The sequence below is a fragment of the Somniosus microcephalus genome, chromosome 6, assembly GCF_052327205.1.
Source record: "Somniosus microcephalus isolate GS21.2 chromosome 6, FLI_Smic_1.0, whole genome shotgun sequence".
In the NCBI taxonomy this organism is placed as follows: Eukaryota; Metazoa; Chordata; class Chondrichthyes; order Squaliformes; family Somniosidae; genus Somniosus; species Somniosus microcephalus.
Genome location: NC_140992.1, coordinates 90,803,475 through 90,874,059, shown reverse-complemented (window position 1 = coordinate 90,874,059; position 70,585 = coordinate 90,803,475). Strand labels below are relative to the sequence as shown.

At 49.5% G+C, this 70,585-nt stretch overlaps 1 protein-coding gene and 1 long non-coding RNA gene across 3 annotated transcripts; one reads left to right on the top strand and one right to left on the bottom strand.

Annotated features, from left to right (window-relative positions):
* Nucleotides 1-42,567: 42,567 nt before the first annotated feature.
* Nucleotides 42,568-69,935, top strand: copb2 (COPI coat complex subunit beta 2). 2 transcript variants are annotated; one of them, XM_085990516.1, is made up of 22 exons: nucleotides 42,568-42,722; nucleotides 46,762-46,899; nucleotides 47,879-47,965; nucleotides 49,297-49,423; nucleotides 51,042-51,190; nucleotides 51,455-51,601; nucleotides 52,067-52,166; nucleotides 54,405-54,547; nucleotides 56,225-56,424; nucleotides 57,161-57,271; nucleotides 57,353-57,441; nucleotides 58,571-58,677; nucleotides 59,516-59,659; nucleotides 59,907-60,037; nucleotides 60,861-61,068; nucleotides 63,427-63,537; nucleotides 64,695-64,909; nucleotides 66,598-66,690; nucleotides 66,795-66,978; nucleotides 67,079-67,150; nucleotides 67,591-67,743; nucleotides 69,492-69,935. In XM_085990516.1, the coding sequence occupies exons 1-22, from the start codon at nucleotides 42,720-42,722 to the stop codon at nucleotides 69,585-69,587; spliced, it is 2,808 nt and encodes a 935-aa protein (XP_085846642.1). In that variant the 5' UTR covers nucleotides 42,568-42,719; the 3' UTR covers nucleotides 69,588-69,935. The 2 variants fall into 2 exon arrangements, with proteins under 2 accessions (XP_085846642.1, XP_085846643.1); XM_085990517.1 differs by lacking the exon at nucleotides 42,568-42,722 and adding an exon at nucleotides 43,055-43,076.
* On the bottom strand, nucleotides 45,490-65,321 carry LOC147115874 (uncharacterized). Its single transcript, XR_015078700.1, has 3 exons — nucleotides 64,936-65,321; nucleotides 63,397-64,158; nucleotides 45,490-45,806 (listed from the first exon to the last, which is right to left on the bottom strand). It is a non-coding gene; the product is annotated as an uncharacterized LOC147115874 (long non-coding RNA).
* Nucleotides 69,936-70,585: the final 650 nt, after the last annotated feature.

Genomic DNA, 70,585 nt, shown 5'->3' with positions numbered 1-70,585 from the left:
ACAAGCAGCTGGTATCGGTCCCAATCAGACAGACGGCTGGCGTGCGTGAACAACTCTTCCCTTCCCTTCACCGTCTGTGCAAAAAGCTCATTAGATATCTCTTTTACTCTCTTTTTTAGAAGTGGGCCTAGGGTAGATTATCGAAGATACAGTCAACAATCTTTCTAGCACACACATAGCAGACAGCTAGTCTAGAAACAAGGTCACCGCCACGATGCAGAATGTTATAACATCCGCAGGGTAACAAGAACATCAGCAAATTCTAAGTGTCTAACCAGTTATTCTAACACCAGTCTGAAGAGACTTTTTTGTCTCAAGTTATATCTTCCAATTCATGATTTTGTACAACTCCTCAACTTGCAAAGGAAATAACCTTATTGACTTCTCACAATCCTCTTTTGACTGATCTAGCTAGTTCTAAGTTATCAGCCCGCCATTCATGCCCAGGGATGTTGGCTGACATTATAAGCTTCTTCCCACCACTCGTAGTCCCCTAATTTGCTTATTGATTTCTCAACTTGGACGTTAGTGTGTAGGGAGACTCAGAAATGAAGATTTACCCCTTCCTTAGAGTCCATTCTTTTGAGGGGGAGGAGCAACCTCCGACCCTTCACACGGGTTCAGTTCACTGTTCCGGTGTTCCAATTCTGCCCCGCCTGGGGTCTGCTCTGTTTCTTCAGATCTTCTCTTTCGGTGTGCTCAATTAATTTGTTAGTGCTGGATAGTCATAGGCATGAGTACACAATTGGCTTGTGCATCAAAGTCTTACTACATGGGTGTAATGTTATCTTATATCGTAGTATTAAGAGGCTTACGAGTAGATATCGTTGAGTACTCTTTATTAGGTCTTGAGTCAGTGCCAGCTCGTGTAGTACTGCCGCATGGCCAAGATGGCTTCCTATTTATCCGACTGCCGTCAAGCAGCTGTCTTTACTACAGCTACAATCAAGCAGCTGTCTTTACTACAGCTACAGTTAGCTGTACATCTTTCCCCCTCAACAATGACATAAACAGTAAACACCATAACATAACATAACACATAGAACACATATTAACAACATATAAAAACAGTCAGTGTAACTACTATTAATTACTATTAACAACATGTAAAAACTGTCAGTGTAACTATACCTTGCATTAACTGCCGGTACATATAAACACTACCCACACCCAGAAGTCCATTAGCTGTTTACAGTCTTTCCCTTGTCTACAGGTCGAGCCTAACGACAGGCTTTCTGGTGCGCTGTGACCTGCGTAGCTGAGCGGGTATTTGCTGGGCCAACCCAGTTGTGTCCATTAAGTTCATGTCTGTACCATAAGAACATAAGAACATAAGAAATAGGAGCAGGAGTAGGCCAATCGGCCCCTCGAGCCTGCTCCACCATTCAATAAGATCATGGCTGATCTGATCCTAACCTCAAATCTTCTATCACTCTCCATCCCACCCGAACCCATGTGATCTCCCGGGAGAGGCGAAAAACCAGATAAAAAATCCAATGGCCAATTTGGGAGAAAAAATCTGGGAAATTCCTCTCCGACCCATCTAGGCGATCGAAACTCTTCCAGGAGATCACTCTGTCACTATATTTTCTACAGTACTTACCTTCTGTAAAGGCAATCTCCACCCCAGCCAGGAACAGGAATAAAACCACCTCCTGAAATCTAACACAGAATTAGAACACAAGAAGTAGGAACAGAACCAGGCTACACGGCCCCTGGGCCCGCTCCACTACCCACATGGCCATGACCATTCCGAACCTAGACTCATGTCCAATTTCCTGCCCGCTCCCCGTAACCCTTAATTCCCTTTACTTCTAGGAAACTATCTATTTCTGTTTTAAATTTATTTAATGATGTAGCTTCCACAGCTTTCTGGGGCAGCAAATTCCACAAACCTACCACCCTCTGAGTACACACACATTGCCATTTTCTGTCATGACACTATGGGCTAAAAATTCGGTATCGCCGCGCCAGGTCTTTAGTGCCCGAAATTTTGCGCTCGCCCGGATTCCCGTAGCCCCCGCCTGAAATTCAGTTGCGCCGCCCCAAGGCGGAGGCGGGCGCTATTGCAGGGTTTGGCCGCCTCGTTTGGGGCGATGAAAGTCAGTTTCAGGCGTCCAGCTGCCGCTGCGGCACCCGATGCGGTGCGGCAGGCTGGGGTACTGCAGGCCTCCTCCTTCTCTTAAGGAGGAGCTGCCTGCAGCCATGAGATCGCCGCTGGATTCCCCCGGCAAATGAGCCCGGCACCACGGAGAAGTGCCGGGCTCGCGGGAGTCAGACACCAATGCCGCGGGGGGGTGGTGCAGGAGTCCGGGGAGGGAGGTGCGGCCAGGCGGCCGCCGGGAAAGCGGCCGGCCGCCCCTCCACCTTTATGCACCGGCCTCTCGGAGCTGCAAGGCACCGTTTTTCAAACGCTGTTTGCGGCCGCTACGGGTGAGGCGGCCGCAACTGAATTTGGCCATCGGCACGGAGTAGCATTGGAACCGGGGCGCTGCGCACACCGATGACGTCATCGGTGCCGGCGCAGCGCTACCGGCTAACGCCGATGTTAGGGACCAACTGAATTTCGGGCGCTAAAAAACTTCCGGCACAAACCACTCTATAGCCAATAAGTGGGCACAAACGCGACTGAATTTCTAGGCCTATGACCTGGGGGCAACCTGTTGTAGAATGGTGGCTATTTGATTCCATGACCCAGGCCCTTCAATGCGAACTACATCCTTCTCCTGTAGAGGCACTAGTGCAGTGGCTGTGTGGTCATGGAGCGTTTTTTGTTTCCGCTGAAGTTTCCGGGCCTTGTCTGCCCATACCTCATCTCTGTGATCAGGTGTGACATGCCTGGGAAGTCGAGTATGGATTTTGCGACCCAGTAAGAGCTCAGCTGGAGACTTGCCACTTTCCAGCGGGGCCGCCCTGTACGACATCATGGCCAGATATGGGTCAGTGTTGCTGTGTGCTGCTTTCTTTAATAGTCTTTTCACAATCTGCACCCCCTTCTCCGCTTTTCCATTGGCTTGAGGGTAGAGCGGGCTGGAGGTTACATGCTTAAACTCACACTCTGTAACAAACGACTGAAACTCATGACTGGCATAGGGAGAGCCATTATCAGAGACCAGAGTTAGAGGGATGCCCTGCCTGGAAAAGATTGACTTCAGGTGAGTTATCACAGCTCTTGACGTGGTGCTGGGTAGGAGAGTAATCTCAGGATAATTAGAGTAATAATCAATAACTAACAAATAGTCTTTTCCTTCATAGTGAAAAATATCAGTTCCTACCTTTTCCCAAGGTTGTGATGGGAGCTCTGTGGTAATGAGGGGCTCTTTTGTTTGCTTGTAGTGATACTCCTGACATGTAGCACACTCACTGATCATCTGGTCAATATAAGAGTTCATGTTTGGCCAGTAGAGTGCCTCACGTGCTCTCCTTTTTGACTTTTCCACACCCAGGTGCCCTTCATGTATCCTGTTAAGCATTTCTCGTCGCATAGAGATGGGCACTACAATCCTGTTACACTTAAGCAGTAGTCCATTGACCACAGAAAGCTCAGACTGAATATGATGATATTGCTTACATGACACTTTCTTCCAACCCTCTTGAAGATTTCTCATCACTTTCCTCAGAACAGGGTCCTTTGATGTCTCTGTGGCTATCTTTGATAGTTGTTCCTGTGAGGCGGGCAATGCTGCATAGACCATATCCACATGAAGGTCCACATCCTCTTCTGTTTCACTGTTTTGTGTGGCACGAGGCGCAGCCCTGGATAGTGTATCTGCAATGAACATTTGTGTCCCTGGCACATATGTGAGCTCAAAATCATAACATTGTAGTCTCATCATTAGGCGCTGTATCCGTGATGACATGTCACACAGATTCTTTTTTGCGATCCCTAGCAGTGGCTTATGGTCAGTTTCTAGGATAACCTTGGGAAGTCCATAGATGTAGGTATGAAATTTTTCACACCCAAATGCCAAGCCCAGGCACTCCTTCTCTATTTGCGCATACCGACACTCTGTAGCCGTCATGGAGCGTGAGGCATATGCCACTGGTTGCCATTCTCCTTCATCTTCCTGTAGAAGGACAGCCCCTAATCCATCCTTAGAGGCATCTGTGGACACTTTTGTCCTCTTTTCAGGGCAGAAGAACTTCAGTGGGGGTTCACTTGCTAGAATGTGTAGCAGCCCCTTCCATTCATTCTCATGTTCATGTCCCCATTGGAACTCTGTCTCTTGGTGCAGCAGTTTTCTCAAGTGAGCGGTTTTCACTGCCAGATTTGGAATGAATTTCCCTAGGTAATTAACCATGCCAAGGGCCCGCTGAACCCCTTTCTTGTCCTTCGGTTTTTCCATGTCATGTATGGCCTTTACCTTTGACTTGTCTGGCTGAATCCCTTCTGCAGAAATCTTGTCCCCGAGGAATGTGATTTCATTGACGCTGAACTGACATTTGTCTTTATTTAGTTTGAGTCCATACTGCCGTATCCTCTGAAGTGTTTTTTCCAGTCTAGTGTCGTGCTCTCCCTGAGTGGAGCCTCATACTACCAGATCATCCACATACACCCGCACACCATCCAGGCCCTCGATGATTTGCTCCATTGCTCTGTGGAAGATTTCTGGGGCGGAGCTAATGTCGACCAAACGGGGTGTTAAAGGTGCACAGCTTAGTACTCTCTTCATCAAGTTTCAGCTGCCAGAATCCATGCGAGGCATCCATCTTGGAGAAGAATTTTGCTCCTGTCATTTCGCTGACTATTTCCTCCCTCTTTGGGATTTGATAGTGCTCTCTTTTTATATTAGCGTTAAGGTCCTTGGGCCTAGAAATTCATTGTAGCCACTTTTGGGGCGGGAAAGTCGGGCAGCCGCTAAAGTTTGCGCCCACCGCCAAATCGAGGCCACTTCTCCGATATTCATTAGCTTCACCCTAAGAGTTTGCTCGAGCGCTAAAACTGGCGCTGGACGCCTCTCTTTAGGCGCTAAGCTGGAGGTGCTGAGCGAGAGCGCCCAGGCCAGGCGCAGCGCAGGTGCGGCCATCTCGTGATTGACAGCAGACACCCTGGCGCCGGCCAGCTCTTAAGGGGGAAGGGTCGACTTTGTCTGCTGCCACGCCCTGGATAGTGGAGCCCTCCAGCTAGGCCTGAACACTGCTGCTGGACCCAAATAGCGCCTGAAGCCATGCAGAAGGCCCATGAACGAGCGCAGCGCTTCTCAGAGCGTGATCTGAGTGTGCTGGTTGGTGGTGTGGAGAAGAGGCGCCATATTTTGTACCCGGACAATGGCAGGAAGGCGCCGGTCTGCGCCTACCGGAGAGCCTGGAGGCATGTCGCCAGCAAGGTGTCAGCCAACAGCGAGGTCCCCAGGACCGGTGTCCAATGCCGCAAAAAGTTTAATGACCTCACGCGGATTGTCAGGGTGAGTACCCTTTCCAGTGACCTCCTCATCCTTGCATGTGCACCTCACATTATGGGCAAAGGGACCTGAAAGCCCTAATGGCCAGCCCTCATCCAGCAGCTATGGGACAGGCATGAACATCAATTGCACATTCTGCACTTAACACACTGGCCAAGCTATTCCACCATGGGAGGCAGTGCACACAAGATCAGGGCGACACACTGGCCAGGCTATTCCACCATGGGAGGCAGTGCACACAAGATCAGGGCAACACACTGGCCAGGCTATTCCACCATGGGAGGCAGTGCACACAAGATCAGGGCTACACACTGTACTTAGAAGCCGTCCTTTTTAGAAGCCGTCCTTTCACTGCAGGCCAAGCTGGCCAATAATAGGAAGAGCCGGACTGCGACCGGGGGAGGCCGACCCCAGACCCAGCCGCTCACCGAGCTGCAACATCGCGTGGAGCGCATCATGGGTGGCCGGGTGATTGGCCCCGTTGCATGTGGAGATGCCGACCCTGTTCTGGGCACCAATGGTAAGGACATCAACGTTTGGACCTCTCTCGTCCCACTTGCGCATCAGATCTACATCCTTTGTCACTGTCCGACCAATGCGCTGAATGCCACCACTCATGCATCCCTCGCTGACGCCCTCTCCTCACTCTAAAGCTACTCTTGTGCCTTCCTGCTTTCAGATGGTGAGGAGGAGGTCCCTGAACTTGCCAGTGACAGCCCCTCAGAAGAGGAGGAGGAGGAGGAGCAAGAGGAAGGCGGCCCATCAGGGGAACCCTCAGCCATGGCAACCCATGCCAATGTAGGGGACACGTCTTCCCTGGAGGGGAGCGTCGCGGAAGTGTCGGAGGGGAGGGGAGCTCATGGGACCTGCGGCCTGCAGAAACGCGGGAGGGGGGTGCCAGCTCGGCGGCCTTCTCCCCAGAGGGGGGAAGGGTCGGAGGGGAGTCCAATTGCTGGGCCCAGCGGCGTCCAGCAACGCAGGAAGGGTCGGCCAGCTCGGCGGCCTTCTCCCCAGAGGGAGAGTCCGGCCTCCAGTCCGGAGATGGTCTTCGCCGAGGAGATGGAACGCCTCGAGGACTTGTCCGCGGACTCGGAGCGCCGGCACACGGAGCTCATGGGGGTAGTGGCACGGTTGCCTGAGGCCATCGAGTCCCTCTCGCGGAGTGTCACCGACGTCGGGGCCTCACAGGCCATCAGTTTGGCGGAATTCGGGGCAGAGCAGGCAGCGAGTTGGGCGGCATTCGGGGCAGCTCAGGCAGCGAGTGGGAAGCTGATCAGTGGTGCCGTGCAGTCACTGGGTGCTCTGATGAGGTCACTGAACAGGCCAACACGGGCAATCACTGCTGCCACACTCGCTGTGTCAGCCAGGCATCGCCAGGGCACCCGGCGCGCTGCAGCAGCACAGCGGTCTGTCCCTCGGCAGATTGGTGCGCATGCTGCAGTGCTGGCCCGGGCGAGTGCCAGTGTCTCAGGCGACCAGCGAGCGCCTGCCATCCGCCAGCTTGCCCCCATTCCTCCAGCCGCCACTGCCACTCCCCCAGTGGAGCTGGCTGGAGCTGCTGCAGCGACTGATGCTGGCCAGCCACAGCTGCAGCATTCAACAGCTGCCTGCTCGACGGCCAGACCTCGACTAGGCCGACCCCCAAGGGCATCTGCCGTCACGACATATGCCCCTCTGGAGCCTGCCCCCAGCCTTGCAGCAGCCAATGGCCTTACTTTGAGGAGGAGCAGCAGGGCGGGCAGGGGCCACACAAAGATGGCCAAGGCATCGCCCTAGCAGGCCAAAAAGTCGAATGTGTGGCCAGTTGTGTTTGTTTTTTGAGGCCGAGAGTTGGATGTTTGTTTTTTGAGGCCGAGAATTGGATGTTTGTTTTTTGAGGCCGAGAATTGGATGTTTGTTTTTTGAAGGCCGAGGATGTGATGTTTGTATTTTACGAAGGCCGAGGATGACGGCCATTTTAGTTGCACTGTTTTGTTAACCCTCTCCAGGTTGTGGGAGCGAGTAATGTGTTTGAGTGTTTTTTGGGGGTTTCGTCTGTTTTTGGTTTTCATGTGGGAAGGGCCCTGAGTTTGTACAATAAAGCATTTTATTTATTAACATTGTCCATGTTTGATCTTTGAAGTGTTTGTTGCCTTAACCGGCTGAGGCCTTGCGGAGCGGCTGCAATCATGTTCTTTCATTGGCACAAGCCATTCCCTGACAGGGGGCCTAGAAGTGACGTTCAATAAGCCGCCGACGGGCGGCCCTTGGACCTTCTGCCTCCCTCCTGGGCTGGTACTCCTCGTCCTCCTCCTCCTCATGCTCCTCCTGCTCCTCCTCCTGAGGTGGGGGTCCAACGTGAGGTGGCAGTGCCTGAGTCCTGCGGATAGCCAGGTTGTGCAGCATGCAGCAAACGACGACAAATTGGGAGACTCGCTCCTGCGAACACTGGAGGGCTCCCCTGGAGCGATCGAGACAGTGGAACCATTGCTTGAGGACGCCGATTGTTTGTTCTATGATGTTCCTAGTCGCTTGATGGCTCTCGTTGTATGCCTCTTCAGCAGGGGTCGTGGGCGCGCGGAGCGGGGTCATGAGCCAGGTACACAAAGGATAGCCTTTGTCCCCGATAAGCCATCCTCTTGGGGGAGGCTGTGCCTGGAACATGTCAGCCACAGTTGTCTGTCGCAGGATAAAGGCATCGTGGCTGCTGCCTGGAAAGCGGGCATTGTCAGCTAGGATGTGCTGCCTGTGGTCACACACCAGCTGTACGTTGAGGGAATGGTAGCCCTTCCGGTTGCGGTAATCCTCGGCATGCTCCAGAGGTGCCCGCAAAGCCACATGCGTGCAGTCAATGGCGCCCTGCACCATGGGGAAGCCCGCTATTCTTGCAAATCCCACTGCATGCTGCTGCTGCTTGTCCAGGGTCATGGGGAAGGAGATGAATTGATGTCTCCTTCTGAAAAGGGCTTCGGTCACCTGGCGGATGCAGCAATGCACGGCGAACTGGGAGATGTTAGCGATGTCCCCAGCAGCGGATTGGAAGGAGCCGGTGGCATAGAAGTTGAGAGCCACCGTCACCTTCACTGCCACCGACAGAGACGTCCTGCGCATCAGCTGTGGCTGCAGATCTCTCTGAAGCAGCTGGCAGATGTCTGCAACCACCTCCCTTCTGAATCGCAGCCTCCTTACACACATCGCGGCAGACATGGTCAGATAGGAGGACTGCTGGCGGTATACCCTGGGTGGGTAAGGCCTCAGTTGGTGACGCCTGTTGCCCCCTCTGCGTCTAGCCAGGGCTGCCACTCTCTCATGGCGTCTGTAAGCCCTTCTGGCATAAGGCTGAAAGTCAGCGTTGGCACCCAATGCAGCCCTCATTATATGCTGGCAAACAATGAGCTCTCAATGAAGGCAAAGATAATTGCTAAGCTCTGGCCTGAGCCAAAAATACCTGTCCTAGTGTTGGTCCAAACCAGTAAGCTCTCCTCCTTGGTCTCTCTCCAAAAAACCGTTGCACAAGAATGAATGCTGCAAAATGGCTGGCCTTTATAGTGCAGGGTAAGTGCCCTTTAATTAGCGCTTCCCGCGGCCCACCTCGGCTGTGTACCGTTCCACTTCACAGTCGTTAGGGCCGCCCGGCGCACAATGGCCCGGCGCGAGTGAAGTTCCGGTTCGGGGCGCACAAAGGGCGTTGCACTAGTAAATGACGTCATGATGTGCGCGCGCAGCAGGGCGTGCGCTAAGACTTTGCGCCGGCGCTAAATGTGTACTGAAGTTGGGGCGAGGCGCAGATCGCGCTGCGCCCGGGCGCTAAGCGCCTAGCGCTCGAGATCTACTCCTCCTAAGGCGCTAACGGCTGGCGTGCCCAACTGAATTTCTAGGCCACGGGACCCATGCAGACACGCAATTTATCAGTCTTTTTTGAATTGATGCAAACCATGGAATTTACCCAGTCAGTCGGTTCCTCAGTCTTCTTTATGACACCTAGTCCCTCCATACGGTCTTGCTCTTTCCACAGTTTCTCACGGAGGGCCACCGGAACTCTCCTGGGTGCGTGAATCACAGGTTGTGCGTCATCTCTCAGTTTGATGGAGTATGTAAAGGGCAGTGCTCCGAAACCCTGAAATACATCCGCGTACTTGTGTGTTATAGCATCATGCTTTATATTTGTACTGTCTTGGGGGGCACTCTGCACACAGTTCAGTTCATTAATAGTATAGACTCGTTTTACCAAGCCCAAATCCACACATGCCTTATCCCCCAACAGTGACTCATGTCCTTCAGGCACTATAACAAACGTCAATGGGTGAATGCGATTTTTTACCTTAACATTCAGCCTACACATTCCTTTTGTTTCAATACTTTGTCCATTGTATGCCTTCAAAGCCACTGTCTTGTTCAGTATTTTTGGTCTCACTTTGAGATTCCGTGCATCACTCCAGCTTATGAGGTTTGCCTTAGCACCTGTATCTAGCTTGAAGGGAACAATGGTGCCATTTACCAGCAAGGGGGCTATCCAAACTTCAGTCTTTAGTCCTACGGAATGTACTTCCTTTTCCATATCTTTACCCTGTTTTAAGTCATTTTGCACCATTCCAACATACAAAGTCTCCGATTCCGTGTCTTCAGTCTCAATAGCATGCACTGTCTTTTTACCTTCGGTTTTCTCTTCCCAAAAGCACATTTTAGCAAAGTGATTCCTGCCTTTACATTTTGCGCAGTTCTTCCCATAAGCCGGACACTGTCTTGCCACGTGTCTATTGCCGCACCGTCTGCAATTGTATGGCGTCATAGTCCTGAACTCTGTGCGCCCTCTTGTGTCCCTTCTGTGTACTACATCCACTGGTAGGTTGTCCAGTCCTAGCGCTCTCATGCCCATTGCTGTAGTTCTCCCATCGAATTTTTGTGTGTGCATGGCTGAGAGTTCACTAGCATGACATATTTTTACTGCAGCATCCAAAGTTAAGTCATTGTCCCTAAGCATTCTCTCCCTCACCTTCTTGTCAAGTATTCCGAAAACGACCTGATCGCGTATCATCGATTCCTTCAAGTCTCCAAAGTTACATGTTTGTGCTTTTGTTTTTAAGTCTGTCAGAAAAACATCAAAGGATTCTCCTTGCTTTTGCCCGCGGGAGCGAAAAACAAATCTCTCGAATGTTTCATTCTTTTTAGGTGTGCAGTATTTATTGAACGAATCTATCACCTTGTCCAGATCATTTTTGTCACCTTCAGCTGCGAACATAAATGTATTATACAGCTCGATTGCCTGCGAGCCAGCCACTGTTAGCAACAAAGCTACCTTACATGTTCCAGAGCTAGTCGTGGCGTCGATCGCTGTGAGGTAGAGAAGAAAGTGTTGTTTGAATTCGTGCCAATTTTCGTCCAGATTTCCTTCAAGTTGCAGGCTAGTCGGTGGTTTTATCCCTTCCATTGTTGTGGTATGCCCGTATCGTGCGTTCTATAAATCCTGGTACCATGTAATGTTATCTTATATTGTAGTATTAAGAGGCTTACGAGTAGATATCGTTGAGTACTCTTTATTAGGTCTTGAGTCAGTGCCAGCTCGTGTAGTACTGCCGCATGGCCAAGATGGCTTCCTATTTATCCGACTGCTGTCAAGCAGCTGTCTTTACTACAGCTACCATCAAGCAGCTGTCTTTACCACAGCTACAGTTATCTGTACAATGGGTTACATATGAACTACCAGAGCGTGTGAAATAATACAAACCTAAGGGTGTGCTGATATATATAAACCCCAATATCCCACCAGTGTGAATCGGCCCCTATGCTGTCAATTTCAATATCTATTCTCAAGTTGTCTTGCTCCAAAACATAAAAATGCTTTAGGGTGGAGTTCAGTCGCATCACGAGCTCACTGAAACCCTCAGACAACAGGGGAATGTCGTACCTGAATTGTGCAGCTCATACTTAAGTGTCTCATTTACTGTCTGTTTCACTTGAGCATAGGTTTTGATACTGAGTAAAATGTGTTGGTTGATGGTTGTGGGTAGATGTGAAGCAGAAACTGGGGCTATAATTGGACAGGTCCTGTTAGATCTGTAAAGCATGGTAGTTGCGATAGTAGTGACACAGGATGCACCACCAAAACCACCTCATACTGGATTTGTACTGGTTTTTCCCACGCTCTGTTACCTACAAAACACAATTATTACAGTCACAGTTATATTCAGTCTTACAATCATTTTAAGTGACACTACAGTTTAACATCTAATCAACAAGTCATGGACTTAAAAGATTCTCCAGATCTCTTTTACTGGTGTCCATCTTGTGGATAATTCTTGCTAAATATGATTTCTCCCTAGCTTCAATTGTCCCAATCCAAATTCCTTGTAATTCTCCGCTTCAACTTCAATTTCAATCCCTCTAACATGTACCAGTGTGTTTAACTCTATTCTGATTGTTTCATTAATTAGATAGTTTCTTGATGGAGTATGTGTCAGTGCTTTAAAAGTTGTCTCACTCTCCTGAGCCACATTAATCATTTCATGTCATACTGTTGTCAAGTAACTGAGCATGTCTGAGGCCCGTTCTTCAGTGCAAATTCACCATGCATTTCTGGATGGTAATTGCTTTAAAAAATCACATTTGCACACTCATATCGGTATCTCAATAACGTGCCACACATGCCATCCGATACAAGCCATTCTCAGGCTTTCAGGTGGTCCTATCAAAAGATTGTACTCATCTGGAGATCTTTGCTCACCTCCCTCTGCATGGTCCCAATGTCTTGGGTCGTGGCCAGGCTATCAATGCAGTTTTCTTTAAAGGTACATAGGCAAGGACACAAATGTCTCCAAGAGAAAGCTCTCAATTTACTATTCATAACTACACTTGCCTGACTTTCACTAGAATGAAAATTCCCATTAATACCAGATTCTATCTCATTCATGAGCGTCTGGAAAAACTTTACTGTCCAATACAATATTAAAGATAGAAAACATAGATCAAAGTTATTTGGTGAACCAATTTAAAAAAACAGTTGTCAGTGGAAAGGGTTAATTCCTTTGCAGGTTTATAAGGCAGCAGAGCAAATATTCTTATTAACTAAACACGATACAGAACAGATAAAATAAAACAAAAAAAACACAGTAAGTTACGTAATATTTCTCATTGTTCTTTCTTCAGATGCTTTTTCAAATGACTGTAAAAATACTGAATACAACTGGAGAAAAATTAGTTTTCACACTTAAACTAAACAAATCAAACTGCTTTGGAAAATTCACGATAGCAACCGCAACTCCAAGGTTAATTCTTATACTGAAACTTAGGGGGGAATTTTAACTCAGGTGCGGGATGGTGTCGTGTTATCCGAATTTCGTGTTTCCCACACAAATCTAAATGGATGTGGGAGATTGATGCAATTTTAACTGAATTGGCCAATTGATTTCCAATGTGTGGGAAGCCTTTGCAAATGAGTTTTTCATGACTGAAAGTCCCCTCCGATGACATCATCATTGCTGCTGCATTTAAGGTCCACAGCAAGCCTTGCTTCTTCTGCAGACTGCCAAGCTTCTTGACTGTGCAGTGTGAGGGAGCTGTAGCAAATATGACAAGCAGGAGGGCCAGATCAGCTCCTCGCTTTGACGAGGTGACACTGCAGGCATTAGTGGATTGGGCTAGGGCCAACAGGGAGGTGCTCTTCCCTTGATCAGGGAGGAAGAGGCCTCCCATTCAGACCAAGGCAGTGTGGATGCAGGTGGCTAAGGAGGTCAACTCCTTGGGAGCCACCCGCAGAACCTGGATACAGTGCAGGAAAAGATTTCATGACCTTCAGCGCACTGGAAAAGTGAGTATGAATTTCCCATCACCCTCAATCTGATCCCCATTGCCTTTCCTCACCAGCACTCAGCTTTAGCAATCTCTTCCTCCACATCCCACTTGACACTGACATCCATGCACCCTTACCCATTCCCTCTCTCTCTATGCTCACATTCACATAACTATTCGACCATGCAGCACTCACACTCCCTATCAGTCTGATGCTTTGAACACAACTGACAACACACAGTTGGTCTTGCAACCTCACTCCATCTTTGTCTCCTTCTAAATATCTATGTTATGCAATCGCTACACTCACTCCTTCATTCTCACTCAACCTCCACTTGTCTCCCTCATTGCAGGAAAAGAGAGCTCACAACAAGAGAGAGCGAGCCAGGACAGGAGGAGGGACAGCCTCAATAGCCCACCTGACCCTCTGGGAGGAGGTTGTCCTGGAAATTATGGGAATAGAGGATGATTCACATGTGGGGGACGGACAGACGTGTGTAACACAGCAAGCTGGTGACAGAAAAGTTTCCCATCTCTCTCTTTGACATTGCATGAGTCGCTGATAATGAATGTGAAGCTGTAACAGATGGACTTATGAGCATCTGCAAAAAGCTATGTGCATGTAGCCTTTGCATCACATCTCTGACTCTTTCCTTTACTCCCCCACAGGACCATCACAAGCATCCGTCCCCCCTAGCCAGGAAGAAGAGGCTGAGCAGCCAGACTCCTCAGAGGAAGCTGCAACCTCTGAGGGCGCAGCGTCAGCAGAATTCAGCGCACCCAGCACCAGCGCAGACACTCACACCTCGGTGGGACTTTCGGCACATAGAGTAGTGTTGTCACCTGGTGTATCACAGCTCACAAGTGAGCATCAGCAGATTGTGGAGACAGGGACAGCAGTGGAGATTCCTAGTCGGAGGGTGCAGGACACTGCCAGCTCGGCTCAGCAGCATGTCGACCCTCTGCCTCTGGGTCCATCCATAAGATCAGAGGTGATGAAACTCCAGGCACAGATGCAGGCATCTCTGGCAGGTTTTGCCTCTAGGGTCGCTGCGAGTGTGGAGTGAATGGAGGAGTCCATAGCAAACATGAGCAGAGCCTTTGTGGAGTCATTGGCGCATGAACGCATCACCACGGAAAGGATGGCTACCTCCGTGGAAAGGATTGCTACCTCTGTGGTAAGGCTGGCTACCATAGAGGAGAGGATGGCTACGGAAGAGGAGAGGATGGCTACGGCCATGGAGGAGTTTAGTCGCCAGGGTATGGAAAACATGGTCATTGTTCAGAATAGAATGACATCTCTTGAGGAGCGATGGGCATCTATTGATCAGAGAAACCAGACCTTCATGGAAGTCCTTCTGAGTAGGATTGATGAGTCCCCATGGCCCCCCTGATGTGCAGCAAGCTGCTCTCAAGCCACTTGCAGGCACTGAGGGGGACCTGACCCATGAAAGGGAGGTTGGTGGCAGACCCCAAGGAAGTGGGGGCTCCTCTCCAAGCGCTCACACTTCCATGCCACTGCAGAGCCCTTGGTCAGAGCCCCACCGGAGTCCACACTCAAGTGAGATAGACGTCTCAACCCCTGCACAGCCGCAGGAGCAGCAGACTGTTGACGAGCCCTCACAGGCTCGCAACCCTAGAGGAAGCCCGCCAAAGGTGTCGAGAAAGGAGCAGCAGCAAAGTGAGCAAGGGTCCTCCACATCTGCTGAAGCCACAGGGGAGGCACCATGTAGGAGCACGGGTAAGAGGAAAATTCTGCACAAATAGTCACAAGGGTAGTCACTTGGGTGCAATTTTGTGTTTATTGTATAAATGCCATCATGTCGTTATTGAACATAAAATTCTGATGGCAAATGTTGCAGTTGTGGCGTCTGTCATTTCGCTGTTGGGACTTCCACATTGAGGCCTTAGGAATACTTGCAATTGTCAGTATGGTGGTCAGAGTGCTAGGAATCCTCTGTTTCTTGGCCATTGTCAAAGCTCTGGTAAGAAGCAGCGAGGCAAAAGTGTTTGATTGACTAGGCCAAGCAAATCTGGCCAGGATGATTGCATTCCTTGCATTCCGGGCAGCAATGTTCTCGCGTAATGCTGCCGCTGGTTGATGGGCCTCTGCAGGATGTTCCTTTATCCCTCCTCCTCCTCCTCCTCATCTGAGGAGGATATGTGAGGAGCCACTTGATCCTCAGGAATCTGCAAGCCACGACGCTGTGCCATGTTGTGAAGTGCACAGCAAACCACAACGATTCTGGAGACCCTGGCTGCTGAGTACTGTAGGGCTCCACCTGATCTATCCAGGCATCTGGATCTGGTGGAAATGTGGCTGGAGTTGTAGTGCTCCTCAGCTTCGTTGGCTGGCCTCCTCAATGGCGTCATTAGCCATGTCCTCAGGGGATAGCCCTTGTCTCCAAGTAGCCATCCGTTAAGTTGGTCTGGTGGACTGAATAGCGGAGGCACACTAGACTGGCGCAGTATGAAGGAGTCATGGCAACTGCCAGGGTACATGGCACAAACATGCAAAATTTCCTTCTTGTGGTCACACACCAGCTGAACATTGAGGGAGTGGAAGCCCTTGCAGTTGACAAAAATACCTGGAATGTGATGGGGTGCCCTAAGGGCCACATGTGTGCAGTCAATGATGTCCTGCACCCTTGGAAAGCCTGCCAGATTAGCTAATCCAACCGCTCGCACCGTGACACTTGCTCGATCCTTGGTGAAATGGATGTGATTGTGCACGAGGGCAAAGAGGGCATTGGTTACCTGCATGATGCAAGTGTGTGCGGCCGCCTGGGAGATGCCGCTGATGTCTGCTGCTGATCCCTGGAATGAGCCTGAGACAAAAAAGTTGATTGCGGTGGTGACTTTGATGGCCACTGGTAATGCTTGGCCACCTGGCCCTCTGGGCAGCAGGTCTTGCTGTAGCATTGCACAGATGTCAGTCACTACCTCTCGCGAAAGTCGGCGCCGCCTTTGGCACTGCTGCTCAGACATGTTGAGGTAGCTGACCCTGCGTCTGTAGACCCTGTTTGGGGGGTATCTTCTGCGCTGACGGGCTTCCAGGTGCTGGCCCCTTCTGGCCTGTGCAGCTTCAGGTGGGTGAGCAGCAGCCTGGCGCTCCTGCTGCTGCTGCTGTTGCTGGTGCTGCTGTTGTTCCTGGTTCTGCTGCTGCCGCGGCTGGTGCTCGAGCTCCTCTAATGCCCAGATGGGAAGGAAATAAATGGCTCCCATGCTTCTGGTACATGCCTCAGTTGAGGAAGCGCTGAGTGAAGGTGGCGAGAGGGGTTTCCCAGGAGGTCACACTGGAGATGGGCGTGAGGCTCCAACCTTCCACAGGTGTGGTTAAGTCTTCTAAAAGTTGCCCCAGACCTGAGACCATTAAGTCCTGCCACCTGCAAATCATGGCTGGTCAAATCTCCTCTTTAATGGTTGACCTGCAGTTGATAGTCAGCAATCCAATAGTGCTCCCGCCAGGTTTCACATTCGTGTTTCCCACCAGGTGTGTTTCAAGTGGGAAAAGGGTCAAATTTGCAAGGGCCTTTCCAAGTAGGATTATAGAGGCCATTTGGTTGGTGTTAAGGGCCTTAACGACCAGTCCCGCCTGTTGGATGCGGGATGGAGTCGGGACCATCAGACACGACTGAGTTAAAATTGCTCGGAGTTGGGGACCAGGTGGGGGGTCCTGCCCGCCAGTTTTTGCGATTTTAACCCCCCACACGCCTCCAAGCCCGCCTCCATGGCTCAATGAAAATCGAAGCCTTAATCTTTTTTTAAACAAACTTTTTGTTTTTCTCAGTTTTTCCACACCAGCTTAACTTAAATTGTAGTTCAAAGTTTTTCTTTCAATTCTGGGTGCAAAATCTTATTCACACATTCTTAAAACTTCCAAAATTCAGGACAAGATTGCAAAGGGTTAAACAGCTTTTAGCACAGTGAAGTGGGTGGAGCTAAAAGAAACATAACAGACACTGGCCTAGAAATTCGGTTTTGGCGCAGCGAGGGCTTTAGCGCCGGAAGTTAGTGCCGGCGCTAAGTCCCCCTGCGCGCGCCAAAAATTCAGTAGCGCCGCGCCCAAACGGCTGCTGGCGCTACTGAGGGGTCTCAGCGCCTCAAAACTGGCGCCACGCGCCGCATTGCGGCGCTATTCCGGCGCTGCGGCGCCCGCTGCGGTGCGGCAGGCTCGGGAAGTGCAGGCCTCCTCCTTCCGTTAAGGAGGAGCTGCCTGCACCCGGCCGCGGCCCACGATAATCTTTTTAAAAATGAGCCCGGCACCTCGGACAAGTGCCGGGCTTGCTTCTGTTCCGGGGGGGCGGGGGGGGGAAGTCCGGGGAGGGAGCTGCGGCCAGGCGGCCGGCGGGAAAGCGGCCGGCCGCCGCGGGGCCTTTAATGCGCCGGCGCAAAGTTCTGGAAGGCACCTCTGCCAGAACGTTGCTTGCGGCTGCCACGGGCGAGGCGGCCGCAACTCAATTTCCGAGTTCGGGCGGGTTACCATGGCAACCGGGACGCTGCGCACACCGATGACGTCATCGGTGCCGGCGCAGCGCTACCGGCCTAACGCCGATTTAGGGCCCCTGTCAATTTCTAAACTGGCCATAACTTCGGCGCTAGGCCCTCTAGCGCCTCAAAAGTGGCGCTAAGGCCAGTGAATTTCTAGGCCACTTTCTTTTAAAGACAGACTTTCAGACAAAAGGAATACTGTAACTTCTTAAACATTCATAGATGCTTGGTAAGAAGACATTAACATTCACACTGAAAACACAAAAAAAACTGTAGTACAGCAGAAAAGAGACATGATCTTGCCTTTTCTCCTTTATTCCATCATAATTATTTTATCCTTTTTCCCAGAAGCCAATTTTCAATTTCTGATGATTTCTACTGAATCTCATTCTGTACTGATTACTGCCACTGGGAATCGGGGAGAGTAGGGTGGGCGTCTCCCGAGCCACCAGGGCACACGTGGGGGTGACTGAGTTGAATTTGTGATAGTCAATAGTCATCCAATAGTAACCCGGTTTTCTAACCGACCAATCTGGGGAGCTGGTCGTGAACATGCCTTTATGAACAACACCCTGCTTTAGCTCCAAGGGAAGGGATCCTTGTATAGTTTTCTGGATTGAATTGTCAAGGCCCAATAAAACTTGGGGCAGACCCTTTGTAGGATTGGGGTGGGGATCGTGAATGATGGTGGCGGAGGAGCCGGAGTCGACTAACATTAATTGTTGACGGGCTCCTGAATCAACAGTGTGGAATACCGGTCTCCCACCACCATCGTATCAGAGAGGGGAAGTCATCTCTCCCCTTGAGGCCTGCAGGAGTCATAGGGGAGGTGGAAGGTCTGCCGTTTGCTCGGGTTGTTGATGCACCGCGGCAACCGGTCAGGCCCCCTGGCGGATGGTCAAAGCCCCTAATGCTGCCTCCATCCTTTCTAGTCATCATTCGAGTGAGTCGGGGCCTGCCTGTCTCAGGGGGTTGTGACCATTGTTGCATTGACAGGCATAGTAGCCTAGGCGGTGGCAGAGATAGCAGCGCACCGAAGCACTTTTCCCTGGAGCTCTAGATGGCCCTGACTTTTGGTTAGGCAGCAGGCCCTCAGTGGCCGTTACGGCAGCCTTGGCAGGTGTCCTAGGGATATTGGCATGGGTCTGATCCCAAACAGTCCTGGCATGGGCATGTATTTGGTCCCACTCGGTGTCTTAAGAGACATAAACGCCCAGCGCGTTACAGATCAGCGGTTGGAGGCCATTACAAAAGAGGGTTTTGAAGTCCGGATAGTTGAAGTAATTCCCTCCACCACTGCTGGTGTGCTGGAAGATGTCATGGAGTTTATGCGCAAAGGCATTCAGGCTTTTGGTAGGGCCCTGTTTGGTGTTAGCTAGGAGCTGATGAAAATCAATGCCCTTCTCCCCTAGTGTTTGGCATAGTTCTAACTCAATCTCACCTGTTGTGCACCGCCCCCCCCCCCTTCAGGATGTCCAGGTCCATTTTTTGTTTTAATCCTGAGGAACATGCATCCAGGAGGACCTGTTTGAGGTCGGCCCCTTCTAGTCCTGGGTGGGTGATTATAAAAATCCACCACCCCTGCCTGAAGTCGAGGGGGCTGGTGTCTATATCCACCGCCCCCAGGTTAGCTTTTAGCGCCCCCACTTCAACTGCGGTAAGGGACCGGTGCGTGATTGTGGTACTGGTTTCTGCCTCGCTACTGGTGGTGGTCGAGGAGGCTGCCCTGCCTTCCAGGTCTCGGTCAGCCTGGCACTTGGGCTCGCATACTGCCTTAGCTCGGGTGACCACACATACTGGTATCATCTTCCCTGCCTGTACGGTGGAGGCAGAGCAGGGGGAGTGCGGTCCTCAGCTATATTGTCCCAGCAAAGGCCGGGATCTTTTGGTTGATTTTGGAGACAGCAGCCACCACTGCCCGTTGTTGGTCGATTAGTGCCTGCAGCTGTTGGATTTTTTCTAATCATGGGCCATGGTCTACTTGTTGGAGGCAGTGGTTTGGCGACAGTTTAATTCCCTTAACGCTCCCCTTGCATCCTCTAGCTCCTCACACAATCTGGTGATTTTTGCATGTAGTTCAATATTCTGCTCGAGTGTTTGATCTAGTTTCTTTTATGTACACTGCAATTTGCCATGAATTGTTTGCTCCCAACGCAACTGGATGCGGAGGGCAGAAAGGTTCTCTTGCCATTCACTTCTTTCACTCCGCATCTGGCTTACTAAAACTTTTAACTCTTTAGTCTCCCTATTTAACTGGGCAGCGCACAAATGTGCCCTGTAAGCTAACCTGTCTCAACCTCTCTTCATTTTAGCACTGTGTGTTTTGGGGGATGGTGTGTCAGCGCTGTGTCCAGAAGGGGTACTGTGTGTAGAGGAGGTGCTCTGTCCAGAGGGGGCGCTGTGTCATGAGGGTCCGCTGTGTCCAAAGGGGGCGCTGTCTGTTGGGAGGGGGGCGCTGTGTCCCAAGGGGGCACTGTGTCCAGAGTTGCTGTGTGAGGAGGAAGCGCTGTGTGTGGAGGGGAAGCTGTGGCGGGAGGGCGGCATTCTGTATCGGGAAGGAGCGCTGTGTCAGGATGGGGTGGTGCGTGTGGAAGGGCCACTTTGTGTGGAGGGGGCGCTGTGTGTGGAGGGGGCTCTGTGTGTGGAGGGGGCACTGTGTGTGAAGTGGGCAATGTGTGTGGCGTGGTCACTGTGTGTGGAGGGGGCGCTGTGTCGGGAGGGAAAGCTGTGTCAAGAGTGGGCGCTGTGTCCAGAGGGGGCACTGTGTCCAGAGGGGGTGCTGTGTCGAGAGTGGGCGCTATGTCGGGAGGGGGCGCTGTGTCCAGAAGGAAGCTATGTCGGGAGAGGGCGCTGTGTGTGTTGGGAGGTGGCGCAATGTGTGGAGGGGGCACTATGTGTGTCGGGAGGAGGCGCTGTGTGTGGTGGGGGCGCTGTGTCGGGAGGGGCCGCTGTGTGTGGAGGGGGCACTGTGCTGGGAGGGGGCGCTGTGTACAGAGGGACAGCTGTGTCCAGAGGTGACGTTGTGCATGGAGGGGGCACTGTGTCCAGAGCGGGCGCAGTGTGTGGAGGGGGTGCTGTTTCGGGAGGGCGCGCTGTGTCGGGAGGCGGCGCTGTGTCCAGAGGGGGCACTGTGCCGGGAGGGGGTGCTGTGTCCAGAGGGGGCGCTGTGCGGGGAGGGGGCGCTGTGTCCAGAGGGGGCTTTGTGCCGGGACGAGGTGCTGTGTCCAGAGAGGGCGCTGTGCCAGGAGGGGGTGCTGTGTCCAGAGGGGGCGCTGTGTCGGGAAGGGGTGCTGTGTCCAGAGGGGCGCTTTGCCGGGAGGGGGCGCTGTGTGTGGTTGGAGGGGGCGTTGTGTCCAGAGGGGGCGCTATGTTGGGAGGGGGCGTGGTGTCGAGAGTGGTCGCTATATCCAGAGGGGGCGCTGCGTGTGTCGGGAGGTGGCGCTGTGTCGGGAGAGGGCGCTGTGTGTGTTGGGAGGTGGCGCTATGTGTGGAGGGGGCGCTGTGTCGAGAGTGGTCGCTGTGTCGGGAGGGGGCGCTGTGTGTGTTGGGAGGTGGCGCTATATGTGGAGGGGGCGCTGTGTGTGCCCGGAGGGGGCGCTGTATGTGCCGGGAGGGGGTGCTGTGTGTGTCGGGAAGGAGCGCTGTGTGTGGAAGTTCGCTGTGTCCAGAGGGGGCGCTGTGTGGGGAGAGGATGCAATGCCGGGAGGGGGTGCTCTGTCGGGAGTAGGGTTGCGAAGGGGTGGAAAGTTTCCAGTCAATTTTTGGAAATTTTCCACGGGAAGTTTAGCTTGGGAATTTTGGGATTTTGCCCAAAAAAGCACATGCTAGCATAATGTTGTTTTTTTTGTAATTTTTTCATTTGATTTCACAGGTCCTCTCTTAAAATTACTGACAGAGATGGAATCTTAATTATTAAGGAATTTCTTAATCAATATATGTTTATCTTCTTACTTGGCTTGTTTTAATAATTACAAGTTTTGTGTGTGACTGTGAACAAATGTGTCCTGATTGGTTGGATGAGTGGATGAGCGATTAGCTCCCTCTATTGGTGATATCCATTATAAAAGGTGTAATAGCAGAACACTTGGAAAGCAGTGACAGAATCGGACAAAGTCAACATGGATTTACAAAAGGTAAATCATGCTTGACTAATCTACTGGAATTTTTTGAGGATGTAACTGGTAAAATAGATAAGGGAGAACCAGTGGATGTGGTGTATTTGGACTTTCAGAAGGCTTTCGATAAGGTCCCGCATAAGAGATTAGCGTGCAAAATTAAGGCACATGGGATTGGGGGCAAGGTATTGACTTGGATAGAGAACTGGTTGGCGGACAGAAAGCAAAGAGTTGGAATAAACGGGTCGTTTTCCGAGTGGCAGGCAGTGACTAGTGGGGTACCGCAAGGATTGGTCCTAGGACCCCAGCTGTTCACAATATATATTAATGATCTGGACGAGGGAATTGGATGTAATATCTCCAAATTTGCAGATGACACAAAGCTTGGTGGGAGGGTATGCTGTGAGGAGGATGTCATGAAACTCCAGTACGATTTGGACAGGTTGGGTGATTGGGCAGAAACATGGCAAATGCACTATAATGTGGATAAATGTGAGGATATCCACTTTGGTGGCAAAAACAGGAAGGCAGATTATTATTTGAATGGCAATAGATTGGGAGAAGGGGAAGTAAAAAGAGACCTGGGTGTTCTTGTGCACCAGTCGCTGAAGGTAAGCATGCAGGTGCAGCAGGCGGTTAAGAAGGCAAATGGTATGTTGGCCTTCGTAGCAAGAGGGTTCGAGTACAGGAACAAGGATGCCTTGCTACAGTTGTACAGGGCCTTGGTGAGACCACACCATGAGTATTGTGTGCAGTTTTGGTCGCCTTATCTGAGGAAGGATGTTCTTGCCATGGAAGGAGTGCAGCGAAGATTCACCAGGCTGATACCTGGGATGGCAGGAATGACGTATGAGGAGAGATTGTGTCGATTGGGCTTATACTCACTGGAGTTTAGAAGATTGAGAGGGGATCTCATCGAAACCTATAAAATTCTGTCAGGCCTGGACAGACTAGATGCAGGAAGGATGTTTCTGATGGCCGGGGAGTCCAGAACCAGGGGTCATAGTCTAAGGATAAGGGGTAAGCCATTTAGGACTGAAATGAGGAGGAATTTCTTCACCCAGAGAGTGGTGAACCTGTGGAATTCTCTGCCACAGAGGGCGGTGGAGGCCAGTTCATTAAATATATTCAAGAAAGAGTTGGATATATTTCTTAAGGCTAAAGGGATCAAGGGATATGGGGAGAAGGCAGGGACAGGGTACTGAATTTGGATGATCAGCCATGATCTCATTGAATGGTGGAGCAGGCTCGACGGGCCGAATGGCCTACTTCTGCTCCTATCTTCTATGTTTCTATGTTTCTATATAGCATCGTGCATGCACAGGTCATGCTTCCATCACATGGAGCATCAGGAAAAATTTACTCACCCTGTTGCAATCGTGCTGATCGACCGCAGTTCGACACAGAGACGAATGCCCTTTATTTCTCTGCATAGAACAATGCCACATTTATCGTCGGATGTGTGGAAACATTTTACTCCAGGCATTAAAGATGGAAAGACTGTGTACATGTGCAAACACTGTACAAAGCCATGTGTAAAGAATGCCACAAAGATGCAGCAGCATTTATCCAAATGCAACAACTTCACTCAAAGCTCACAGCTGTCAGCCCAGAGTTCCTCTGCTTCAATTCAAGAAGATGCTGGTTCACATTCAGCATCAGGCTCCTTATCATCAGCAACTCCTGGCCCACTTGGAAGGTTCTTTGATACAATGGATAACCATAGCCAGAAGAACGCAGATGAGTGCCTTGCTCGAGCTGTATATGCGACAGGCTCACCCCTCATGCTCACCGCCAATGTGTACTGGAAGAGATTTTTCAATGTTATTCACCCTGCATACTGTCCTCCCACCAGACATGCTTTGTCTACTTATTTGCTGGAGTCCAAGGAAAGCTCAAAGAAACAATAGAGATGGCAGACTGTGTTGCAGTTATCTCAGATGGGTGGTCAAATGTACGAGGAGAGGGCATCATAAACTACATCGTCTCCACTCCTCTCCCAGTGTTCTTCAAGAGCACAAACACGAAGGACAACAGACACACAGGCACATACATTGCTGATGAGCTGAAAGCAGTCATCAACGATCTTGGATCACAAAAGGTCTTTGCAGTAGTTACTGACAATGCTGCAAATATGAAGGCTGCTTGGGCTCAAGTGGAGGAGGCCTACCCTCATATTACGTCTATTGGGTGTGCAGCATGGGTTCAACCTGCTCCTCAAGGACATCATGGGTTTGAGAACCATGGAAACATTGTACATGAGAGCCAAGCAAGTTTTTAAGTGTGTCAGGGGAAAACAGGTAGTTGCAGCAGCCTACAACTCCAAGCAAACGACAAAGAACAAGAACGCCACACTGAAGCTGCCCAGCAACAGTAGATGGGGTGGCATTGTCATAATGTACAACAGCCTTCTGGAGGGTAAGGAGTCACTGTAAGAAATGGCAACATCCCAGTCTGGGGATATGGAAACCACCATCAAGAAAATACTGCTGGATGATGTGTTTTGGGAGAGAGTGGTTAGCAGCCTTAAACTACTCTCACCAGTAGCATCTGCAATTGCTCAGATTGAAGGAGATGACGCTGTCTTGTCAGGTGTTCTCAGGCTTTTTGCTGATTTAAAATAACAAATCAGCATTGCCCTACTCACATCCCTGCTGCTCAAAGCAGAGGAGTAGGCAATTGTTCAATTCATACAATTGCGTCAAGAATTTTGTGTCAAGCCGATTCATGCTGCAGCATACATGCTGGACCCAAAGCATGTTGGGAGAGCAATACTTTCTGGAGAACAGATCAACGGTGCTTACAGTGTGATTTATCCCCTCTCACGCCACCTCAATCTGGATGTGGGCAAAGTTCTGGGAAGTCTGGCAAAGTTCTCTACCAAGCAAGGTCTTTGGAATGGGGACGGGATATGGGAATCATGCAAGCATATCAGTGCACATACCTGGTGGAAGGGACTTTGTGCATCTGAGGCCCTGTCACCCATTGCATCGGTGATACTCCAAATCCCACCTTCATCAGTGGCCTCTGAACGAAACTGGTCACTTTTTGGGAATACGCATACAAAGGTGTGCAACAGGCTGACTAACAAGAGAGTGGAGAAACTGGTGGCTATCGGGGCGAACCTACAACTTATTGAGCCAGATACAGAAGTGTCCACCACACAGCTAGACAGTGACACAGAGGAGGAAATGGACACACCATAGCCAGAGTCAAAGAATCAGGAGGAGCAATGATGAGTAGAAGACTCATGAGTAGAAGACTTAAAGGGACAAAATAAGGACAAATTACAGGCTAAATAAGCTGACGCTCTTTTTATTTTATTTTAGATGGGTCTTTTTTTGGGGGTTCAATAAAGTTCAAAATTATAACCTAAATAAAGTTTTGAAAGCCTGTTTTTATTTGTATGGAACAGTATGTCTATTTTGATGACAAAGATAATATAAGGGTCAGAGACAAAAACCATCAGTTTGCAAAAAGACTCAAAATTCCCATGGAATGTTTCCTCTTTAAAAAATTCCTGGAATTTTGCAACCCTAGTCGGGATGGGACGCTGTGTCCAGAGGGGGCGGTGTGCCAGGAGGGGGCGCTATGTCCAGAGGGGCTGCTATGTTGGGAGGGGGCGCTGTGTCCAGAGGGGGCGGTGTGCCAGGAGGGGGCGCTATGTCCAGAGGGGCTGCTATGTTGGGAGGGGGCGCTGTGTCCAGAGGGGGCGCTGTGCCGGGAGGGGGTGCTGTGTCCAGAGCTGGCGCTGTGCTGGGAGGGGGCGCTGTGTCGGGAGGTGGCGCTGTGTGCAGAGGGGGGGCTGTGCCGGGAGGGGGCGCTGTGTCCAGAGGGGGTGCTCTGCCAGGACGAGGCGCTGTGTCGGGAGGGGGTGCTGTGTCCAGATGGGGCGCTGTGTTGGGAGGGGGCGCTGTGTCCAGATGGGGCGCAGTGTCAGGAGGGGGCGCTGTATGTGTTCGGAGGGGGTGCTGTGTCCAGATGGGGCGCTGTGTCAGGAGGGGGCGCTGTGTCCAGATGGGGCGCTGTGTCAGGAGGGGGCGCTGTGTGTGTTCAGAGGGGGTGCTGTGTCCAGAGGTGGTGCTGTGCTGGGAGGGGGGGCTGTGCCGGGAGGGGGCGCTGTGTCCAGAGGGGGTGCTCTGCCAGGACGAGGCGCTGTGTCGGGAGGGGGTGCTGTGTCCAGGGGGGGCACTGTGTTGGGAGGGGGCGCTGTGTTGAGAGTCGGTGCTGTGTCCAGAGGGGGTGCAATGTTGGGAGGGGGCGCTGTGTGTGTGTGGAGGGGGCGCTATGTGTGCCGGGAGGGGTCGCTGTGTGTGGAGGGGACACGGTGCTGGGAGGGGGTGCTGTGTGTGCCGGGAGGGGTCGCTGTGTGTGGAGAGGGTGCTGTGTCAGGAAGGAGCGCTGTGTGTGCTGGGAGGGGTCGCTGTGTGTGGAGGGGGCACTGTGCCGGGAGGAGGCGCTGTGTCCAGAGGTGGCGCTGTGCCGGGAGAGGGCGCTGTTTCCGGTTGGGCTGTTGTATCCAGAGGTGACACTGTGCCGGGAGGGGCTGCTGTGTGTGCTGGGGGGAGGCGCTGTGTTGAGAGGGGATGCTGTGTCGAGAGTGGGCGCTGTGTCCAGAGGGGGCGCTATGTCGGGAGGGGGCGCTGTGTCCAGAGAGGTTGCTGTGTGTGGAGGGGGCGATGTGTCGGAAGGGAGGCGCTGTGTCCAGAGGGGCGCTATGCCAGGAGGGGGCGCTGTGTGTGGAGGGGGCGCTGTGTCGGGAGAGGCTGCTGTGTGTGCTGGGGAGAGGCGCTGTGTCGAGAGGGGATGCTGTGTCGAGAGTGGGCACTGTGTCCAGAGGGGGCGCTATGTCGGGAGGGGGCGCTGTGTCCAGAAGGAAGCTGTATCGGGGGAGGGCGCTGTGTGTGTTGGGAGGTGGCGTTATGTGTGGAGGGGACACTCCATGCAGAGGAGGCGCTGAGTGAGGAGGGGGCACTGTGTCCAGAAGGAGCACTGTGTGTGGAGGGGGCACTCCATCCAGAGGTGGCGATGTGTCCAGATGGGGCGCTGTGTGTGGAGGGGGTGCTGTGCCGGGAGAGGGCGCTGTGCCGAGATGGGGTGCTGTGACCAGAGGGGGAGCTGTGTCCAGAGAGGTTGCTGTGTGTGGAGGGGGCGATGTGTCGGAAGGGAGGCGCTGTGTCCAGAGGGGCGCTATGCCAGGAGGGGGCGCTGTGTGTGGAGGGGGCGCTGTGTCGGGAGAGGCTGCTGTGTGTGCTGGGGAGAGGCGCTGTGTCGAGAGGGGATGCTGTGTCGAGAGTGGGCACTGTGTCCAGAGGGGGCGCTGTGTCGGGAGGGGGCGCTGTGTCCAGAAGGAAGCTGTATCGGGGAGGGCGCTGTGTGTGTTGGGAGTTGGCGTTATGTGTGGAGGGGCACTCCATGCAGAGGAGGCGCTGAGTGAGGAAGGGGCACTGTGTCCAGAAGGAGCACTGTGTGTGGAGGGGGCACTCCATCCAGAGGTGGCGATGTGTCCAGATGGGGCGCTGTGTGTGGAGGGGGTGCTGTGCCGGGAGAGGGCGCTGTGCCGGGATGGGGTGCTGTGACCAGAGGGGGAGCTGTGGCGGGTGGGGCCGCTGTGTCCAGAGAGGGCGCTATGTCGGAAGGGGGCGCTGTGTCCAGAGGGTGCTCTGTGTGTGTCTAGAGGGCATGTAATGTCGGGAGGGGGTGCTGTGTGTGGAGGGGGCACTGTGTGTGTCGGGAGGGGGCAACTATTTGTGGAGGGGGCGCTGTGTGTGTCGCGAGGGGGTGCAGTGTGTGGAGGGAGCGCTGTCGGGACGGGGTGCAGTGTCGGGAGGGGGCGCTGTGTCGGGAGGGGGCGCTGTGCCCAGCGGTGGAGCTGTATCGCGAGGGGGCACTGTGCCGGGAAGTGGGCGCTGTGTCAGGAGGGGGCACTGTGTCAGGAGGGGGCGCTGTGTCCAGAGGGGGTGCTGTGTCCGGAGGGGGGCGCTGTGTCCAAATGGGGCGCTGTGTCGGGAGAGTGGGCACCGTGTCCAGAATGGGGGTTGTGTCGGGGGTTGGTGCTGTGTCCAGAGGGGGCACTATGCTGGGAGGAGGTGCTGTGTCCAGAGTGGGCGCTGTGTCCAAATGGGATGCTGTGTCGGGAGAGTGGGCACCGTGTCCAGAGGGGGCATTGTGCCGGGAGGAGGCACTGTGTCCAGAGGGGACACTGTGTCCAGAGGGGGCGCTGTGTCGGGAGGAGGCGCTGTGTGTGTTCGGAGGGGGTGCTGTGTCCAGAGGGGGCGCTGAGTCGGGAGATGGTGCTGTGTCCAGAGGGGGCGCTGTGCCGGGAGAAGGCGCTGTGTCCAGAGGGGGCGCTCTGATGGAACGAGGCACTGTGTCCAGAGGGGGCCCTGTGTCGGGAGGGGACACTGTGTCCAGAGGGGGCGTTGTGTCGGGAGGAGGCGCTGTGTGTGTTCGGAGGAGGCACTGTGTCCAGAGGGGGCGCTGTGTCGGGAGGGGACACTGTGTCCAGAGGGGGCGTTGTGTCGGGAGGAGGCGCTGTGTGTGTTCGGAGGGGGTGCTGTGTCCAGAGGGGGCGCTGTGTCGGAAGGGAGCGCTGTGTCCAGAGGGGGCTCTGTGTGTGTCTAGAGGGCATGTAATGTCGGGAGGGGGCGCTGTGTGTGGAGGGGGGCGCTGTGAGTGTCGGGAGGGGGCGCTGTTTGTGGAGAGGGCGCTGTGTGTGTCGCGAGGGGGTGCAGTGTGTGGAGGGAGCGCTGTGTCGGGACGGGGTGCAGTGTCGGGAGGGGGCGCTGTGTCGGGAGTGGGCGCTGTGTCCAGAGGTCGAGCTGTATCGCGAGGGGGCACTGTCCCGGGAGCGGGCGCTGTGTCAGGAGGGGCCGCTGTGTCAAGAGGGGGCGCTGTGTCCAGAGGGGGCGCTGTGTCCAAAGGGGGCACTGTGTCAGGAGGGAACGCTGTGTCTAGAGGGGGCGCTGTGTCCAGCGGTGGAGCTGTATCGCGAGGGGGCACTGTGCCGGGAGCGGCGCTGTGTCAGGAGGGGGCACTGTGTCAGGAGGGGGCGTTGTGTCCAGAGGGGGTGCTGTGTCGGGAGGGGGCACTGTGTCCAGAGGGGGGCGCTGTGTCGGGTGGGGCCGCTGTGTGTGTTCGGAGGGGGTGCTGTGTCCAGAGAGGGTGCTGTGTCGGGTGGGGACGCTGTGTGTGTTCGGAGGGGGTGCTGTGTCCAGAGGGGGCACTGTGTCGAGAGTGGTCGTTGTGTCCAGAGGGGGCGCTGTGCCGAGAGGAGGCGCTCTGCCGGGATGAGGCGCTGTGTCCAGAGGGAGCGTTGTGCCGGGAGGAGGCGCTGTGTCCAGAGGTCGAGCTGTATCGCGAGGGGGCACTGTCCCGGGAGCGGGCGCTGTGTCAGGAGGGGCCGCTGTGTCAAGAGGGGGCGCTGTGTCCAGAGGGGGCGCTGTGTCCAAAGGGGGCACTGTGTCAGGAGGGAACGCTGTGTCTAGAGGGGGCGCTGTGTCCAGCGGTGGAGCTGTATCGCGAGGGGGCACTGTGCCGGGAGCGGCGCTGTGTCAGGAGGGGGCACTGTGTCAGGAGGGGGCGTTGTGTCCAGAGGGGGTGCTGTGTCGGGAGGGGGCACTGTGTCCAGAGGGGGGCGCTGTGTCGGGTGGGGCCACTGTGTGTGTTCGGAGGGGGTGCTGTGTCCAGAGAGGGTGCTGTGTCGGGTGGGGACGCTGTGTGTGTTCGGAGGGGGTGCTGTGTCCAGAGGGGGCACTGTGTCGAGAGTGGTCGTTGTGTCCAGAGGGGGCGCTGTGCCGAGAGGAGGCGCTCTGCCGGGATGAGGCGCTGTGTCCAGAGGGAGCGTTGTGCCGGGAGGAGGCGCTGTGTCCAGAGGGGGCGCTGTGTCGAGAGGGGGGGCGCTGTGTCCAGAGGGGCGCTGTGCCAGGAGGAGGCGCTGTGTCAGGAGGGGGGCGCTGTCTCGGGAGGGGGCGCTGTGTCCAGTGGGGCGCTGTGTCGGGAGGGGGTGCTGTGTCGGGAGGGGGTGCTGTGTCGGGAGTGGGTGCTACGTCGGGAGGGGGCGCTGTGTCGGGAGGGTGCGCTGTGTCCAGAGGGGGCGCTGTGTCGAGAGTGGGCACTGTGTACAGAGGGGGGGCTGTATCGGGAGGGGCCGCTGTGTGTGCTGGGGGGAGGCGCTGTGTCCAAAGGGGACGCTATGTCGAGAGTGGGCGCTGTGTCCAGAGGGGGCGCTATGTCAGGAGGGGGCGCTGTGTCCAGAAGGAAGCTGTATCGGGGGAGGGCACTGTGTGTGTTGGGAGGTGGCGCTACTATGTGTGGAGGGGGCACTCCATGCAGAGGAGGCGCTGAGTGAGGAGGGGGCACTGTGTCTGGAAGGAGCACTGTGTGTGGAGGGGGCATTCCATCCAGAGGTGGCGCTGTGTCCGGATGGGGCACTGTGTGTGGAGGGGGCGCTGTGCCGGGAGAGGCGCTGTGCCAGGAGGGTTGCTGTGTCCAGATGTGGAGCTGTGGCAGGTGGGGCTGCTGTGTTCAGAGAGGGCACTATGTCGGGAGGGGGTGCTGTGTCCATAGGGGGCTCTGTGTGTGTCTATAGGGCATGTAATGTCGGGAGGGGACGCTGTGTGTGGAGGGGGCACTGTGTGTGTCACGAGGAGGTGCAGTGTGTGGAGGGAGCGCTGTGTTGGGACGGGGTGCAGTGTCGGGAGGGGGCGCTGTGTCAAGAGGTGGCGCTGTGCCGGGAGGGGGCGCTGTGACGGGAGGGTGCGCTGTGTCCAGACGGGCGCTGTGCCAGGAGGGGGCGCTGTGTCAGGAGGGGGGCGCTGTCTCGGGAGGGGGCGCTGTGTCCAGTGGGGCGCTGTGTCGGGAGGGGGTGCTGTGTCGGGAGGGGGTGCTGTGTCGGGAGTGGGTGCTACGTCGGGAGGGGGCGCTGTGTCGGGAGGCGGCGCTGTGTCCAGAGAGGCGCTGTGTCGGGAGGGGGTGCTGTGTCCAGAGAGGCGCTGTGTCGGGAGGGGGTGCTGTGTCAGGAGGGAGCGCTGTGTCGGGAGGGGGCGCTGTGTCGGGAGGCGGCACTGTGTCCAGAGAGGCGCTGTGTCGGGAGGGGGTGCTGTGTCAGGAGGGAGCGCTGTGTCGGGAGGAGGTGCTGTGTCAGGAGGGAGCGCTGTGTCCAGAGGGGGTGCTGTGTCGGGAGCGGGCGCTGTGTCCGGAGGGGGCACTGTGTCGGGAGGGGGTGCTGTGTTGGGAGGGGGCGCTGTGTCGGGAGGGGGGGCGCTGTGTCGTGAGGGGGTGCTATGTCGGGAGGGGGCGCTGTGTCGGGAGGGGGCGCTGTGTGTGTCGGGAGGGGGCGCTGTGTCGGGAGGGGGTGCTGTGTCCGGAGGGGGCACTGTGTCGGGAGGGGGCGCTGTGTTGGGGGGGGGGTTGCTGTGTCGGTAGGGGGCGCTGTGTCTAGAGGGGGCGCTGTGTCCGGAGGGGGCACTGTGTCGGCAGGGGGCGCTGTGTGTGTCGGGAGGGGGCGCTGTGTCGGGAGGGGGCGCTGTATCGGGAGGGGGCGCTGTGTCAAGAGGTGGCGCTGTGCCGGGAGGGAGTGCTGTGACGGGAGGGTACGCTGTGTCCAGAGGGGGCGCTGTGTCCAGAGGGGGCACTGTGTCGGGAGGGCGCGCTGTGTCCAGAGGGGGCACTGCGTCGGGAGGGGGCGCTGTGTCGGGAGGGGACGCTGTGTCCGTAGGGGGCATTGTGTCAGGAGGGGGCGCTGTGTGTGTCGGGCGGGGGTGCTGTGTCGGGAGGGTGCGCTGTGTCCAGAGGGGGCGCTGTGTCCAGAGGGGGCACTGTGTCGGGAGGGCGCGCTGTGTCCAGAGGGGGCACTGCGTCGGGAGGGGGCGCTGTGTCGGGAGGGGACGCTGTGTCCGTAGGGGGCATTGTGTCAGGAGGGGGCGCTGTGTGTGTCGGGCGGGGGTGCTGTGTCGGGAGGGTGCGCTGTGTGTGTCGGGAGGGGGCGCTGTGTCCAGAGGGGGCGCTGTGTTGGGAGGGGGTGCTGTGTCGGGAGCGGGTGCTGTGTTGGGAGGGGGTGCTGTGTTGGGAGGGGATTCTGTGTCGGGAGGGGGCGCTGTGTCCAGAGGGGCGCTGTGTCGGGAGGTGTTGCTGTGTCGGGAGGGGGTGCTGTGTCGGGAGGGGGCGCTGTGTCGGGAGGGGGCGCTGTGTGAAGAAGTGGCGCTGAGCCGGGAGGGGGCGCTGTGTCGGGAGGGGGTGCTGTGTCCAGAGGGGTGCTGTGTCTGGAAAGGGTGCTGTGTCCAGAGGTGGCGCTGTGTCAGGAGGAGGCGCTATGTCCAGAGGGGGCGCTGTGTCGGAAGGGGGTGCTGTGTCGGGAGGGGGCGCTTTGTCGGGACGGGGCACTGTGTCCGGAGGGGGCGCTGTGTCCGGAGGGGGCGCTGTGTCGGGAGGGGGCGCTGTGTCCGGAGGGGGCACTGTGTCCGGAGGGGGCGCTGTGTCCGGAGGGGGCGCTGTGTTGGGGGGCGGGGTTGCTGTGTTGGGAGGGTGTGCTGTGTCGGGAGGGGGCGCTGTGTCCAGAGGGGGCGCTGTGTCCGGAGGGGACGCTGTGTGTGCCGGGAGGGGGCGCTATGTGTGCTGGGAGGGGGTGCTGTGTCGGGAGGGTGCGCTGTGACGGGAGGGTGCGATGTGACGGGAGGGTGCGATGTGTCCAAAGGGGCGCTGTGCCGGGAGGGGGCGCTGTGACAGGAGGGGGCGCTGTGTCCAGAGGGGCGCTGTGCCGGGAGGGTGCGCTGTGACAATAGGGGGCGCTGTGTCCAGAGGGGCGCTGTGCCGGGAGGGTGCGCTGTGACAGGAGGGGGCGCTGTGTCCAGAGGGGCGCTGTGTCGGGAGGGGGCGCTGTGTTGGGAGGGGGCGCTGTGTTGTGAGCGGGCACTGTGTACAGAGCGGGGGCTGTATCGGGAGGGGCCGCTGTGTGTGCTGGGCGGAGGCGCTGTGTCCAAAGGGGACGCTATGTCGAGAGTGGGCGCTGTGTCCAGAGGGGGCGCTATGTCAGGAGGGGGCGCTGTGTCCAGAAGGAAGCTGTATCGGGGGAGGGCACTGTGTGTGTTGGGAGGTGGCGCTATGTGTGGAGGGGGCACTCCATGCAGAGGAGGCGCTGAGTGAGGAGGGGGCACTGTGTCTGGAAGGAGCACTGTGTGTGGAGGGGGCATTCCATCCAGAGGTGGCGCTGTGTCCGGATGGGGCACTGTGTGTGGAGGGGGCGCTGTGCCGGGAGAGGCGCTGTGCCAGGAGGGTTGCTGTGTCCAGTTGTGGAGCTGTGGCAGGTGGGGCTGCTGTGTTCAGAGAGGGCACTATGTCGGGAGGGGGTGCTGTGTCCATAGGGGGCTCTGTGTGTGTCTATAGGGCATGTAATGTCGGGAGGGGACGCTGTGTGTGGAGGGGGCACTGTGTGTGTCACGAGGAGGTGCAGTGTGTGGAGGGAGCGCTGTGTTGGGACGGGGTGCAGTGTCGGGAGGGGGCGCTGTGTCAAGAGGTGGCGCTGTGCCGGGAGGGGGCGCTGTGACGGGAGGGTGCGCTGTGTCCAGAGGGGCGCTGTGCCAGGAGGAGGCGCTGTGTCAGGAGGGGGGCGCTGTCTCGGGAGGGGGCGCTGTGTCCAGTGGGGCGCTGTGTCGGGAGGGGGTGCTGTGTCGGGAGGGGGTGCTGTGTCGGGAGGGGGCGCTGTGTCGGGAGGCGGCACTGTGTCGGGAGGGGGTGCTGTGTCGGGAGGGGGCGCTGTGTCGGGAGGCGGCACTGTGTCCAGAGAGGCGCTGTGTCGGGAGGGGGTGCTGTGTCCAGTGGGGCGCTGTGTCGGGAGGGGGTGCTGTGTCGGGAGGGGGTGCTGTGTCGGGAGGGGGTGCTGTGTCGGGAGTGGGTGCTGTGTCGGGAGGGGGCGCTGTGTCGGGAGGCGGCACTGTGTCCAGAGGGGCGCTGTGTCGGGAGGGGGTGCTGTGTCGGGAGGGGGTGCTGTGTCGGGAGGGAGCGCTGTGTCCAGAGAGGGGCGCTGTGTCGGGAGCGGGCGCTGTGTCCGGAGGGGGCACTGTGTCGGGAGGGGGTGCTGTGTTGGGAGGGGGCGATGTGTCGGGAGGGGGGCGCTGTGTCCAGAGGGGCGCTGTGTCGGGAGGGGGTGCTATGTCGGGAGGGGGCGCTGTGTTGGGAGGGGGCGCTGTGTCCAAAGGGGCGCTGTGTCGGGAGGGGGTGCTGTGTCCGGAGGGGGCACTGTGTCGGGAGGGGGCGCTGTGTCCGGAGGGGGCATTGTGTCGGGAGGGGGCGCTGTGTTGGGGGTGGTGCTGTGTCGGTAGGGGGTGCTGTGTCTAGAGGGGGTGCTGTGTTGGGAGCGGGTGCTGTGTCCGGAGGGGGCACTGTGTCGGGAGGGGGCGCTGTGTGTGTCGGGAGGGGGCGCTGTGTCGGGAGGGGGCGCTGTATCGGGAGGGGGCGCTGTGTCAAGAGGTGGCGCTGTGCCGGGAGGGAGTGCTGTGACGGGAGGGTGCGCTGTGTCCAGAGGGGGCACTGTGTCCAGAGGGGGCACTGTGTCGGGAGGGTGCGCTGTGTCCAGAGGGGCACTGTGCCGGGAAGGTGCGCTGTGACAGGAGGGGGCGCTGTGTCCAGAGGGGCGCTGTGCCGGGAGGGTGCGCTGTGACAGGAGGGGGCGCTGTGTCGGGAGGGGGCGCTGTGTGTGGAGGGGGCACTGTGTGTGTCACGAGGAGGTGCAGTGTGTGGAGGGAGCGCTGTGTTGGGACGGGGTGCAGTGTCGGGAGGGGGCGCTGTGTCAAGAGGTGGCGCTGTGCCGGGAGGGGGCGCTGTGACGGGAGGGTGCGCTGTGTCCAGAGGGGCGCTGTGCCAGGAGGAGGCGCTGTGTCAGGAGGGGGGCGCTGTCTCGGGAGGGGGCGCTGTGTCCAGTGGGGCGCTGTGTCGGGAGGGGGTGCTGTGTCGGGAGGGGGTGCTGTGTCGGGAGGGGGTGCTGTGTCGGGAGGGGGCGCTGTGTCGGGAGGCGGCACTGTGTCCAGAGAGGCGCTGTGTCGGGAGGGGGTGCTGTGTCCAGTGGGGCGCTGTGTCGGGAGGGGGTGCTGTGTCGGGAGGGGGTGCTGTGTCGGGAGGGGGTGCTGTGTCGGGAGTGGGTGCTGTGTCGGGAGGGGGCGCTGTGTCGGGAGGCGGCACTGTGTCCAGAGGGGCGCTGTGTCGGGAGTGGGTGCTGTGTCCAGAGGGGCGCTGTGTCGGGAGGGGGTGCTGTGTCGGGAGGGAGCGCTGTGTCCAGAGGGGGGCGCTGTGTCGGGAGCGGGCGCTGTGTCCGGAGGGGGCACTGTGTTGGGAGGGGGCGATGTGTCGGGAGGGGGGCGCTGTGTCCAGAGGGGCGCTGTGTCGGGAGGGGGTGCTATGTCGGGAGGGGGCGCTGTGTTGGGAGGGGCGCTGTGTCCAAAGGGGCGCTGTGTCGGGAGGGGGTGCTGTGTCCGGAGGGGGCACTGTGTCGGGAGGGGGCACTGTGTCCGGAGGGGGCATTGTGTCGGGAGGGGGCGCTGTGTTGGGGGTGGTGCTGTGTCGGTAGGGGGCGCTGTGTCTAGAGGGGGTGCTGTGTTGGGAGCGGGTGCTGTGTCCGGAGGGGGCACTGTGTCGGGAGGGGGCGCTGTGTGTGTCGGGAGGGGGCGCTGTGTCGGGAGGGGGCGCTGTATCGGGAGGGGGCGCTGTGTCAAGAGGTGGCGCTGTGCCGGGAGGGAGTGCTGTGACGGGAGGGTGCGCTGTGTCCAGAGGGGGCGCTGTGTCCAGAGGGGGCACTGTGTCGGGAGGGTGCGCTGTGTCCAGAGGGGGCACTGTGTCGGGAGGGGGCGCTGTGTCGGGAGGGGGCGCTGTGTCCGTAGGGGGCATTGTGTCAGGAGGGGGCGCTGTGTGTGTCGGGCGGGGGTGCTGTGTCGGGAGGGTGCGCTGTGTGTGCCGGAAGGGGCGCTGTATCCAGAGGGGGCGCTGTGTTGGGAGGGGGTGCTGTGTCGGGAGCGGGTGCTGTGTCGGGAGGGGGTGCTGTGTCGGGAGGGGGTGCTGTGTCGGGAGGGGATTCTGTGTCGGGAGGGGGCGCTGTGTCCAGAGGGGCGCTGTGTCTGGAGGTGTTGCTGTGTCGGGAGGGGGTGCTGTGTCGGGAGGGGGCGCTGTGTCGGGAGGGGGCGCTGTGTGAAGAGGTGGCGCTAAGCCGGGAGGGGGCACTGTGTCGGGATGGGGTGCTGTGTCCAGAGGGGGTGCTGTGTCCAGAGGGGTGCTGTGTCTGGAGGGGGTGCTGTGTCCAGAGGTGGCGCTGTGCCGGGAGGGGGCACTGTGTCTGGAGGGGGTGCTGTGTCCAGAGGTGGCGCTGTGCCGGGAGGGGGCACTGTGTCGGGAGGGGGTGCTGTGTCCAGAGGGGGTGCTGTGTCGGGAGGGTGTGCTGTGTCGGGAGGGGGTGCTGTGTCCAGAGGTGGCGCTGTGTCGGGAGGAGGCGCTGTGTCCAGAGGGGGCGCTGTGTCGGGAGGGGGTGCGGTGTCGGGAGGAGGCACTGTGTCCAGAGGGGGGCGCTGTGTCGGGAGGGGGCACTGTGTCTGGAGGGGGCGCTGTGTCCAGAGGGGGTGCTGTGTTGGGGGGCGGGGTTGCTGTGTCGGGAGGGTGTGCTGTGTCGGGAAGGGGCGCTGTGTCCGGAGGGGGCGCTGTGTCCGGAGGGGGCGCTGTGTGTGCCGGGAGGGGGCGCTATGTGTGCTGGGAGGGGGCGCTTTGTCGGGAGGGTGCGCTGTGACGGGAGGGTGCGATGTGTCCAAAGGGGCGCTGTGCCGGGAGGGGGCGCTGTGACAGGAGGGGGCGCTGTGTCCAGAGGGGCGCTGTGCCGGGAGGGTGCGCTGTGACAGGAGGGGGCGCTGTGTCGGGAGGGGGCGCTGTGTTGTGAACGGGTGCTGTGTCGGGAGGGGGCGCTGTGTCCGGAGGGGGCGCTGTGTGTGCCGGGAGGGGGCGCTGTGTCGGGAGGGGGTGCTGTGTCCAGAGGGGGTGCTGTGTCAGGAGGGGGTGCTGTGTCAGGAGGGGGTGCTGTGTCCAGAGGTGGCGGTGTGTCGGGAGGAGGCGCTGTGTCCAGAGGGGGCGCTGTGTCGGGAGGGGGTGCTGTGTCGGGAGGGGGCACTGTGTCCGGAGGGGGCGCTGTGTCCGGAGGGGGCGCTGTGTTGGGGGGCGGGGTTGCTGTGTCGGGAGGGTGTGCTGTGTCGGGAGGGGGCGCTGTGTCCGGAGGGGGCGCTGTGTCCGGAGGGGTCACTGTGTGTGCCGGGAGGGGGCGCTATGTGTGCTGGGAGGGGGCGCTGTGTCGGGAGGGTGCGCTTTGACGGGAGGGTGCGATGTGTCCAAAGGGGCGCTGTGCCGGGAGGGGGCGCTGTGACAGGAGGGGGCGCTGTGTCCAGAGGGGCACTGTGCCTCCTAGGAAGATCGACCTATTGCTCACCTCTTGGCTGCAGCACCGTAGACTATATGATTACGGATTTGGACCCATCCTCTTTCAGAGCATTCACAGTCAAACCACAAACAACACTGTCAGATCACAGTCAAATTACTATGTATCTTAAAAAGACAGAAACAAACAACACAGAAACACAACCCAGTAAACTGTACAACACCAAAAAATCGTACAGATGGGCCAAAAACGACACGGAAAAATACCAGAAAGCAATTAGCAATGAATCAACTCAAGCTCTCTTGGACACCTTTCTGGATAACATATACACTCACAATAAAGAAGGCGTAAACCGGGCAGTGAATAAACTAAACAATATTTTTGATAATTTGGCAACAAGGTCAAACTTGAAAGCTCGCAAGAACAAACCCAAAACAAAAAACTATGAAAAATGGTTTGACCCAGATTGCCATAACATGAGGAAAAAACTTAGAAAAATATCAAACCAAAAACACAGACATCCAGAAAATGAGGAATTACACCTTACTTATTGTCAGACACTAACACAATACAGAAACACACTCAGAACCAAAAAAGAGCAATATATTAAGAATACACTCAGCTCCATTGAGGAATCCATTAATTCCAATTGTTTCTGGGACAACTGGAATACATTACACAAAAAACAACACGACGAATTGGCCATTCAAAATGGAGACACATGGGAAAACCACTTTGAAAAGTTATACCAGAAAAACACACTAAGGCCAGAGCAACACCAAATATGCAAAAAACTGGAAAAGCTCGAAATGGCCATAAAAGATAACCAAAACCCGCTAGACTCCATAATAACAGAAAAAGAACTTTTTGAAAAACTCAAGGACCTGCGACCAGGAAAAGCTGGCGGGGCAGACGGCATACTAAGCGAGATGATTAAACACACAGACGATAAAATGGAACTGGCTATCCTAAAACTCTTCAACTTGGTTCTGAGTGTCGGTTACTTCCCTGATATCTGGAACAAAGGACTCATAACGCCCATATACAAAAGTGGGGACAAAGTCGACCCAAATAACTATCGAGGCATCTGTGTAAACAGTAACCTGGGGAAGGTATTCTGTAGCATCATAAACAAAAGACTTATAAACTCCCTTGAGGAGCACAATGTCTTGAGTAAAAGCCAAATTGGATTCCTGCCAAACTATAGAACATCAGATCATATCTTCACCCTACAGACCCTAATTGACAAACACGTTCATCAAAACAAAAGCAAAATCTACGCATGCTTTATAGATTTCCAGAAGGCTTTCGACTCCATCTGGCATGACGGTTTATTCCTGAAACTTATCGAGAGCGGGGTAGGGGGAAAAACATATGGGGCCAGAAATTCCAGGCCAGAAGCGTGAGTACGGTCGGCTTACTCACGCTTCTGGCCGTTGGAAATGCCGGCGTTCAGCATGAACAGCGCATGCGGGGAACGCCGGCATTTCCAGACCTCGAGCGCGTGCGACTGCACAGGCAGCGCTTGCGCAGTGAACTTCGTGGATTTCATTCATGAAATCCATGAGGTTAAGTCCTTAGAAGTTACACTGAAAAAAAGCAAGTGTAAAGTGGTTCATTGGCTGCGGAGGAAGATATATTTTATCGTGGAGCTTTTGAAATGCAATATTTTTGTTTGGGAAAGGGAGGGAAGTTATTTTAAGAAATTTTAAGTAAGTTTTAAAGTTAACCTGCCAGTATACTGCCTTCGAGGCAAACGGCCGCCTCTACCACTTCCTTAGGGTCCCCTTCGGCGTCACCAACGGGGTTTCGGTCTTCCAAAGGGAGATGGACATGGCAAGATGTATTTTTTAAAGGGTTTTCAGAACGGTAGGTAGAAGGAGCAATTGTGGCTGTGTGAATGGAATGTGAGAATGAGTTATGTATGTATGTCCACATATATTCCTTTACGTATATGTATGTATGTTTTATATTCCTTTACTATGAATGTATGTTTTTAATTATGATTTTCCAATAAGTTACTTTCTCTGAAAGTCATAATTAAATAATACATTCATACACATAAGTAAAGGAATATATACATAACACGCAAAGGAATATATACAGACATACATACTTTCAGAAGCTCCACGATAAGAAATATCTTCCTCCGCAGCCTCTGTGGCAACTGTACCCATGCTTTTTTCATGTGTAAGTTGTAATGACTGGACCTCACTGAAAGCATTAATGAAAGCGGCGAATTATACTGCGCACGCGCTGCATGTGCAGTCGCACGCGTTCTGCCTCTGAACCCCTTCGTTCAGAGGACAGGAAGTGCCGGTTTTCCCCACATGCACTGTGCATGCTGAAAACCGGCATTTCATCCGGCCAGATGCGTAAGTAGCCCGACCGTACTAGCGCATTTGGAAGGGAATTATTGGGCCAACATTTTACATGTCAATAAAATAAAAAATTTAACACTTGCACGACTTGCCCCCTCGCATCTGCGACTGAGGGTCCAAGGAGGTGCATTGCGCAAGAGGTCATCATCGGACGTATCCTCACACTGTTCCCTTTGGGGAACTGTATGAAGTGGTGGAAGGATTTATGGCCGTGATTAACGCTCATTCCGTGACCGTAACCATCTTTGAACCAGCCATTAGGGTGGTTAGTCCTATGGCGGGAGGGTTTTACGGGCTCCCACAACCCATCTGAGGGGGGGGGGGGGGGCCACCAACACCCACGGACGCAAGTATCCCGCTGGATGTCCACCCAGAATTTAAAGTTGGAGCTCCGACTCCACTTGCCGGGACTGTCTGGAGTGGGGTTCAAAACCCTACTCCTTCTGGCCCAGCGGCGGGGATGCTTACTGCTACGCAAAAGGCCCACTCCGCACAAAAGGTGACACCCATACGTTTCCTGTGCCTTTTCCCTCCCCGTGACTGGAGCCCTATGCTGCCATTTCACGTTGCTAATCGGATTGGGCGTTTGTCATAGCGGTAGGATCCCCGCCGCTGGGCCAGATCAGGGTAGGGTTTCGAACCCCGCTCCAGACAGTCCCGGCAAGTGGAGTCGGAGCTCCGGCTCTAAATTCTGGGTTGACATCCAGTGGGATATTTGCGTCCGTGGGTGTGGGTGGCCCCCCCTCCTTGTATAGCTTGTGGGAGCCCGTAAAACCCTCCCGCCATAGGACTAACCGCCCTAATGGCTGGTTCAAAGATGGTTACGGTCACGGAATGAGCGTTAATCACGGCCATAAATCCTTCCACCACTTCATACAGTTCCCCAAAGGGAACAGTGTGAAGACACGTATGACGACGACATTGCTAAATAAATAAATGGAATTAAAAAAATTATTTTAGGGCTTTTAAAAGTCTTTAAATTGCTTTAATTCTCTTTAAAACTACTTCAGATTACTCAAAATAATGTAAACATTTTAAAAAGTTTATAAAAGTTACCAAAATCTTCAAAAAACTTCCAAAAACCTATTTAAACTGCTGCTTTGCATGTAAAAAAGCAAAGCAGCTTGACAGAAACATTGGGGGCGTGTCCAGTGAAACTGAGACCTCAAGGGGCGTGTCTCACTTACACTGCACGCTCCTGGGTCCACGCTGGCTGCACTCCTGGGCGGCGTGACGTCATACGCTGCCCGGGAATGTGCTTTCTATTTCTCCAAGTTCAGGCGTCCCAGAAGCTGATCGGCAGGAGCGTGGGGTAAGTGCAAATACGGGGCTTGCACGCGCTGCAAGCCCCGTTCTGGAATTTCTGGCCCATGATGTAATTAAATCAATGTATACAAACAACAAATGTGCAGTTAAAATTGGAGACAAACAAACAAAATACTTCCCACAGGGGCGGGGGGTGACGCAGGGCTCGCCAATCTCACCGACACTCTTTAATATTTACATAAATGAATTGGCAAAACTACTTGAACAATCTACAGCACCCGGCCTCACCCTATATGAATCCAAGGTTAAATTCCTCCTCTATGCAGACGACCTGGTTCTGCTGTCACCAACTAAGGAGGGTCTACAGCAGAACCTGGACCTGCTGGAGTCGTAATGCCAGACTTGGGCCCTGAGAATAAATCCCCAAAAAACCAAAGTCCTTGTGTTCCAGCAAAGATCCAGACATCAGGGACCCAAAATAAATTTCACACTAGGAACAACCAAAATTGAACAAACCACTAACTACACATACTTGGGCTTAAAAATCAGTTCTACGGGAAATTTCAAACTGGTTGTGAATGAACTGAAAGAGAAAGCAAGAAGGGCTTTCTATGCCATTAAAAAATCAATCCGGACTCAAAGGAAAACCGTAAACAATGCATGCAGGGCAGAACTAGGCCAATATCCATTAATAATCACTATCCAAAAAAGAGCCACCAAATTTTGGAAACACCTAGAAATGAGCAGCCCCCAATGCTATCATTACGAAGCCCTGAAATGTCAAGAGAGGACCATAAAGAAGAATACCCTCAGTCAACTAGTCCTGGGACTCAGTGAAGTAACTACTAACACTACTAACAATAACCAGCCCCAGGACAGTGACAGCGTAACACAAAGAATTCGACCCAACACAATCGTCGCTAAGCAAAAGGAAAAATATCTGTCATATTGGGCAGAAACAACAAAAACCCAAAGCAAACTCAATTGCTACTTGGCCCTAAACAGACAATACAACATGGCTGATTACCTGACCATGGTAAAGGATAGCAAGCTGAGAAAAACTTTGACAATGTACAGACTTAGTGAACATAACCTGGCGATCGAAAAAGGTAGACACAGACAGACCCGGCTACCAAGAGAGGACAGGATATGCTCTCACTGCAGTCAGGGAGTGGTGGAGACAGAGATGCACTTCCTCACAGCTTGTAGAAAATATCAGGGCATAAGGGAGAATTTCTACCCAAAATTCACAAAAATATGCCCGGATTTCAGAAATTTGAATGACGACCAAAAACTCCCATACCTACTAGGGGAAGAGAGAAATTGTATAACACTAGCGGCACACTATGTTACAGCTTGCCATAAACAGAGGGCCAACCACTAAATATAAGATAAGAGTATATATAAATTATATGAAAGTATATTTATACACTCAGGGATATATCTGTTTATACACTGTATGGATAGATCTGTATTTTTGTGAACAAACATGAATGTTTTTTGATGCTTTGGCAACATAAGATGTAATTTGTCATGCCAATAAAGCGATTTGAATTTGATTATGCCGATGCACTTTATTATGGTCATATTTATGCTAATATATATGTACAAATGTATGTTGAAATGTTTAAGTGTCCTAATCCAAATTGTACACTCTCGAGAGCCGCAAGCCTACATTTCGTTGTACTGCACTTGTGCACTAACAATGATAATAAAAGTTGATTTGATTTGAATTGACAGGAGGGGGCGCTGTGTCCAGAGGGGCGCTGTGACAGGAGGGGGCGCGGCCACTCTCGCGAGGTTGCGGAAGTCCCGTGTGTCGTGGCCGGCGAGGAAGCTCCACGTCAGGAGATCGAGCGCTACCGCCCGGCCTGCAGGAGCAAGCGGTTGAGGTGCCGAGGAGATGGTGGGTGGAGCGCTGTGGCAGCGATATGACCGGGAGCGGGGGCAGAACGGCGCCGGGTGTTGGAGCCCAGCAGTGCGGGCCAGGCCTGGGGGCCGAGCCTGGGGCTGGGAATACGGTCCCGAGGCCGCTGCAGGCCCGGGGTTAGCACCACAAAGTGCCCGGGACAACAGGCACTCCGAGCAGCGCAGCGGATGGAAAAGCTTCCCCGGTATTTGAAGGCCGGCCGGGCCCGAGATCTGCCTCCTGAGTGAGGGAGGGAGAGGCGGCCAGTGGCAGCTCACTGTGGGGTTTTATAACCATAATAACTGCAGGCAGCCTGTATCAGGGCCTCTGCTCCTGAACCTTCCTTTTAAGGTTTGTGGTTTAAACAGGGAGCAGTGTTTTTTGAGAGATTTGTTTGTAATGTCTGCTTTACTTCAGATGCAGCTGACATGTTTGGATCCTATTGGCTATTTAAGTCTCCTGGACATCTAAGCATAGAGCCCATGGCTACTTAGGAATAATTTCCTGGGTTGGAATCTAATTGAAGGGTTCAGGTATATTATAACAAAGATGAGACTGAAGAGTTATATAAATGAATCCTGATGTTAGGGGCTTCATTTCTCTTATTTTGTATGAGAGGTTATTCTGTAGAATTGCCAGCTGTTAGAATCCTGCTCAAGAGTAGTCAGAGATCTGCAACATGACAGTGTTGTTTACATGTCCCTTTTAAGGCCCCTGTTAAAGCTACGTTCTGTGTGAAGTTAAGTAGACAAATCAAGGTACAGGAAACTTTGTGCTATCCGGCACCAACGGGACCGAGCTGTTGCCGTCCCATCAAAACTGCCGGACAAACCAGCGCTAATGTTGAAACATACGGAGATTTTGAGCTCCGTATCTGGCAACAAACCCACAGCTTCTAAACAGTCGGCCGTACCTTGCAAGCGTCTCTGTAGCTTAGCAACAGCTTCAGCGAGACCTTGCAGAGCCTGACTGGTGGAAAAAAAAGCAACGAAAAGAAAAAAAACTAACGAAACGGCTCCTGATTTTTGCTGGTGGCTCGAGCAATCCGAAAAGTTAACCTCCGGATAAACCAAAGTTTCCTGTACTTGTAACTGCCTGTAAATTTCCAGCCCCAGGACAGAAGATGTCACTATGAAGTGATGTGTGTAATTTAAAGATAATTTTGCATTTTATTAGGTGTACTGTCTGGAGTGCATGTCTGGAATGGATGTGCAGTAGATGCAAGACTTTTATGTAAATTAAGTGATGGATTGTGCAATTGCCATTTGACCAGTCTGGTGTGCTGCTTCATGAAGGTGTGACCCTGCCCGGTGTTGAGATGTTCAGAATGTAAACTTGCAAGCAGTTAGTATCCTGTTTCTGTTGGAAACTCCTCCTCCAGCATCTCTCCTCTACTGTCCAGCTCAGTGGGACTGCCCTTGCTTGGTTCCAGTCTTGCCTATCAAATCGTAGCCAGAGCACCTCCAGTAATGGATGGTACCTCTCCAGTGCTTTGAGGTGCCTGCTGTACATGGTCCATGTCTCTGAGGCATACAACAGGGCAGGTATCACTGCTGCTCTGTAGACCCTGAGCTTAGTGCTGGGTTTGAGGTCCTGGTCTTCAAACACACACTTCCTCAGGTGACCGAAGGCTGCACTGGCACACTGAAGGCAGTATTGGACTTTGTCGTTGACGTCTGCCCTTGTTGACAGTAGGCTCCTGAGGTATGGAAAGTGGTCCACGTTGTCCAAGGCCTTGTCGTGGATTTTGATAATCCGCAAGATCCTGCAGATCCATTGGCAGGATAGGCGCACCAACGTCAGTGTTCTCGCTCAGGCCAACATCCCCAGTATCGAAGCTTTGACCACACTTGATCAGCTCCGATGGATGGGTCACATCGTCCACACGGCCGATACGAGACTCCCAAAACAATCGCTCTACTCGGAGCTCTGACACGGCAAGAAAGCCCCAGGTGGGCAGAGGAAACGCTTCAAGGACACCCTCAAAGCCTCCTTGAAAAAGTGTAACATCCCCACCGACACCTGGGAATCCCTGGCCCAAGACCGCACAAAGTGGAGGAGAAACATCTGGGAAAGCGTCAAACACCTCGAGTCTCTTCGCCAGAAGCAAGTGGAAGCCAAGCGCAAGGAGCGCACGTCAACCCAAGCACCCCACCCACCCGCCCCTTCAACCACCGTCTGCCCCACCTGTGACAGAGACTGTAGGTCCCGCATTGGACTCGTCAGTCACCTGAGAACTCATTTTTAATGTGGGAGCAAGTCATCCTTGGTTCCGAGGGACTGCCTAAGAAGAAGAAGAGTAATGGATTCTCTTCCCGTCCCCGCATCATTACCTCTGGAGGCCCCAAAGATCTGTCCTTGGCTCCGTCCTCTTCCTCATCTACATGCTGCCTCTTGGCGACATTATCCGAAAGCACGGAGTCAGCTTCCACGTGTATGATAACAACACCCAGTTCTACCTCTCTAAAATTTCTCTCGAACCCTACATTGTCTGTGCTGTTAGACTGTTTGTCGGACATCAGACTTGGATGAGCTGCAATTTCCTCCTATTAAAACATAGGGAATATCAAAACCCTTGTCTTTGATCACTGCCAAAATAGCTGCCCTTGACACCGATTCCTTCCCCCACACTGGCCACCGACTTGGGTTAAACTAGACTGTTGTGATAAAGTTATGATGCAAGCTGCAAGGAATTGAATGTTAAATTTGCAAGATATTGCAATTTTCAGTGACCATGAAATTAAATAATCACAAATATATCACATTTGTCATTGTGGAGATGTATTGGGAATTTAAAGTAGTTACAGAAACATTCATGTGCAGTATGATTAATGGCGAATTTTAACCAGTGTATAAACAGAATTACTGTTCCTGCTGAAAGCTTAACTTTGTTCCTCCTCTTTTGAACGTAGTGACTCACTGTGTGTGGTTCAAAGGAAGCCGATGGTCCTCTGCTACCATGCCCAAGTGGCTGTTCGTGTATGAACGTGGACAATTGGTGTTTGTGGCTGTTGCGATGTCCACAGCCTGGCTGATCAAACATTATCAACATATCCGATAGCATTATATCCTACCACAATTCTGTAGAAAGAAAAATAATTTTTTTAATGTATATAGTACCTTTCACGATCTCAGAACATCCCAATGTGGTTAGTCCATTAAATCTTCCTTTACATAGTTTCAGAATAAAGGGTCGCCCTTTTGGAACTGAGATGAGGAGGAATTTCTTCTCTGAGGGTTGTAAATCTGTGGAATTCTCTGGCCCAGAGGGTCATTAAATACATTTAAGGTGGAGATGGACAGATTTTTGCAAGATCAGGGAGTGAAGGGTTATGGGGAGCAGGCAGGGAAGTGGCTTTGAGCCCAAGATCAGCCATGATCTTATTGAATGGCGGAGCAGGCTCGAGGTGCCATGTGGCCTATTACTGCTCCTATTTCTTATGTTTACGGAGCCCCACACAGGTTAAACTTGGAGTAATAGACCCATAGTTTCATGGGACTGTGATGCTGGCGGTATAAGGCTGCTGGGCTTGTTTATCCTCCATCCGTTGCACTCATACCGTGTAAAAATATCAAAGCCACTGTAAGACTGGAGACCGAGTACAGTCATGCTCACGACGATAACACACAGTTGTTAAAGTAGAACAAGTGCAGCAGACTTTAGCTTTCTTTAATTGATTCAATTAAAGGGGATACCTTCAAATTGGCTTCATTTTGGGAAGAAGTTTTATTAAAAAAAAAAGTGATGCTGCACCTTTAACATTACAGTTAAGGCACAAATAATCTTCCACAAAGTAAGAAGTGTTAAAATTGTGATGAATAAGAAACATTTGGGTATAAATTTGTCATGGCTGGCAGCACAAAACGGGCAATAGAGATTCAGCAGCCACATTTTTGCACTTCACCTGATTTTCTATTCAATTGTGCTACCGTTCGATGCATTTGTGTTTTTTTCAAGAAATGTCCCGGTGTGTAATGTGTTTAAGTGTGCATTCTTTGGCATAATATTAATGCTGTTTTAACTTTTGTTTTCTAGCCTTTGAGACTAGACATCAAGCGGAAGCTGACCGCTCGGTCTGACCGAGTGAAAAGTGTAGACTTGCACCCAACTGAGCCATGGATGTTGGCCAGTCTTTACAATGGCAGCGTCTGCGTGTGGAACCATGAATCCCAAGTATGGACGTTTTTTTCCCTCTTCCATTTCTGGTGGCTGTTACAATTGTTAAATAGTGTTTAATAAAATGTATAGTATTTCAGCCATTACAACTCTGCTCGCTGGGATTCTCTCCTAGAATTACTTTGCCATACTATCTGTTTCTGTCTCCTAAAAAACATTTGGTCCTTAATGAGAGAACTTTCAATATATGGTCAAATACATCAGAAGTAAAAATCACCTTGCATAGAATCATAAGTAAATTACTTTCTTGTATATAATAGCCCAGAGTAATAATTAACACCTCTATCTTCTTTTCTTCTATGATTGCATATTGTGCTGTATTTCTATGTAAAGTGGTGGTAGTGTAATGAAATAGATTACACAACTTCCACTTCTGTGATTCAAGTCAGCACACAATGAAAATTCTCCTCCTTAAGTGAAAGTTTAGACAGATTCAATCAGTTCCTACTGAGCAAGAGCCAGAATCTCGCAACTGCTCAGAATAAGCCTCAAAATTGACAGTGTCACTTAGAGAGACAATAGTGAGGAACAGAAATATCTCAGTCCTACTGTAGCAGGTGCTGTTTTGAGATTGTGTTAAGAGACCTCTATGTAACAGTTCATATATGCAATTCCTGATCTGGGAATGCCTGATGTCACTGGGCACAAAATATGGGCAAAAATGTCATCCCCCAGCCCTGACATCCATCATCTAATAAAGTAAAAAAGTGATCAAATTAAACAAGTTTATAACTTGAATATTCAAAGAAAAATAGTAACATCACCTGGATCCACTTATTTAGTTTCCCTCTTGTGTATTCTCACTTCTCACAGTATTGTATAGGTTTTGTATAGTGTAAGCAAATGAGCATGTATGTAAGGGTATTAAAGTGAATGAATTATCACAGTTAGTAGTGAAAGTGGATTTTGAATAAATAAGTAACATTTACATTTTACTATCGTTTTACATTTTTGTACTGTTTGTGTGCTCTTCCAGACTCTAGTGAAGACATTTGAGGTGTGCGATCTGCCTGTGCGGGCTTCCAAGTTCGTGGCCCGAAAGAACTGGGTCATCACAGGAGCAGTAAGTATCTTTGGTTGTGAATTTTGAGAAGTAGAGCTCCCTTGCTGGCTCAGCTGCTAAATATGCAGCTGGATGTGATGCAGAGCCATACTGACCAGAAGTTTGTGGGAGTGATCCCTGGTATCTATTGAGCTAACTGATCTCAGCTGGGTAGTGAAAGGGGCAGTGCATTTGGCCTCACAATCCCCAGACAAGAGAAGGGAAAAAAAACAACCATCCAGTTGAAAGCGCATGTGTTTGAACATCTGTTGAAGAGAGGCTACCAGCCTAAACTGTGATGGCCCGTCAGTATTGAATAGCCGGCTGATGCTCATTCCCAGGATTCACACTTGAATGGTTACTTGGTCGAGGTACCAGAGGGTTGCTGACAACTGTGGAACCAGTAAGGAGTCAGCACTTTCAGGTGAGATGGGGAATTAAAAAAAACAAAATCAGAAATGGATTGATGAAGGAGAAAATAACTTTTTTAAAAGCTATGTACCTTACTAAAAATTGTCCGAACTTTAAGTATTTGACCAGACCTTTCCCAAGCAATCATTTGTTTGTGTGAAATTGCCAGAGAGGATTGTCCATCTCAAGAAGGCAATCATGGGCGGGTAGATTTGTCTCTTGGTACTTTGGTAATACTTTATTACATGTTTATGTTGTGCAAAGCAACAACTCGCCCTTCAGATGAGATAACAGTGAACCAAGGTTATGTTGTTCATGTGGACATTATAAAGATGATGGTAGCGCTGATATTCTGGAGGAATAAGATCAAATGGGCCACCTTCATCTGAACCAGTCTTTTGACCTTGTGATGTCATGGACTTGCTCAAGGTTGAATGTGCATTAAAGCTATGAATTGGGATGGTAAATGTAATTACAGGGATCGGTAACTAATGAAAAGTATGGCAAAAATGTCACAGCAGGAAGTAAGTTTTGTAGCCAGGAAGTTCCTACCAAAGACCAGATTTTAATATACTGTAGGTCATCTCAATAATCATTTGATGGTAAAAGTTGAGTCTTCGGTCTCCCGTCTCCCATCTGTTTAATGAGTTATGTCAGTGCCATGTGCAATTCGTAAACTTGCTTAATTTATCAGTCACTAGTCTCTGCCCCGCTGCATTTTGACATGTGTTAGTGAAAGTCGACTTTTTTTTTGTGTTGACTTGAGGGTAAAAGTAATGCATCACATTTTATTGCCATTTTCTTGATTAGGTGTCTGCTCTGTCATTTTGAAGCAGTGGTCCAAATTTGCTGAAATGCCTAAGAACAAAATAAAACCTAGCTTTAAGCAGCTAATGGCTCTTTTTGGATTTGCATGACATAATTTGTGTCTTGTAATTTAGGATGATATGCAAATCAGAGTTTTCAATTACAATACACTGGAGCGAGTTCACATGTTTGAAGCTCATTCAGATTACATCCGTTGCATTGCTGTTCACCCGACTCAGCCTTACATCTTGACCAGCAGTGGTGAGTGTATATTACTTCAGACTTATTTCTTTAACTTTCAAGTTTTCCAAATATCGTTGTCTGCATGAAGAATTAATTAGTTTGTATTTCTGATCAAACTTCTTTTGATTCTAACACTAGTGAGTAGAAAATTTTCTGCAGGTTTTGTCTTGCGGTAGTTATAGAATCTTGTTGATTTATGAGATGGTTTCAAAAACTGGTAAATTCTGTCCTTGAACGTGTTGTCGCCGCCCAAATCCGTGCCCATCTTTCCCGCAATTCCATGTTTGAATCCCTCCAATCAGGTTTCCGCCCTTGCCACAGTACCGAAACAGCTCTCGTCAAAGTCACAAATGACATCCTTTGTGACTGTGACAAAGGTAAACTATCCCTCCTCGTCCTTCTTGACTTGTCTGCAGCCTTTGACACGGTTGACCACTCCCATCCTTCTCCAACGCCTCTCCACCGTCGTCCAGCTGGGTGGGACTGCACTCGCGTGGTTCCATTCTTATCTATCTAATCGTAGCCAGAGAATCACCTGCAGCGGCTTCTCTTCCCGCTCCCACATCGTTACTTCTGGTGTCCCCCAAGGATCTATCCTTGGCCCTCTCCTATTTCTCATCTACACGTTGCCCCTTGGCGACATCATCCGAAAACACAACGTCAGTTTGCACATGTACGCTGACGACACCCAGCTGTACCTCAATACCACTTCTCTCAACCCCTCCACGGTCTCTAAATTGTATGACGGCTTGTCCGACATCCAGTCCTGGATGAGCAGAAATTTTCTCCAATTAAATATTGGGAAGACCGAAGCCATTGTTTTCGGTCCCCGCCACAAACTGTTCCCTAGCCATCCCTGACTCCATCCCTCTCCCTAACATCTGTCTGAGGCTGAACCACACTGTTCGCAACCTTGACCCTGAAATGAGCTTCCGACCACATATCCGCAGCATAACTAAGACCGCCTATTTCCACCTCCGTAACATTTAATGTCTCCGCCCTTGCCTCAGCTCATCCGCTGCTGAAACCCTCATCCATGCCTTTGTTACCTCTAGACTTGACTGTTCCAACGCACTCCTGGCTGGCCTCCCACATTCTACCCTACGTAAACTTGAGGTGATCCAAAACTCGGCTGCCCGTGTCCTAACTCGCACCAAGTCCTGTTTACCCATCACCCTGTGCTCATTGACCTACATTGGCTCCCGGTTAAGCAACGCCTCGATTTCAAAATTCTCATCCTTGTTTTCAAATCCCTCCATGGCCTCGCTCCTCCCTAACTCTGTAATCTCCTCCAGCCCCACAACCCCACCCCCACCCCCCCTCCCGAGATATCTGCGCTCCTCTAATTCTGCCCTCTTGAGCATCCCTGATTATAATCGCACAACCATTGGTGGCCGTGCCTTCTGTTGCCTCGGCCCTAAGCTCTGGAATTCCCTGCCTAAACCTCGCCACCTCTCTGCCTCTCTTTCCTCCTTTAAGACACTCCTTAAAACCTACCTCTTCGACCAAGCTTTTTGTCACCTGCCCTAATTTCTCTATGTGGCTGAAATGTTTTGTCTTACAATACTCCTGTGAAGCGCCTTGAGACGTTTTACTATGTTAAAGGCGCTATATAAATTCAAGTTGTTGTTGGTAGATGACATGCTTATCAAACTCTGGGACTGGGAGAAGAAGTGGACCTGCACCCAGGTTTTTGAAGGGCACACCCATTACGTTATGCAGATTGTCATCAACCCAAAGGACAACAACCAGTTTGCAAGTGCATCTTTGGATAGAACGATTAAGGTATGTGGACAAGGGTGAAGAGTGGTGCAAAGCCATTTGGAAGGAAGAGCTGAGAAGTCTTTTATATGGTAGCTAAAATCTTTCAGAGTAAAAGAGCGTAAAGCTTAAAGTCTTGGAAACAATTTGACTTAATTATCCTTCAGTCTAAAATATGACGACAAACATAGTGCTGTGGTGGTGTGTTGTACATTTGGTTTGTATTGTATATTTTTCTTTGTAAAGATCTTAAGTTGAGTAAATTGTGGGTTGATATTCTTACTCCAGGTGTGGCAGCTTGGCTCATCCTCGCCTAATTTCACCTTGGAGGGCCATGAGAAAGGAGTGAACTGCATTGACTACTACAGTGGTGGTGACAAGCCATACCTGATTTCTGGAGCTGATGACCGCCTAGTTAAAATCTGGGACTACCAGGTAAATAGAAATAATTCAATTGGTAAGTAATTGTTCATGCAGGTTGAATAATTACGTAGGATTATTTTATTGTGAAATGCACTGGATTTTATTTAACACTACAGTTTGACTCTGCTAAGTCATTACGTAATTATACAAAAGTTTGGCTGTACTCTTCATTTTGATTAGAGTGCAAAACCTCTAGCCAATTGGACCAATAGCTGACAAAAGCACTGATCCTGCAACAGAGCTATCAGTATTCCACCAATATAAGAGAAACTAATAATACGCTTTGTATAAAATTGTCATTGTTTGCAAAAAGCCTGCACTTGCGACACAATCCAGTGAACCTGGTCACCTTTCCTCTGTGCATTGATTGCTCCATTGACAAATGCACTGAGCCAATTAACTAATACAAATTTTTAGTCCTGAAATAATAAATACGAATTGTATATTTTAACTGAAATAATGCTGTGTTGTCTGTAGAATAAGACCTGTGTTCAGACACTGGAGGGGCATGCTCAGAATGTCTCGTGTGTGAGCTTCCATCCTGAACTTCCAATTATCATCACTGGATCGGAGGATGGTGAGTATTGTACACGTTTTAATAATTGTACTTAACGCTTACTGTATTAAAAGTTCCAGTTTAGATTTCCACCACACTCTATTAAAAAAATCCAAGCAATTACTTTTTATAGGATAAAATTAATCATAGTTGATAGATTTCTTGTCGTCTTGTCCCGTCTTCGTCCCGTCTTCATCACAGTGAACCATTTGTCTATTACAGTGGTTCTCAAACTTTTTTGGTTGAAGGACCCCTTTTCAAATTGATGAGTAATCACGGACCCCCCCATCTAAATTGTAATACTTTATATAATACTTATAATATGAAAGTGCTTCATGTAAAGTGTTTTAATAATGGCCCAGAAATTCGGGTCGGGGGCTTCCCGTGGGTATAAGCCCCCGACCTGCACTTACCTAGCACGCTGGCCGTTGAGCTGTGGGCCCCCGTGGAATTGCGATCCTGGGCCTGCTCCAACTGCCGGCGTGCAGTGCTTGCATATCCCAGGGGCGCAGTTAGTTCGATGCGCCCCCTGGGATCACGTGGGCCGTGGGGAGCCAATCGGAGCAGGGAATGCTCCATTCATAAGTTTGACAGGAAGAGCTGTCAAAACTTATAAATACTACGGGCCCCAAAACATCACAAAATCTTCAAATAAATTTTTTAAAAACGACATTTTTTAAATAAACTATAAATTACATGAAATAACTATTTTAAACAATTTAAATTTTTGAAAAAAATAATTTTATTTCTAAGGGCTAAAAATAAACTTACCTTTAAAGTATTTATAAAAATAATAAACCTGTGGAAAAAATGTTTTAATTTTAATTAATTCACCACTTAACTTGTAAAAAGCAGGCTTTAAGACTGCTTTTTAAATGTGTAAATTCTGGAGACTTATCCTCCCGGGAAAACCTGCAAAAAAAATGTAGGTTCGATGCGCACGCGCAGCCTCTCCTGCACACGCGTTCGACCTCTTAACCCCTGCTTTCAGGGGAACGGAAGTGCCGGTTTCCCGCGCATGCGCAGTGCATGCAGGACACCGGCACTTCCATTGGGCATACGGGTGAGTACCCCGTGTGTACTCACCCGTGGAGACCCGAATTTCTGGGCCAATGCTTAAGAAAACGGGTATTTACTTACAGATATCGGTGAGATGGGTGTACCTGCTGCTCACACCAATTCTGGGTACTCCGCAGTAACTGATGGCCACTGTTAGCCACTTAGTGCTTTTAAAGCTGTCAGCAGGCTGGGCAAGGTGATTGAGGGCAAGCACATCCTGGGATGCTGCTGGAAGCATGACTCGCTGCCACACTGTCCCAATAGCATGTTCTGTAACAGCTGCACTGTGGGATTGTACGTGTTTGCATGAACACATTCAGGCACATGTTTGAAGGGCCCTGTAGGCGCTCTGATCATGTGTTGGGAGGATGGCACAGGGTTTTTTTATGGTATTACGGTGATACAAAGGTAAAATCCTAAGTGTGTTAAAATTCTTTCATTGTTTTTGCCCATTTTCCCATATTACCAAAGCAGGAAAGGGACCTGGGGGTTTTAATGGATAGGTTGTTTTATAAAAAAAAAAAAAAAGCTCAGTATTTGCAGCCAGACAAGAAAGAAAGTAAAATGCTGTGATGTAAAACTAGGGGTGTGACTAAGAGTGGGAGGAGATGATGTTTAAGTTATATCTGGCCTTGGTGAGGCAGCATCTGGAATACTGTGTTCAGGTTTAGTCTTTGTATTACAGGAAAGATGTAAAATGATTGGAGGGAGTCCAGAGTAGAGCTATGAGGCTGATTCCTGAACTAAAAGGGCTGAGTTATCAGGAAAGATGGTTTCCCCCCAAGACTTCATTTTCTGGAAGAGGGACTGATGGAGATTTTTTTAAGATTTCCATGGGAATGGAAACTTTGGATTGAGGAAAATGTTTCTGTTGGGTGCAGTCTTCAAGGACTAGGACTGCACAGTTTAAAACTAAGGACATCAAAGGAATATAAGAAATTTAGGCAGCTTTATTTTTTTAAATAAAAGGGTGATAGAATTGTGGAACAGATTACCAGTTAGGGTGATGGAGAAGAAAAGAAGTTTTAAAAAGGACTGAATGAATTCCTGTTAGTAAAGTGATGCAGGGGTAATAGTTCTAGAATCATGGTTAAAAAAACTGATGAAACTGTTTGGAAGAATAGGCTAGATGAACCAATAGTGTTGTGCCCAAAATGTTACTATGTATGTAACTGACGAATTGTATTTAATTCTTTAAAGGTACTGTCCGCATCTGGCATTCAAGCACTTACCGTCTAGAGAGTACGCTGAATTATGGGATGGAACGAGTCTGGTGTGTGGCAAGTCTGAGGGGCTCCAACAATGTGGCTCTCGGCTATGATGAAGGCAGCATCATCATTAAGGTATGCAAGCTAAAATACTTCTGTTTGAACATCCATAATCTGCAATGTGGAGATGTAATTCTGTTATGTGCACCAATCATTTAATGGGAATTTGGATGGTGTGATGTTTGTTTCTTGATGCATCAATAGAGCTACACGGGTTGGATAAATAAAATAACACCATGACTTTTGATCCATTGTGTTTATCATTGTTGACCGATTTTAAAATAATACATACTGTAAAATGTGGGGCGGTTCTAAATCTGATCTTTGTTTTGTGCAGTGACGAGAAATATCTGAACTGATGATATGGGGCATATTACTCTTTGAGATAAAGTATATACTTACTATCCTGGGATTCATACCCACAATCACCTGGTTGGAATGTAGTTGCATTGTTCATTAGTTATAGGGACCGTTCTTGGGTCAACTTTTTTTCCACATGAGTTAAAAACAGGCTTGTATATAACTACTTTAAATTCTTTATACAGTCATTTCAGTTGTGTGCTTGTTTTTTTAGATTTGTGGTGAAATTTGTGCTCCTCAAGATGAGAAATGTTGCTGGGAATGTTGCATGCTTTCACTTTTGGCTCTCAATATTTGTGTTAAGTACTCCTAGGTCAAATATAAGTGCAGAATAAAAGTAAGGTAAAGTTTATATTACTCCACCAAGCAACGTATCTAAATTCCTTCACCGACTTTAGAAGATCATACCGTGCTGCATCAGTGTGAAATTTTCCATTACCCATACCAGCTTATCCTATGACCACCAGTCACTGAAAGCAAATATGCAGGTGCAGCAAGCAGTTCGGAAGGCAAATGGTATGTCGGCCTTCATTGCAAGAGGATTTGAGTACAGGAGCAAGGATGTCTTACTACAGTTATACAGGGCCTTGGTGAGACCACACCTTGAGTATTGTGTGCAGTTTTGGTCACCTTATCTGAGGAAGGATGTTCTTGTCATGGAGGGAGTGCAGCGAATATTCACCAGACTGATACCTGGGATGGCAGGAATGACGTATGAGGAGAGATTGGGTCAATTGGGCTTATATTCGCTGGAGTTTAGAAGAATGAGAGGGGATCTCGTTGAAACTTATAAAATTCTAACAGGACTAGACAGACTAGATACAGGAAGGATGTTCCCGATGGCGGGGGAGTCCAGAACCAGGGGTCACAGTCTAAGGATAAGGGATAAGCCATTTAGGACAGAGATGAGGAATTTCTTCACCCGGAGAGTGGTGAACCTGTGGAATTCTCTACCACAGAAGGCAGTGGAGGCCAATTCATTAAATATATTCAAGAAGGAGTTAGATATATTTCTTAAAGCTAAAGGGATCAAGGGATATGGGGAGAAGGCAGGGACAGGGTACTGAATTTGGATGATCAGCCATGATATTAAATGGCGGAGCAGGCTCAAGGGGCCGAATGGCCTACTCCTGCTCCTATCTTCTATGTTTCTATGTAGAGAGAGGAAGCTTTCATCTCCCCAATCTGGATTTGAACCCAGATATTAGTAGAAAGAGCCCCATGCTAACGCATTGCTACTCAGTCCTTCCCTCATCCAAATAACTCGTTTACAATATTTGCGTTTTAACTAGAGAACTTTGTACCATTTAATCCACATGTTGGTCTTTCTTTGCATTCAAATGTGATGGAGCGGTCTGGTATTTGACGACATTTATACTTAAATATTTTTAGCTTGGTCGTGAAGAACCAGCAATGTCTATGGATGCAAGTGGTAAAATTATTTGGGCCAAACATTCAGAAGTCCAGCAGGCCAACCTCAAAGCAATGGGAGATACTGAGATAAAAGATGGCGAAAGACTGCCCTTGGCTGTGAAAGACATGGGAAGTTGTGAGATCTATCCACAGACAATTCAACACAACCCCAATGGAAGGTAAGGCTTTAACTTTCCCCAGTTTCAAAAAATATCTATCTTTTAACAACTGCATAGTGCAAAATGGACTACGATCAATATTTAGTTTGTATTGAGCCAAAGATGGGGAAATAGCGTAAACAGATTTTCACTGCTAGCGGGCTGTTACTTGGATAACTTAGTGAGCTCTTTAAAATGTAGAAATTTACTGTTTGTAATTTTAGTAAATTGTGCTTTAGTTCCTATTTGAAAATAACATACATGTCCACGTGTTACCTGGAGCATTAAAAATGTTACTTTTTTTAGCACAGTATTAGAAAAGACCATGTAAAGGAAATACAACCTCTGTCGTTGGGGTTCGACATATATCATTAACATCAGGGAATGAGACATTCAGGAACTTTTACCTCCCTTGTACCAACAAAGATAAATAATAAAACAAACTGCAAAAGAAAAAAAGGCATTATTTCTCTTTCAAAGGGAGGGAACCTTCTCCCAATATCTTTAGAAAATCAGGCTTTTTCCCTTTTCTGTCTACTAAGTGTTAATATTAATGTTGCTGTTAGTTGCCTTTACTCTTCAGTGCTAACTGGTTTGTACAGATTTCATAACAGATTTAGAGTTGTATATCATTACATGTTGAGTTTATTTTTTGCTTTGGAAGTGAGGATATTTTATCTTTGAACTATCAATTTCAACTGGTTACTTGGGAATATGACATTTTTATTCATGCATTCATTTCAATTTTGATATTTAGGTTTGTTGTGGTCTGTGGTGATGGTGAATACATTATCTACACTGCAATGGCTTTGAGAAATAAGAGCTTTGGGTCCGCACAGGAGTTTGTATGGGCACACGATTCTTCTGAGTAAGTAAAATTCAAGGTACATGACTTTAATTTGTGATCAGGAAATGCTTGAGTAACAAATGGATTTGTTTTTTTTTCCAGATATGCAATCAGGGAAAGCAACAGTGTGGTAAAAATATTCAAGAATTTCAAGGAAAAGAAATCCTTTAAGCCTGATTTTGGAGCAGAAGGTAATGAGTTGCAGTTTACACAACCCCATTGTATTTATGGGAGATGATATCCAGAGCTAGCAAATAGCCCTTGCCTGCAGAGTTTTGAATACTGTCCATTCTCCATTTTGTTATGGCCAGGAAATGGAACTTTCCTTTTCTCAGTTCCCTGAAAAAAACATGCACCTATGTAACATTTAGTAAACTGTACTATTGAGAGCCTTTGGGTCAGCCCATCATGCCACTAGAATGAGGAGATTATGTCAACCATTTCTTAGTAGAACCAGAAAGTCTCCATTCACTGGGAATAAAAATAGAGGAAAGGGATTTGACTGTTTCTGTGTGTAGTATTTAAAATTGGAAGGTTCACTGGAAATGGTTAAATGCCTTTATAGTTAACCTGTAATTTACATGAAATGCCATATAGATGGAGAGTTTAAAGTGAAATTATTTTTTACAGTATATATACATAAAACATGACCACATCTCTCTGACCCATATAGAGTGCTTTTTAATAAGCAATTATGTAACATCTTGAACTGCATTTTAAATAAAGATCCTCAAAACATTTATGAGTCACACACTGCAAGCTGGTGAGGGACATCTGTTTTACAATTCAGAACTAAAATGATACCTGTGCCAGATATCCTCTCCCTGATAATTCAGAAAGTGTCTCTGTGCTTTGAACTGTATGAAAGTAGAAGGTGAATAGAGGCCATGTTGAGAGTGGGGATTAGAAAGAAGAGACAGCTTGGAGCATAAACAGAGCAAGATAGATGAGGAAGATGAGTGGGATCTAAAAAAAGAATGATGGGATAAAAGAGGAAGCAAGCAAGAAAGAGAGATAATAAAGCATTATCAAATACCATGTAGGCCTTACCTATTGAATTCCTTAATTTTTCTTGTCACTGATTTCCAGGTGATTCACAAGGATGCGATGTAGTTAGGCTACGAAGACTGATTAGTAACTTTCAGTTTTATGGAGCACGCGCCACACTAAATTATTAAAATCTGAAGATTAAGTTCTGGAGTGGCGGCATAAATACATGTCTTTCAAATACATTTACAGGCATTTAGTCTTATTTTTCTTAAATACTTGTCTGACATTCTTATTTGAATATGATAACTTTAAAGATTTTCTTATTCCCAGGCATCTATGGCGGGTTTCTCCTGGGTGTCCGGTCAATGAATGGCTTAGCGTTTTACGACTGGGATACCACTGAACTCGTCCGCAGAATCGAAATACAGCCCAAACATGTAAGTGATATGTAAATGAATGGACTGCCATTTGTGTTGTCAGAAAACCTCGGGCAGCTTGCGTACATGGTTGGAATGTGCTGTATACAACCTGAAGAAACAAGCTGACTTTTACTTGAGGAATAACTTTTAAGTAGCTTGTGGAAAAGACTGCCATTTAGCATTAATGCAGCCTCTGTTGAATTTTTTTGTAAATTATTCCAGGTTTAATGGGGGTAGAAGGGTGTGTGGCTGGTGACAAGGGAGCAGAAATGGAAATGGTCTGAGTTCTGCATGGACTTAAATAATGTATAAAGGGCCTTTTCTTGTGCCTACACTCTTAAGTGAGGGTAGGCATTTGCTACAGGTACGGTAGTATAGTGGTTAGGTTATTGATTATAGTTGTATTTTAATTTTCCTCTCCCAATTTTCCCTCCTTTCCTGAAGGCACTGACCCATGATGGGCTACGGGTTCATGGGCAGCAGCTGCCTCTGTTCCCTTCAAGTGACAATTTTTCCCTCTAAATCCAGACCATAAGTGTTTGTAGATTATTCCACTGTCTAGGGCATCACAGTCAACCCTAATCTTGTTCTCGCATGATATCCACAAACATGCTCTTTCCTAATGGGTTCACTGGATAGCGATCACTCATAGGAACCCAGGGTGATCTTTTCTCCTTCCCCAACCCAAGGGTACTAAGGCCCATTGCAATACCTATACCACTATCCTAACCAAGATCAGCTGATTCAAGATCGAACTTGGGGCTTTGCTGGTCTATCGTTTGATACTACATATTGCAGACAGTGATCTTAATCACCTTAGCACCAGATAGCAACATGGTATTCTTTTTCCTTGCAGATATTCTGGTCAGACTCTGGTGAACTGGTGTGCATTGCCACAGAGGATTCCTTCTTCATTTTGAAATATCTTGCTGAGAAGGTGGCTACAGCACAGGAAACACATGAAGGAGTTACAGAGGATGGCATTGAAGATGCACTTGAGGTAAGATGCAAGTACTTAATATAACAATTGAGAGGTTACTTAGAGAAAACAATGAAAATATGGAAATCATAGGCTATAAAAGCTGCTTGAATAGAACCTGTATTCTCGATTACAATAGGCTGTAATTATGCTGCACAAGCCTTGACATGTTTCTGACTTTTTTTCTTTCTAACTGTTTGATACTGAGCAAGGCTTTCACTGTTGAGTTACTAGATTTGTTTAATTCTTTCGGACATACTTTTTCCAGGTTCTTGGTGAAATTCAGGAAATCGTGAAGACTGGATTGTGGGTAGGAGACTGCTTTATCTACACCAGTTCTGTGAACAGGCTTAATTACTACGTTGGTGGAGAAATTGTCACCATTGCCCATCTTGACAGGTGAGTAGGAGAGCGATGGGAAAATCGCATGGCATACATATAAAATTCAGTACAAAATATTTTGGGAAATACCTGTGTGGTTCCTCTATATATTACATACAATACAGCTAATATTCTGGAACAAAGCTTCAAAAATTTGTAATTTGTTGATATGTCATTTACCAGATCAGCTTCTGCCATGAATAATGAAAGACAGCTACTTTCCCCAAAGCATGCCTCAGGAACAGTAGTGACTGATTAAAGGTGTGAGCCAGTGATCACACAATTGCAGCATAAAATAACCATCCAACTTTCCCTTTAAAAAGAGCCTTTCAGTCTTAGCTGAAGGAAGCTTTTATTCCTTTGATGCATGTTAGAATAAGTTCCATGGATGCCAGTTGCCCTCCTATCCCCAATAGCCATCCTTCATATGTGAAGCCTAAGACGTTGAGTGTTGGCAGGCTGTTTACTGCGGGGACTTCCCCGGCAAGCCCAATCCTATTTTCACCCAGCACTCACTCATGCGCACATTCCAGCAGGAATCATTGCTAGTGACTGGAGCAGGCTGGAGTATGTTTTTGTCCCTGCTCCCTAGCCTAGGGATGTTGCAACCAATTGTGTCTTAATTAAGATCAGCTAACTGAGCACAGACCTAGGGTGGGTCTGGGCCCTTCTCTGTATGGCTTAGTCTGCATTTACTCGGTAGGTTATAAAGGTAGCTGTGAGAAGTCTGCTAACTAGACTCTTGCATGTGAAAATTATCTGCGTAATTTAAAAAAAAAAAAAGTTTCATTAAGGACCAATGTTAAAAACCAAAATTCAAGTACCAATATTATCTTTTCAGAACTATGTATCTCCTGGGTTATATCCCAAAGGATAATCGATTGTATTTGGGAGACAAAGAGCTGAACATCGTCAGCTATTCTCTACTTGTCTCTGTGCTCGAGTACCAGACTGCAGTCATGAGGAGGGACTTTTCTATGGCTGACAAGGTTCTTCCCACAATTCCAAAGGAACAGAGGACACGAGTAGCACACTTCCTAGAGAAACAGGTTAGATGGAATGTGACCACATTAAAAGTCAAACATGTACTCTCCAGATGGTTTCATTCAAGAGATGTTCCTCAGCAGCTTTCAGTCTCTTACTAATCTATAACAATGTATAATTAAAAAAAAAATAAGCAAGCATTTAAATTACAGTACTTGTTGAGCACTTCTGTAGCTAATCATAGTTCCAATATAAATAAGACATAACATCAAACTTTAGCTATGACCGTAGAAGACTTTGTTTTTGGATGTATTATTATTTAGCTGTTCTGAATTGAATGATACTGGGCATTTTTCCTCCAGCAGTGTGAAAGCCTACATAATTCCCAAGTACATCAAAGGGGGAATTAGAACAAGTTTCACGGGTCGTTCTAATGGTTGAGGAAAACTCTTTGTATATCCATGCACATCCTGTGTTAAATGCAAGGGAGGTCTGGCAGTCAAAAATGAATGAACTGCTTAATTTGTACTCCTCTAATTTGTCTAAAATTGATTGGGATATAGAAAAATAGGCATGTGTAGCAGGTAAAAGATTCCACTCGTCCAAGACCCAGGCCAGCAGGAAATATATTTTAGATGTTGCACAGTGGATATACAGATTGAAATTTGGTGATGTTGGGTGGGGGGAGGGAGGGGAAGAAAAAAAATCTTTGGGAAAAATTTACGAAGAAATAGAAAATAGAGGAAGGAAGAAATACAAAAGTGAAAATAATGAAAATTTATAGTAACGATAAAATCAGTACTTCTGGCTACAGTATCCTTAGAAGTAACTTTGAAATGGTGACCAGTCATTTTCTCTCTCCTTTTTGTTTATCTAGAAATCAATGTTGATATTTGTATTTTAACCTGTAGAGTTGTGTGTTTCGTTATGTCAGTTTTAACATTGAAAGTCACTGGAAAATCTTGTTCATATAACCAGACAGATTCTTCTTTGCTTGTCGTCTTCATTCTGAATAATAAACCATGTCCATGACAATTTGGTTCCTTCTACTGCTGGATTTATTTTATTATCCCAGCACCAACTTGTCATAATCTGAGCAGCAGAAAAACTGTAATGGGATTGTGCTTACCGCCTCACTTGCAGAACCAAATCAGTGTTTGAGTCACCATTTTCAGCTTTAACTAGTGCCTGTCCCAAAGTGTTATTCACAAGTAAGGATTTAGTACTTGTGGCAGAAGCATCTTCTCTCTTTCTCTTTTGAATATTCATCCTTTACCTTGGGGACATTTTTTAGGTACAGGAAAAGTTCTGATATCCGGCACCGACGGGACCGGCGTGTTGCCGATATATCAAAACTGCCGGACATGCAAAGTTAACGTTGAAGCATACGGAGATGAAAATCTCCATATTTGACAACAAACACTGTTGCTCAGCAACAGCTTGTAAACACTCGGCCCGTACCTTGGAAGCATCTCTGAAGCTGTTGCTAAGCTACAAAGACGCTTTCCAGAGCCTGCCTGTTAAAAGAATGCTAGGAGAAGAAAAAAAACCTAACCAAAATGGCTGCTGATTTCTGCCATTAGAGTGAGGTTTCCGGCCATACAACCTCCGGATAAACCAAAGTTTCCTGTAATATTTTCATAACTTTCTGCACTTGAAAGTTGTGTGATCCCACAGTTTGCAGAAATCTTATTACAATACTATATTGTTTTAAAAAAAATTAAGCTTAGTCTGTAACTCAAATTCCCCATTGCCCCTTTTGCCTGTTTGCAGAAATTGGAGGTAATTTAGTGTGTGGCCCTGTGCTTGGTTTAAAAGAAACATAAAACATTAAATTGCAGTGGTCGGGCATAGAGTGGTAATGTGGTTTACAGGGAAGTTTGTGAGCAGCACAGAAATTATGTGATTGCTTAAAATTTAAAGTCGATAAGCTTTCCATTCTAAATCATAAACTAAATAGATTCACATTTTAGTTTCTGCCACAATTTATTTTAATCAGTACTATTGATTATGGAGATCATGTTGCTTTCAAATTAGTTACACTCTCCTGAATCGCCTTGCAACATTTCCCTATGTTAAAGGTGCTATGCAAATGCGAGTTGTTGTTGTAGTCCTTTTGGGATGAGGTGACTGTTCAGATTTCACTTACTCCTATGTAAATAAGAATGGTATTTAAATATTGCAGGACTAATTTCAGGCCCAGAAGGATAAAGACTGGTGCATCAGCAGATCCTGCTGAGGGACAATATCAAATCTGCTATTTTAAGTCTGAACAGAACCAGGACTGGTAGAGAATACATTAGTGCAGCTCATTGCAACAAATCCAGCCTGTAAGATTTGCTCCAGAGCATCTTGGGAAAAGCTGGAAGTGAGAATGCATTTTTCGCACGAACCTTCAAGCTGTTTTCTTTTTCCACACACAGGGTTTCAAATCACAGGCTCTTGCAGTATCCACTGATCCAGAACACCGCTTTGAACTAGCACTGCAGCTTGGAGAGCTCAAGATCGCATATCAGTTGGCTGTAGAAGCAGAGGTAACACTTGTATTCATCACTTTTAATGTCTTTGTTTCAAAAATTAAAAGTGTAGAGCGTGCGGCTGCATTAGATGATAAAATTCAGTGGGAAGATGTAGATTTTTTTTACATACTTGTGTTTAATTGAACTATACTGAGTTAAATTGTCAGGCCCATGAACGATAATAAGAACAAGTTTTTTTTTATGTAGCTTATTACAAACTTCAAAGAACCATATTTGGCTGGTCATGTGTGTAGTTGCCCCCCGGCCCCTTTCATTTTCCAAATACCAGATATCGAAGCAAACATAAATCTTTTTAAGCAATTATTTTTTATGTTGTCATTTGTATAATTTCAAAATGGCCTCTTTCTAGTTTCTTTGTTGTCACATCTTTTTTATTTAAAGTGATATTTTTACCATTTAGTCTCGTCTAGGCTGCTCCCTACAAATTCACCTCCACTCAGCAGCTTTGATTGGGAAGCCTTGTGCAAGAACCTCGATCGACCATTCTGTGGTACAGTTCTACTGTTAACCCTCACCTTTTTTTTGTTTTGGGGAAGGGTAACTTTATCCAGTGCCACGTACATTTGTAAAACAAAACCAGAAATTGGTGGAAACTCTCGGCAGGTCAGTCATCATCTGTGGAGAGGACAGACAACTTAACATTTCAGGTGTAGACCCTGCATTAGAACTAGAAGATATTACAGATGAACAGAATTTATAAAGGAATAGATCAGAGAGGGAGGGAATACACAGACACGCACAGGTGAGAAGAAATAGAATGCTTAAGTATAAAACAGGAGATAGTTAAACAGCTCAACTGGTAGTAACATGAGAATAGGAGGCATAATGAGAGTAATTAAAAATATTTACGAGGCACACAGAATTTGTGAATAGCTAAGAGTGGAGTGGGGGTTGTGGTTAAGACAGGTGGAAATGGAAGCACAAAAAAACTGGTAAGGTTCGGACAGAGGGTTCCCACCCCAAGCACCAGCCCTATGTAAAAATGTAGCTTTCAAAAATGCATTTTCTTTATCCATTTCATATAGTCTTGCAGTTGATTTCAGGTCCGTGGCCCTGCACAACATTTTCTGAAAATGTGTGCAAAATTGCATCAGGATTCAATAAACAAACTGGCACATTTTCATGCAAAATATCCCTTTTTATCTCCACAGTCAGAACAGAAATGGAAGCAGTTGGCAGAGCTTGCAATTAGTAAGTGCCAGTTTGCCCTTGCCCAGGAGTGTTTACACCATGCGCAGGATTATGGTGGACTATTGCTGCTGGCTACTGCTTCTGGCAATGCTCCAATGGTTAACAAATTAGCAGAAGTAGTTGAAAAAGATGGCAAGAACAATGTCGCCTTTATGACTTACTTCATGCAAGGAAAGTAAGTATTTCAGCTATAGACTTTACCTTAGCTTCTTTGAACACATGGGGGGTGATTTTCATTCAGAAGTCGGGAAGGAGGCAGGACTACAACTTTAGGGGTTGTAGTCCCGCCTCCATCGAGATGCGGCCAATCCATGCGATTTTCACTTGATTGACCTTGTTGAGCCCGCCCAGCGGACTGTGCCGGCTGAATGATGGACTCCCGAAACCTAGAGGAAGGAAGGCTGTAAAGGTAAGTACAGGTAATTTAAACTTCTTTAGACACACCAACCTTTGCACTCATGCACCCGTCACTCGCCTGAACACCGACATCTCGACCCCTCCAAGTCCTTCAACTTGACGGCCCGACGACTCTAACCTGGCGTGGTTTGGAGCCGTCGGGAATCCCACATGACAACCTTCAAAATAGGGATTAGGCTAAAAACTGCCTGTTAACTACCTGTTAACAGGCAGTTAATTGGCACTAATCCCTTCCCACCTCGGGTCGGCGGGTCCCAGTGCGGGGCGGGTACCCGCCTCCTTTGAAACTTACATGGAGGCGGGTTTTGGGCGGGATGGTGTCGGGACCCCCGAATTCAGGAATTTAACCCCCCACACGCCTCCAATCCCGACTCCACGGCACACTGAAAATCGACCCATGGTTTTTAAATTGCAGATCACTTGACATTGACTACTGCATGCACTTCATTTTTTTTTTAAACAGATTAGCAAAGTATGTTTTTGGGATGTCATTTTCATAACTGTCAACCTATGGTTTCCAAGGCAGTGTGGATCTAATTTTATGATAATGCCTCCTTCTCTTGGATGCCCCCACCAGAGGAAATAGTTTCTATCTACCATATCGAATCCTTTAATCATTTTAAATACCTCAATTAGATCACCCCTAAACCTTCTATACTCAAGGGAATGCAAGCCAAGTTTATGCAACCTGGCTTCATCATTTTACCCTTTAAGCCCTGGTATCCTTCTGGTGAATCTACGTCATTCTGCATCCTAGGTCAATATATCCTTCCTGAGATTTGGTGTCCAAAACTGAATGCAGTATATTACATAGAATATACAGCACAGAAACAGGCCACTCGGCCCAACTAGTCTGTTCTGGTGTTTATATCCGATCTGTACAACTGACTTTTGAATTCCAACCCAACCTGAGATAAAGGCCAACATTCCATTAGCCATTTTGATTTATAATTTTCTCATCTTGTCTGAAGGTGCTTATTGTTGCTGGGACATGGTTCCATCAGTGTAGGCAGTTCTTGACTCTACTTCTCCTGAGTAGCCATTCTTTATGTATGAACCTAGACTGTCGGGAGGGCATCACAGCTAAGCCTGTCCTTGCCTGATGAGCAGGCCACTGGATAACAAACAGAAGTGTGAAATCTTTTCCCCTGTCTCTCTCCTCTTCCCCCAAACTCTCTCCCCAGACTGCTAAGACCAGTGTTGCTCTGCAACTGTTGATTCAGTTGAGAGCAGCGAATGCAACATAGACTGGAGATGAGACCTGGGACTCTGCATTTATTAACTTTTTAAATAAAGTTTTTTTTAAGAGGTTCAGATCATAGCTGAATATTGAAATGATTAACTAATATTGACTGGGGTTGCAGTGAATTTAATAAGAATGTTTAGGTATTCTGTTTAAACTCTCAACTATTTTATCTTTTCTTTAAAAAAAATAATTCTATGTAGGCTTGACAATTGTTTGGAATTGCTGATAAAAACAGGACGCCTCCCGGAAGCTGCCTTTTTTTCCAGAACCTACCTGCCAAGTCAGGTCTCCAGGTACGAGTCAGCAGTTACAATTCTATCATAGCACAGTGCCTGTTTACATACAAAAATACACACACACAGTAAGTTTCTGCTCTGATGCAAAGCTTCCCTTTCAGGGTTGTGAAACTGTGGAGAGAGAATCTCTCTAAAATAAACCAAAAAGCAGCAGAGTCACTCGCTGACCCCACCGAGTATGAGAATTTATTCCCAGGCCTAAAGGAGGCTTTTGTAGCTGAGCAGTATCTGAAGGAAACCAGCAGCACTAAACCGAGACCTGCCAGGGATTACCCCCTTGTCACTGTACGTAACAGCATTTTTCTGCATTATATAAATCCTGTGAATTTGAAGTTAAATGAAATTTGCCAGTGCTAATCTTTTTTCTACCAATTTTGCTTACTAGCCAAATGAAGAAAGGAATGTTATTGAAGAATCAAAAGACGGTGTACCATCTCTGCACGGACCATCAGCGGAGGTAGCTGCTTATTAAACGCATCCTTCATTTCAGAGTTGGAAAACTAATGTTGTAATTTCAGTGCAAAGCAATTAAATCCCCCAACACTATGAACACTGATTTTGAAGATGCATATTATTTTGCAGTTTGAAATGATTCAAACTGAAGTTGGAAATTACAATTCAGAGATCCAGAACCTGCAGGTGTAAGTTGAACTATTTCGTACTTGCTTTCTACCACTAGAGGACTCTGAGGGACTCGTGACAAACTCAGCGAGGGACTCTGGTGGCAGAGATGTAGCCCTGCAGCATTTTTGAAAATATGAATGTTTGTTCCTGGACCAGTATGATATATAAAAAAAATCTTTCTGCCTACTTCCAGATGTATACAAAAATACTTGGTGGTTATTTAATTACAAGATTTCAGCATCTCTAAGTGATTTAAATCTTTTGGCATTGTAGAAACATGATGATGATGATGATGAGGAAGCAGTACCAGTTGTGTCTACACTAGTTACATCAGTGATAGCAGAAGCAAAAGCTGTATTGGAATCAGCAACTGTTTCTGTGCCAGCTCCAGCTGACTCAGAAATGGACCTTCAAACTAAAGAAAAGGTAATTAGCTTAAGCAGTACATGCACGCAACTCATTTAAGCAAATCCATGTATGTAAAATTTTAAGAGGGCAGATTTGCAAAGATGAACTAGATTGATTGGACTGTCCTACTCGGCAGTGACATTAGCAACACGGATAAAAATGGAATGTCTACAAAACCATCCTTTTGGAAAAGGAAGTCATCTATGTCCTTAGAGTTAAAAGGAAGGCACATTGTAAATGGTGGATGTTGGTAGTTCGGTCAATATTGTGTAACTTGATTTTTCAAAAAACATTTAAAATGCCACACGCTAAGCTACTAAATAAGGTTGTGTCCTGTGGGACGAGGAGGCATATTTTGGGTTGGATAAGGAATTGATTACATTCTTGTAGACAGAAAATAGTTATTAATGGTAGTGGTTCTGCATGGGGAGTGGTTACTAGTGAAGTCCAACAAGGATTGATGTTCTTCACCATCTTTATTGATGATTGGATGAAGGTGTCCGAGGAACTGCCTGCTACTTAGATGATACTAAGATTTTTGTCGGTGTAAAAAACTTAAATGAGCAAAATAGATTAAAATTGGATTATAGGTAGATCTAAATACAATGGGGGAATGGGCCTCACATCTGGCAGATGTCATTTAATATAGATAAATGTAGTGTTATGCACATGAATAGGGGCAACGTCAATCATGTGTATACACCATGCATGTTTGCGTGCTAAAGGCTACTGAGTGGGGGAAATGACCTGGGTTTTTCAGTGCATGAATCTTAAGGTCCACGACCAGTGCCGTGAGGCTACTGCCAGGAAGATTAAATACAAAACCAGAAATGCTATATTGACTTTGTATAAGGCACCTCATTTAGAATGCTCCATCCAGTTGTGGTGCCTTCACATGCTGGGTGAAGTAGAGATCCCCTAGATTGATACGTAGTTTTAAAGGCCCTTCGATACCTTGAATAGCTTAGAGAGCAAAAGTTTTTCTAGAGAAGTGTAATCTTTGAGGTGATTGAGTTCTTTAAAATAATAGGATTAAATTCAGTCTGTGAGTAGTCTATTTGAGTTGGATAAGTTAGGGAGGATCAGGGGACATGAGTATAAGTTACGTAAGCATAGAACTAGGTTAGATATCAGGAGATATCTTTCAGTCATTGTACTGAAAAAATTGCTAGCACGTGCAGTGAATGAATGTGAATTCACTGCAAGAATTCAGAAGGGAGCTGGACAAATTCCTGAATGTGGGTAACATAACTGCATATAGAATGTTGGTGGGGGATGTGCCTTCCAGTCACCATGGTCTCCTGGAATTTGAACGCTTTTGGGGGCAGGAGAGGAATTTCTCAGTTTAAATTGGCTTGTTTTTGCCTCTCCCAGGAGATTGCATGGCTGATGGGTGGGAGTGGCAGATGGGGATCATGATGTGCAGGAGTTATACCATGACATGAACCAGCTGTTCTTGCTCTGTCCTTCGTTTTTGTATATTTGTAAAACATGATCCTGAAAATCTATTTTATGGAGCAAATGTGTAAGATTTAATTTAGTAATTGCCGTGCTGGAAATGAATTGTCTACAGCAAAGGGGAAATTTGAGTGCAAATAATCAGATCTGGAATACATTCAGTAGTTTCTGCAGACTTGATCAAATCAGTGAGCCACAGGTCTTTTCCTATTAGATTTTTTATATATAAAGCATCTTTGACTCCATATGTAAATGTGAAAGTCCAAAACATCCTTGGTCTTTTAGTAATTTTATTCTCTTGTTTTCAGTCTCTGAATGATCTTGATGATGATTTGGATAACTTGGAGCTGGATGACATAGACACTTCTGATGTTAATTTGGATGAAGAATTCCTGGATGATTAAGTTGAAAACCAAGTATATTTAAACGTGACCAAATTTCTATTAAATGAGTGAAAATTCAGCCTTTGCTTATAGAAAGATGTTGCAAATTATTCAACTTTGGACAGTTCTAAAATGGAGAGAGCTGATTGGGCAGCAAGAAGGTGACATTCTAAAGTGCGTTTTGTACCACACTACAACAGGCGGCGCAGTTGCCAAGCCAGTAGATCAGATCAATAAGATTGCCTGGCTGCCATAGACATACCTGTAAAGTAAGAAGTAGTGGAGTTGGTGTTTCATAACTGAATAGAAGTGCTCCTACTGTTATGCTGTATTAACTCCAAATAAAATCGATTACATTTTTTATGACAACTCTGGCGCATGTGGTCTGTTAAAGTGGGTAAGCCACACTCGTCTACAAAGTGCCTTGACTAACCCACGTTTATTATGAATTGTGCAGTCCCATCTTTCATGAAGGAGAATGGGATTGGGTTTCAACTTAAAGCATAAAGGGGGAGAAATTCAGTACCTTCGCACATCCAGTTAGCGCCTGGCAGTGCCGCTGCTACCAGTTAGCGCCAGGCAGATCGTGACATCATTGAGTGTGCAACACTCGCTGGGCGCCCGATCTGCAAAATTATTGCCCCCTGCCTTAGCGCCTCGCCCCGACAGCAACCGGGAGAGGAGGCGTGGAGCAGTCGGTAGCCAGCTCCAGGGGCGCTACTTAAAGGGATCATGAGTAATGAGTCGCAGCTCTCGGGTTAGTGCTGTTTCACTGCTTCCTTCTCAGTTTGACATTGTGCAACAGTTTAAATCGGTCATTTAAAGTTCGTTTATTCTCGAGTGTTGTGGCTACTAAAAATTTGTTACACTTATTCTCACAACATAAAGTGCTACACTTGGTTACATTAATGGGGGGGCTATACAGTACTGGCAGTCTACCGCGGAGGGAGCGCAGGCAGCGAGAAAGATTGGAACATGTGGCCAGAGGGAGGAGGAGGGCCATCAGGTCTCTCAACAGG

Excerpts from the sequence above, each read along its gene's own strand:
- copb2 (XM_085990516.1), top strand. Across the intron at positions 60,038-60,860 it reads ACCATTGCCCATCTTGACAG|AACTATGTATCTCCTGGGTT; the intron begins GTGAGTAGGAGA and ends TTATCTTTTCAG. Across the intron at positions 67,744-69,491 it reads ACCTTCAAACTAAAGAAAAG|TCTCTGAATGATCTTGATGA; the intron begins GTAATTAGCTTA and ends TCTTGTTTTCAG.